The following is a 72,089-nucleotide window of genomic DNA, read 5'->3' as shown; positions in this document are numbered from 1 at the left end:
CTACCTCTCTGCTTTAGTGGACTTTGGGCAAGCAATAAAGCTTCGCCTGAGAAAATCTCCATCTTTCTTTCCCCACTGTAGGCTTTAGTAGGGAGGCCAAGACAAGAAACAAGAGAGCTACCAAAAGCTATGAAATATTGTTAGTCAGAACTTTTGACTGATCGGTGCCTCCAATTTCCCCCAACATGCCAGATGTACAGTTTTTTTTTACTGTATGTAGTTACATATGTGTCCTTTGCATAAAGCCTCCCTGGCTAAACCTCAATCTCTAACTATTATATATTCTGAATAAAAGTGAAACATCTCAGCATTTGCAAAAATTCAAGATTTATCAACATATTGAGCTTTTACTAAGTCATGAATTCTTGATTTGTATTCACAGTGCTTTTACATATTCATAGCCCTCTTTAGCCAAAGATCTTCAATATTCATTTACTATGGAGTGGTAAGTATATATTATTCAACTCCATTTACCAATGGGTAAACTGATGCCCAACTGAAGGCCTGATCAGAGAAACTGAATAAAGAGCAAGATGCTCTTATCCCCTCAGAGAAAGCGAACTCCAGCTGTCTTCCTCCAGAAATAAAGGCCCACGGCCTGCTTGTGATTCTCATTTCTCAAGCATCAGAGGAATCCGGATTTTTCCTTCTGGATTTGTTGGAATATCTGGGATAGAGTTAGCTCTTAAAGTACATGGGACAAAAGAATAGCCCAGGGAAATGAAAAATAGTCTTCTTCCAAATTGCTTCAAATCCACGATGCCAAAGGTTAATTGAGCAGATTAGTTCCTCCTAAATTTGGAGGAAAACAGGTAAAGAGAATCATTCATTTGCTCCAATAACTAATTAATGGCGTTGATTGGAAAGAAGGATCCTGTCTCTCCCACTTTTATTAGAGAGACAGAGGTCAATTTTCTTAATACCTTCTTTTAATACAATCTATTCCTTTAGTTTCTAAATAATTTATTGAAGATTCTAACAACATATTTACCAGGGACTGATTGAAGGGGAGTTTAAAACATAAGAAAAATATTTCTGGCCAGATTTAGAAAATTATCTTAGAGAAGCAATCAGAATGATCCCATGAAAGTAACCAGCCTTTAACACACATTACAAAGGAATGTCAAAACTTATGATTATTTCTGAAACTATACAAATAATGCATTAAACACATTTCTGTGTGGAGATTGTATTTTACAACAATTTTTTTTTTTAAAGAATGCCTTGAATGATATTGAAAGGAAGACTCTCTCAAAGGGTTAATTATTGGGAAAAGTGACTACTTAGCTCCCTAAAGTGTTAACTTGAAAGCTGGTGGTCAAAATCCTCAGTCTCTATTTACTTCACCCCCAAACAAATAAAGTATTTGTAATTATTCAGAATTTCAGCTGCACAAATGTCTGTTTTTGTCAAAATGTGTTGCTCTTCAGATAATGAGAGGATGATGCATAGCATTTTGTTGGTTTTTATTCACAAGAAGCACATAATGTAAACTGAGCTCGTGATAATCCAGAACAAAACTCTCCAATAGAATTTGCTGCAATGATGGGAATGTTCTACATCTGTGTTGTCCAATATGGTAGCCCATCACACATGCGTAGAGTTGCCAGATTTAGCAAAACTAAACCAAAACAAAATTTTTTAAAAGCAGGACACCTCATTAAATATGAATTTCAGATAAATAACAAACAATTTTTAGTGTGTGTGTGTATATATATATATATGTGTGTGTATATATATATGCCCCATGCAGCAGTATTTGACTCAATAAATGTTAGTATATATATACATACATATACATATATATGTATATGTATGTATATATATATGCCCCATGCAGCAGTATTTGACTCAATAAATGTTAGCTATTATTATTAATTCATTTCCTTTGTGTTTGACTGAAAAGGAATCTATAAATAAAAAGTACAAAAGGCAGAAAAATGGAGTTCTTTGGGATGATAAGGGAAAACTGCAAAATCAAGTTGTACAACTTGGGTCTTATTTTTTTTCTGGACTCTGTTGGCTTTCATTATTTAGTAGCCAAAACCATGGCTAGAGACCAAGATGCATCTTTAAACATTTCATTCCTTCAGCATTCAAGTACAATTTGCATTTCCAGGATACCTCAATTTTTGCAACAGGTATGTCTCCTAAAAATTTGTTTTAAGATAATTTTACCTGAATCAAATAACTCAGGACTTATTCTCTGTTTAAAGGAATATTGAGAAGAGAAAATTTGTGTGTGTGTGTGTGTGTGTGTGTGTGTGTGTGTCTATACACATACACATATACACACATAATGACAAGTTAGCATATATAACAGATCATCAACCCCATCATTTAATGTGTTTTTGATATGCATATTTCATTTCTTTGAAATATGATGTTTCCATGAATAGCTGGGCAGGGAACAGATGGCACATGCAAAGTGTTTAACTATATGAGGTTAATGAAGGGCTTGTTTGTAGAGGTGTGGTTAGCATTAAAGGAACCAAGAAGGGATGTTGGGCACCTGAGGGGTTAGCAATGGTGGAAGCTGTTTTCATTTGTAGGTCTGAAGGGGCCAGGAGGAGGAAGGGTAAAAGGGGCTTCGTGACAAGATCTGTGGTCTCAGAATATTGAAGTCTTTCAGAACCACAGCAAGGCCGGGCCATGAAATCCTTGTTATATCTCTTTTCTCCATGTTCCAATCTCCTCGTCATTTCCTCCCACTGCCCCAAACCAATCTGAAGCCGGAGGGCAGAGGGTCCTGTGTGATAACAGAGGTCAGCCTCCTGGCCGCAGAGCAGGGACCAGGGGGTGAGGGATAGGTTCAAGGGGCACATAGAGAATAACCAGCACAGAGAGTACACCTACTTTATCTTTTTTTTAAAAACTCAAATCACATGTTTATGCACATTATGGAAATAAATAAACTAACTCCATATTCTTCTTGTATATGAGTTTTCATCACTGAGTTAGTTCGGAAAATTTTATGCAAAATTTATTCAGTCTTAGAATGTCTAGTCAGTTTTGTACATATAAGGAGAGTTGAATGTTGGAGTCAAATTATTCTATGGAACACTGACAAGAATTTTGCCCTGAAGTTGTATTGTGTGTGATATGAGTATTAACCAAACTAAAAGCAATTATTTTCACATGTTGTAATATATCAAGATAACAACAGTTCTCTCTGTCTTGTTCTCAGGCTCATGTGCATATACACTCTCTCTATTCAGAAGAACCAGATGGTTAAAATGAAGATAATTCTCACAGTAATTGGTACTTTTTTATAGCTTTTATTGGGGGTAAGGGAATATCTAATTTGTTTACAGAAGTTTGTTTTACTGAATTCTACCATCTTTCTCATTGTATAGTAAGGAAATATTTTTTAAAAAATTAATAAAGAATTCTATCCTTTGCCAGGAAGTACTTTAGATACTAGATTTTTAAAAAAGAAAGAGGCCTTTTTAAAATTTAAGCCATTAAAAATAATTTACCCTGGAAAAATTGGATATTTTTCTTTATAACTGCTCCCAGAGATATACTTCTTGTTTTATCAGCTTTTCCTTTAGAAATCATAACTCCATCTAGTCCCAAAAATGCCCCCTCAACAATGACATGTCTTTAGAGCACAATGATTAAATACAAGGAGTCTAGGGTATCAGACCTATAGCAATTTATTTAACCTCTCGGTGTGTTCATTTACTCATCCTTGAAAAAAATTATAATTGTAGTATCAGTTTTATTGAGTTGTGCAAAATTAGTAAGTTAATATATTCCTGGTACATATATATGTTCAATATATGTTAGCTATTATTATTATTATTGAAAATTATTATTTATTTTTAATTTGTATTTGGGTAGAAAGAAATCTACATGTGTGAAGTGCAAAGGGCCACAGAATAGAGTTCTTTGAGGTAGCAGTGGAAAACTGTAAATTAGACGACTGTAGCTTGAATAGAATGTATTTTGAGAGCCTACCTACTCTAGCCACTAGTCAAAAAAGTTTAAGAGGTCACCTCTGATCTCTTAGCTAAAATCCAGGGCCCTTCTTACTGCAATACTTGTTACATTCTTTCACCATGTTGCCTTTCAAGAGCATGCTGGAGCCCACTCAAACCAGCTTGCTGATTGTTATGTTTTAAGGAATGCTGTGAGCTAATTGGTAAACACACCCATTATTAAAAGTTAAATTATATAAACTTACGATTAAATGAATTATATTAAAATAAATGTTATCAATACTCAAGACTTATCACTACAAAATTATTTTCCAACAATTTACTATTCTTTATGCTCTTGAGGTTATTTACATCTGTGTGAATACTATATACTGGTGTGTTACTGTGTATCTCTCCGAACTCCACATTGGGTGATGCCATGTTGGTCGCTTGAAACTGGCCATGACGGCAGTATTTACACAACACAGACTGCCAAGTGTTACAAATCACTCTCCTTTTCCTTCTTTTCTTTTTCTTTTTTTTTTCTCTTTGTGAGGTGGTTGTCAAATATTTACCAGTACACCACTGGTTAGACACTGATCCTTTTTGTGAGTGAAAAAGTGGAATAGTAGGTATTAAATTGAACGAAACTTTTAGAAAGCTATGCTGGGCAGATGATTTCAGGGCAGTAAAATGAGCAGAATGGGAAATTGATTTTAGCCCTTAATGAATTCTAATGAACAGCAATGCTAGAATACTGAGCTCCCGATATAAATTGATCCCTCATAAAGGGCTGTTTAGATCAATGGGTAAGATATGGGATGGGAAATCAAGTTTGTTGTTGTTGTTGTTGTTCGTTATGCCAAAACCTTCCCTGAAGACAATTTTCACCAAAGAGAGGTGACAAAGAAGGTTTGGAGTGACTACAAATATATTTCCTCAACACTCCTCTGTAGTTCCCATGGAAGAATAATTCACAGAAATCGTGTGCTATCTACAAAGAAGCAGCAGGAAAATACCATTCTTGCTGAAGCCATGAGGTCTTTCCGCCTAGAGCAGCAAGTCTTGGCGGAGGCCCGGTAGTTTCTCACCCTTACCAGTGCCTCCCTCTGAGCAGGAGTGATGCTCCTTTCTTTGCAGAGAGATCAGGCTTTAGCCAGGAACACTGAGACCCTTAATTGAATGCTATGTCAAATTAATGACCTTCTTTTCTTTATTCATATTCCATCATTTCTGGTCCCAGGAAAGCTGTGACTGAACAGTGTTATCATATCTCTGATAATCCTCCTTGGTAGGATAGGATCTCTGAGAATCATTTGCAGACTTTGTTAAGTTTGTATGTGTGAGTGTGTGTGTGCACGTGTGCATGCACGCACATGCGTGTGAATTATTTTTTTATTAATCCACAACTCATCTTTTTAAAAATTTTAATTTAATTTTTATTTTTTAAATTTATTATTTTTTTATGATGACATTGGTTAATGAAATCCAGTAAGTTTCAAGTGTACAATTTAACAATTTAATAGGCATATATATATTGCATTGTGTGTTCCCCTCCCATAGTTAGATTTCTTTCTGTCACCACATATTTGACCCCTTTTACCCATCTACCTCCTGTCTCCCCCCTCTCCTCACACCCTCTGGTAACCACTAGTCTATTGTCCATGTCCATGAGTCTCTGTTTGTTTGTTCTATTTGTTTGTTGCTTTTAGGTTTATATCCCACATTTAAGTGATATCATGTGGTTTTCAACTTTTTCTGTCTGGCTTATTTCACTTAGCATGATTATCTCAAGGACTATTCATCTTTTAAATGTGTTTCTTCAAGTGTTCTGTCTATAACCTGAGTGAGATCAAGGTGGGGACTTGAAACATCAGTCGAGGAGTGGAACAGACTATGGGACAGATGTGCCTGCTAGGCGGGTTTAGAAAGGGTAGTGATTTAAATCAATTGAGTAGCTCCAGAGCTGTCCACTGAGGGGCTGCACAGAGTCAAGGAGATCTGGCTGCAGTAGCTGGACTTTGGTCATGATACAGGTGCTGAGGCAAGAGGATAACTGGTCAGGATAAGGCAAGGTCTAGTGAAGGTGAGGCTATGCCAGCCTATGTTTTGCAGGCTGATTTTTCAGTTTAGAATCCTCAATTAAGTGTGAAAGTTCTCTGTACCCCAGTTTCCACAACCATATAATGGGAATAATAATTTCGCCTACACTATAGGCTTGTAGTGAGAATTAATTGAGTTAATACATGTAAAGTACTTTTGAAAGTGATTAGCTACTATTATAATTATTATTGTTTGCTGTAATAAATGGGTACCATGCTAGGTACCCATGCTAGGCATTTTATACACATCATGACATTAAATACTCTCAATGATCTAATGAATTAAGAAATATGTTCAGTTCCAATATGTAAGGAACTTGGAAGTCACCAGAATAATTTTCACAACAAGAAAAAGTTGAACAAACTAAAAACCAATGACTTTTCAAAGAATTAGGTCACAGGACAAACGGCTACCTCTCCCCCAAAAAACAGAAAAGCGAGGAGGATACAGAAAATCACAGCTCAGATGAGCTTACTGGAAACAGAAACCACTGAAGCCAGTAACTTACAGAAACATTGTAATAGTAATTGACAAATTTGACAAATTACTGGAGACTGAATGTGGACTAGCTTGAGATTTAAATACTTCCGGAGGTCCAAACTTGGGGCACAGGGAATACATTTCTGTGGGTTTGACATCCAAGAGCTCTCCTACGTTCTCATGGGGAGAATGAGAGAAAAATATCCTTGTGCTTCCACCAGAGGGGCAGGGGGTGGAAACTAACTATTTTGAAATATGCCCAGAGCATTCTCTATAACAAATGCCTGACCCTCAAGGAAACTTCTTTACTACCTTATCTGACCAGGGGAAAGGGTGAGTGGACAAATCTAGCCCCCTATAGACCTCCTGTCTCATATGATGGGAGAAAAAATAAGGCTAAGAATTGTTTCTAAATGTCGTAGCTCAGGGATTCAGGCCCACTAACAAACGTGAGATTTAACCATGGAATTACAGAATGCTTCCCCTCTCTAACACCTTACCACCCTACCAGCTGGGTTCTGGTATAATAATAGTAGATTATAAATGACAAAGCTGCAAGACACAGACTGTAAAAAGAGTTTCTTAGATAAACTCAAGAGAAGAAGAAAACGACAACAAAGAAACCAGAGGAAACAGAGGCCTCTGGCACTGACCCCACAGCAAACATTAACAGGAAGCTGCTAGCCAGACTAACTCCGCACTAAAAAAAAAAAAGAAATTTTGGAAAATAATCCCATTTACAATATCACCAAAAAATATACTTAGGAATAAACTTAATGAAGGAGGTGAGAAAGATGTGTACACTGAAAACTACAGACACTGATAAAAATTAAAGCAGACACAAATAAAAAGGAAAACGTCTCATGTTTATGGACTGGAAGAATTAATATTTTTAAAATGTTCATACTACCCAAAGTGATCTGTAGATTCAATGCAATCTCTAAAAAATCCTCATGGCGGTTTTTATAAAGATTTTTAAAAATCCTAAAATTTGTTTGGAATGACAAAAGACCTCGAATAGCCAAAGCAAGAAAAAATAGCTGGAGGAATCATCACACTTCCTGATTTTAAAATATATTGCAAAATTACAGTAATTGAAATAGTATGGTATTTTTTATAAAAACAGACATATAGACCAATGGAATAGAATAGAAGGCTTAGAAATAAACCCATGCATAAACTAATAACTGATCTTTGTTAAGGGCTCCAAGAATACACAACAGGGGAAGAATAGTCCTTTCAATAAACAGTGTTGGGAAAACTGGATATCTATATGCAAAAGAATAAAATTGGACCCTTATTTCACACCATATGCAAAATAAATTTAAGTGGATTAAAAATTTAAACATAAGACCTGAAACCATAAAACTCCTGGGGGTGGGGGGAAACAAAACAAAGAAAAAACTTCCTCATATTGGCCTTGGCAATGAATGAAAAGCAAAAATGGACAAATGGGATTATATCAAACTAAAATCATCTGTACTGCAAAGGAAAATATTAAGAAAATGAAAAAGCAAGGCAACTTACAGAATGGGAGAAAATGTTTGTAAATCATATATCTGTAAAGGGTTAATATTCAAAAAGTATATAAAACTCCTACAATTCAATAACTAAAAAACAACCCAATTTAAAAAAATGGGCAAAAGAACTGAATAGACATTTTTTCAAAAAAGACATACACATAGCCAATAGGGAAATGAAAAGGTACACAGCATCACTAATCAACAGGGAAGTGCAAATTAATACCACAATGAGATATCACCTCACATTTGTTAGAATGGATATTATTAAAAAAATAATAATAATAACAAATGTTGGCAAGGATGTAGAGAAAAGGGAGTCCTTGTATACAGCTGATGAAAAAGTAAATCGGCGCAGTTACTATGGATAACAGTATGGAATTTTCTTAAAAACTTAAAAATAGAACTACCATACGATCCAGTAATCTCACTTCTGGGTATATAATTAAAGGAACTGAAATCATTATATCAAAGAGATAACTGTACTTTTATATTCATCGCAGCATTATTCACAATAGATAAGACATGTATGCAACCTAAATGTTCATCAATAAAAGAATGGATAAAGAAAAAAATATATATATGCTAAGTAAGCCAGACACAGATGGACAAATACTGTAAATGTTGGAAAATGAATCTAAAATAGTTAAACTTATATAAGCAGAGAGTGGAATGATTGTTGCAGGAAATAGAAGAAGGAGAAATAAGGTTAATAGTCAAAGGATAAAAAATTTCAGTTACGCAAGATGAATAAGTCCTGGAGATCTACTATATAGAATAATACCTATAGTTAATATTGTATTATATATCTAAAAGTTTGCTAAGAAGGTTATTTGTTGAGTGTTCTTATTACAAATAATAATAATAATAATAGTAAATAAGACAGAGGGAGGAAACTTTTGGAGATGATGAATAGGTTTTTGGCATAGATCATACCGACGGTTTCACGAGTATATGAGTTTAGAGATAAGTATATGAAAATGTAACATGCTCATAGTATTGTACATTAAATATGTACAGTTTTTGTATATCAATCATACCTCAAAAATGCTTTAAAAAAAGTCAAAGAAGAGTTAAATAAATGAAGATAACATTCTATGTTCACAGGTAGGAAGACTCAACAATATCAAGATGTCAGTTCCTCTCAACTTGATCTATAGATTCAATGCAATCCTGGCCAAAATTCTAGAAAACTGTTTTATAGACAATGATAAACTGATTTTAAAATTTATGTGGAAAGCAAAAGATCCAGAATAGCCGATGTGTAGTATTGAAGGAGGAGAATTAAGATGGAGGACCGGAACTACTTGACCTCAAGGCAATATAGTAGGTAGCAAGAAAATAAACAGATAGATCAATGAAACAGAATGGAGAGCCTAGAAATAGACTCACACCACAATAGTCTACTGATCTGTGACAAAGGAGCAAAATGAAATCAATGGAGAAAGGTTATTGTTTTCAACAAATCGTTCTGGAATATTGGTTATTAACGTGTAAAAAAATGAATTTAGACACAGGCCTTACATTTTTTACTAAAATTAACTTAAAATGGATAATAAATGTAAATACAAATGTAAAACTATAGAACTTCCAGAAGATGATATAGGAGAAAATCTAGGTGACCTTGGGTTTGGTGATGAGTTTTTACGTACAACACCAAGATTATGACACATGAAAGAAAAGAAAACACAAGTTGAACTTTATTAAAGTTAAAACCTTTTGCTCTGTGAAAGACACTATTAAGAGAATGAAAAGATTAACCATAGAGAGAGAACATATTTGGAAACACAATATCAAATAGACTTGTATCAAAAATATAAAAATAATTCTTAAAACTCAATAGTAGGAAAACAAATAACCCAAATAGAAAATAGGAAAAGAGTTGAAGAGACACTTCATCAAAGAAGATATATAGATGGCAAATAAGCACATAAAAATATGTTCAACATGTATTTTATTAGAGAAATGCAAATTAAAATAAGATAACATTACGCACCTATTAGAATGTCAAAACTCCAAAACACTGACCAAATGTTGGGGGGGATGGGTAGCAAGAACTCTCACTCGTCAGCGATGGGAGTGCAAAACTGTACAGCCACTCTGGAAGACGGTTTGGTGGTTTCTTACAAAGGTAAACATAATCTTATCATATGCCTCCTCCCAGGTATTTACTCAGTTGAGCTGACAATTTATGTCTACACAAAAACCTGCACGTGAATGTTTATAGCAGCTTTATTCATAATTGCCAAAATCTAAAGCAACCAAGATGTCCCTTAATAGGTGAATGAATAAACAAACTGTGGTACATCCATACAATGGAATTTTATTCAGTGATAAAAAGAAATGAGCTATTAAATCATGAAACACATGTAGAAGCTTTGAATGGACATTGCTAAGCGAAAGAGATCAGTTTGAAAAGCCTACATTCTGTAAAATTCCAACTATATGACATCCTGAAAAAGTTAAAACTATAAAGATAGCAAAAAAGATCAGTGGTTGCCAAGGGTTCACAGAAAGGGAGGTAGGAAAGAACGGGTGAAGACATTTTTAGCACAGTGAAACTGTTTTGTAGAATACCGTAATCGTGGATACATGAGAGTATGCATTTGTCAAACCTACAAAAAACAGTACAACACAAAAGGGGAACCATAATGTAAACTATGAACTTTACTTCATAGTAATATATTAATATCCATTCCTTAATTGTAACAAATGTACCACATCAAAGCAAGATGTTAATAATAAGGGAAACTGTATAGTGAAGGGGTGTATAGGAATACTCTGTAATAGCTACTCGATTTTTCTGTAAATCTAAAACTGCTCTAAAATTAAAGTCTGTTAGATTTTTTTTTTTTTTAAGAAATGTGTTCATTTCATAGATGAGAAATCTGAGGCTCAGGGTTCATAGAAATTAAGTTACTTGATGAAAGCCACGCTGGGAGCAATTGTAGTGGAAGTAGGTTATCCAGGTGAGAACTCAGGAGCAGAGGCTCAAAACAGGAAGCAGATTTTCTAATCTAGGTGCAAACTCAGGGTTTAGTTAAAAAAAATACTAAGGAGAAGCTCTTTTACTAAACAGGTATATTTTATTGTGGTGTGAATGTGGGGTCCTAGAAACTGTATTTTAACAAGCACTCCAGGTGATTCTGATATACACAAACACTTGGTAAAGGCAGAGCTGGAGCCAGGCTGGGCTTGAGAGTGTCAGACAACAAGACTGATACTTTTGATGGGCGCTTGTCCAAGAAACGCCTCCTGAATGTTCTGGGAGAGTGGCTGAGCTCACCTGGTCTGCAGAAGGTATTCAGCGAATAGAATGTGTTCTTTTCCATGTGCAAAAAGTTGTCTATGAAGTTACACAAGAGATAAACACTCATTTTAATCCCATTTCTTTGCAGTGAGCATAAGAAGGAAATGCATTATACTTTTCTTTATCTTCATGATTTGATTTTTGAAGTAGGAACCCTTCATTCATTTCACAAATATTTATCGAGTGTTACTATATTCAAGGCATTAGGTAGGCTCAAGGATACAGCGTTAACAGACTCCACGGGTCTCATGGAGCCTTCATTCTCAAGGGGACAAACAGCATACTAATAAACATAATTGAAAAAAAAAAGGTATTTATAGAGCCTTTGCTTCTAATAAAGCTTGTATTTTTGCCTCTCTCCTGGAGTGTATGATGTGAGGAGCCTCACAGGAGACTTCCCCCTGCAGTTACTCCGTGTTAATGTACCACATTGTTCTGTAGATCTGGGGTGAGCAGATGTCCAGAATCTCCTTCCATGCAGAGAAGAATTATGTGCTTGAGTTGTTGCTGAATTCATTCTCCATGTGAAGAAGAATGTACATTTGATGTTGTTTTGAATATTGAATGACAAAAAGGAAAAGAAAATAAACCATACAAAAATAACGCCATGATATTAGTGCTAAGGATTTAAATTCACCCAAACAAGGAAATTCCAAATTAAGGCCAAATATTTAGGACCACACTGCCTTTTCAGCCACACTGGCGTGAGCATTACCAACCAAGGATTCTTTCTTCACCTGGTGTGTTTTCTTGGCTTGTCATTTTGACACTCAGCAACTTAGTCACTACTGGGGGAGAATTGATCGCCAGCCTCTCAGGTTCTCGTCTCTGTTTTCTTTGCTGGGATTGGTATTTAGAAGAATTTTTACTAAGCAACTTCAAATAGAAGGGTTTGTTTGTTTCAATTTTGTTTGAAAGTTGATCTTTTTTATTAAAAGTTGTGGCATTGCTAAAGAAAGACCAGAATCAATTTCGATAATGTTTAAAAAATATCTTCACCCGAAATAAAAAAGGAAGAAATTGAAGGAGTAAACTCCAGAAGAAAGGAAGGTATGAGGGAAATCGTAGACAGATTTTGAACCCCTGAACTTTGCATCAGTGTGTGCTGGAGGATATCGGGAATGACCAATTGCAAATGTGTGCTCTATCAAAGAGAAATCAAGATATCTTCATCCCAAATATTATAATTTTCTCCCCCGACTTGCTAAATCTACTCAAGCTAGCTTTCTCAAATTTCTAAAATCAGTAGCTTTTAAACTTGACTGCATTTAGAATCACATAGGGAACTTTAAAAAAAAAATTCCAATGCCAGGCCACACTTCCAGACCAATTATATCAGAATTTCTGAGGATGGGATCTGGGCATTAACATTTTTAAAGCTCCCCAAGTGATGCCAATGGGCAGACAAGTTTGAGAACTAGTGTTTTAAATAGCTAGTTAATAAGCCTCCTACTAGGCAGCCATTTGCCAATACCAAAATACTTGTTCTTTGTCAGAGAAGGGTGAGTAAATTGATGTAATTGATCTAGCTTTTCTTACCTTTCCATCTGAAAGGAAAATAACAGTTAAAGAAGGCTCAAGAGATATTTGACACTATCAATTAAAAGCAAACGAACAAACTAATATGCTACTTAGTAAATGTGAAACAGAAGTATGTCATTGGTTTTTCTTCTCAGTAAGAATATACATCAGCCATACTAAATGGAAGAAATAAAGAGGCTGTGGAGATGAGGAATTAAAATTCAACCCTGCAACATTATTTAGCAAGCCAAGAATGACAGTGTAGGGATATATCCTATATCCATCGCAGGTATGATTTATTACCAGGTTGATGAGGTAGAGTGGGAAGTCAGAAGGTACATTGCTGATGGGTGGTTCTGTACTGGCTGCTAACAAGGTCAGGGTGAAGGTCTACAGGGGAAAAAAAACTGCTGAGTCTTCCTAATTGAGGTGAGAATGAAAGTAAACGAGAAAATATTTGAGTCAAGAATACTCCCCTAGTATTTTATGGTAGACTACCAGGGGGTATGTTATTATTAATGATAATAAAAGGAAAAGGAAGTGGTGGCAGCATCAGCATGTCAAATTTGTGTAGTGCTTAAAGTTAGATTAGCACGTGATAGCACTTGTGTAACACTTGATATCCTGACAGGCAGATAGGTTTTTACCATATTACCAGTTAATAAACTGGGCACAGCGACATTGCGGGCCTTTTCCAAGGTGACATGGCTGGTAAGAGAATAACTGAGTCTGATTCTAAGTTCATTGGTGTTCACAAAATAACTGGTGAGCATTTAATATGTTACGCCAAGGACCACTTTGGAGCAATTGTGTTTGGACTAATAAAAGTATTACTTTTAATACCCTGTATCTAAGAGGTGAGCACCATTGCCTCCCTCAAAATGAAATTTCTATTTGCATTTGAAGATGATGGAGGTAAATTGAGTGATTTTTCTGGTCTTTTTAGATAGTCTGTATTTAAAACCCACAAATTCTCCAGAGGCAGGATTATTTAATCAGAAATACAGGCATAATTGATAGTAACTCTTTTCTTCATTATGTCTCCAGACAAAAATGTCTGCCGGCAGAAAAAAAGCAATTTAAATGGAGTTGGAGGCAGGACTCCAGACTCTGTCCAAGTCACTAGATGACTCTTTTATCTGTCCCCCAGGTTAATACTCTAAGTGGCTGAAGAATCAGGGTAGCTAAAGAGTGAATAGCTAAAGAGTGAAGAGTTAGACTGTCCCCTGTTGGAATCCTAGTGATGTATTTTATACTGGCTGTGAGGCCACTAGCAAATTCTGACATCCTCTGAGCATCAGTTTCTCCATCTGTAAAATGAAGAACTTGTAATCAGTTTTGTGCAGAGTGCCCAGTATGGGGTCTGGCACATTGGTTGACTAGGCACTCAACCAATGGTAGATATTCCTGTTCTTTTGTCGGATTGTTTGTTCCTATTTAAAGGATCTCCCAAGAAGTTGTACTGCCAAGAGATGTAATATTTCTATGTGACAGAGTTTGTGACAGAGACCCAGATTTGGCCTGAAGTCTTGAATCACCAGAGGCCTGAAAATTTAAGATATTTGTTGTGTAACTGTGCATTTGTTGTAAATTTCATTTTGAGCCCTTTATCATACAGGAGAATGGTAGTTTGATTAATGTCTATAGCTGGCCTGAAGTCAAAATCAACTCTCTGGGTGCTCTTAAGTATATATAAATTATCAAATGATGTTGAAAATAATCTGTTACTGGCTCACTAAGAGTTTAAAAATGAAGTACTTCAAATCAATGGAGGGAGCATGAACACCACCAAATGACCATTGGGATTTTTGTCTGATTTATATATATATGGGCTGACCAGTCACCCCACAGAGCTCAAGGCTAACTGGTTGAGAATAAGAGCTAAATCTAAACAGAAAGCATCCCCGCATCTTCGTCACTGCATTTAGCCTTATCTAAATTACACCAGGGGTGGGAATGTCTAGCAGAGAACAGGGTGTTCAGTGCTCAACAGTATGGGGCTTTGGAGTCAACAAACCAGCGTTCAAGCTCTGTCCCTGCTACTCACTAACTGTCTTATATTGAGCAAGTTACTTAAATCTTCTGAGTTGTTTCTTTATCTGCAAAAATAATAGTACCTACTTCGAAAGACCATTATGAGGCTTAAACGAAATGAAGCACGTAAACGATTTGTCATAGCGGGTGGCAAATGATATATATTGGATATTATCATTGTTGTTATAATCATAATTATCATCAGATCCAGGGACTCTTTCCAGAGCAGAGGAGGTTCAAGGAAAAAGAAATGCAAAACTTATGCAAAAAAAAAAATAAATAAATAATAACAAAGAGAGAGAGAAAAGAAAACTGAGTTAAACATATACTCAAATATATGCCAATTGATTAGCTTAACATATTAATTGGACGTAGCTTGTGATGTAGATATGCATCTTTGTACACTTTGACCACTTTTTCCATGTGCCATTATTTTAAAACAAGAACTACTGTCACCTAAGAAAATTATGCTAAGTTTCATCATCATAGAAAGATCAATGACCTACCTGATGATAACTTACAATCCTAAAATGGACATAGAAGATTGTTGCCTCCTTTTCTTTCTTTCCTTTTGAAACTTTATTTTGTAATGTACAAAAATATATTCATGAAATATCTATTTCTCCAGACACATTTCAGTCTAGTTGCCGAAGCCAGGTTGGTTATTGACTGGGATTCTTACATGCTGCATCATGCATCTAAGAGGAGGGATGCTATGGTCAGTAATGAAGCAGGACAAGAGGCCCCAATAGACACAGGAAGGCCTCCTAGTCCCAGGTGTGTTCGTTTCCGAGGGCTGCCTAACAAAGCACCACAAACAGAAGTTTGTTGTCTCACAGTTCCAGAGGTTGAAAATCTGAAATCGAGGTGCCACAAGGGTCATATTCCCTCTGACACTGATGGGGAAGGGTCCTTCCTTGCTCCTACCTGACTTTTAGTGATTTGCCAGTGACCTTTGGCATTCCCTAGCTTGTAGATCTATCACTTCAATCCTCGGTCTTCACATGGCATTCTCCCTGTGTCTCTTCATATTGTCTTCCCTCTGTGTGTGTGTCTATGTTTCCACATGTTCCCCTTTTATAAGGACACTGGTCATACTGAGTTAGGGCCCACTCTTTATGTTTCATTTTAAGTTAATTACCTCTGTAAAGACCCTATTTCCAAATGAGATCACGTTCTGAGATATTGGGGCTTAGCTTCAAACTATCTTTTTTATAATATTTACGGGGAGGGGGTACACAATTCACCCCATAACACCAGGAGTCCTCGTATTTAGACTGGATGGGTCTCTGAGACTCTACGTAGAGTTATGGCAATTGAGGGAGGACACAGGCATCAGATAAATTTAAATGTCTCTTCAACTGCAAGCCTACACATTTCAATTTCTTAAAAGTAAATCTTGTTATTATATTGTGAATGGCACACTGCCCTGTATTTGTGTGTGTGTATGTGTGTGTGTGTGTGTGTGTGTGTGTGTGTGTGTAAAATGTATATTTGCAAAGGGTAAACATTTTGAATTCACTGTAAATTTTGTATTCCTACTGCAGCATTTCTATTACATTAGGGATCTTGACAGATGAAAGCGGCCAAAGCCTTTCAGCCTGAGTCAAGTGTATGTTCATGACTTAGCATGTTTTGAATCTCTGTTTCGAAGATTTATCCCAAGGAGACAACTATCTTCTTTTAATGTTTGCTTTCCAATGAAGAAACATTCAGGACAGAAAAATATGTTATGTGTTCCATGGTTAAGATCAATTTCAGGAAAAGGGAATAATAGTTAATAATAATCACAAGTTTTTATGTGTGCCAGTCACTGTGCTAAGTGCTTTTCTTACATTATGGAACCCTACCCTGGTAGTTGTTAAATTTAATAGAATTTAATTACACTTCATGTCGAAAAATGTGTAACTCATAACTTTATTGGCTATAACTTTGAGAATATGGAAATATCTCTCTTTTTAAATTCTTGGTTTAAACACTGTGTGAAGATGTCCTTTTATGTCCCATTTTTACAATTACTTTGGAACTTCCCAGTCCTTGAGGTATTTTCATGGTCAGGCACATATGCATGCAGTGATTGTATGACCGCCCTTGGATTATGTATTGCATCTAATAAAATTAGCTTTTCTACTCACCCCTGGGCAACCTTTAGAAATAAGACAATAGTCTCAGTTGTTTGTTTCCTGGAGAAATGTTAATAATTAACTTAAAAAAGGAAGAATTTCTTTTACTCCACTCCCTAATTTTTCATAATTCCATACAATTGCTGTGTACCTTATCTTGCTTAATAGATCCCATACAAGATATTAAAATTAACTTCTATAACACTGGTGTACATGTATTTTTGGCTAAGGAGAAAGCACTACCGTACCTAAAGACTTTAGTTCTTTCCAGTTGGGACGATTATTTTTTCATATTAAGCCTTGTCTGTAGCTATGTTGAATTCAAACTTTGCTTTAATGGTTGTTAAATAAAGCATTAGATTTATTTGGATACTAACTACCTTTTGCCTGAATCCACATAGCAACTAATGTTTTCCACATGTGCTCAGAAAATCTTTATTGGTGTATTCCAGCATGATGTGAAAGAGGAAAGAAATGTGAATTACTATGAGTGAGCTAAGAGTTAGCAACATCTGAGGAGAGTTCTTCAAGAGGGCGTGCTTAGGAGGGCAATTCAATGTAAAACCTGGGAGATGACCTACCACTCTGTGATAGTTGAGGTATTTGACCTTTAGTCACGGTAGTTTGCAGGGTTTTTAGTGGGGGGTAGGGTACTCTGTTGGACTAGGGAGAGTGGTCTTTGGGCTAACCCAAGGGGCCTCCCCAGAAGGCTGGGCTGTAGAGAGAATCTAGTTTGCTAGCCTGATGACTTGTTGTCTGAGTGTCTGACTGAGCCTTGTAGCTGTACTATGTCTTTCAATTCGACTAACACCACTGCAAGGTAAGTGCTAATATTCTCTCCTATTTTATTGTGAGAAAACCAAAGAACAGAGAGATTCAATGCCTTATCCTTGGTCAGCAGAGATCTGAACCCCAGCATTTTAACTCCAGGTGCCCCTTTGTTTGGGATTAGCTCTTCGTAATTCCCCAGAGATGCTAAATGATAGAATGCAGAGGGCATGGGCTTTAGATATAGATAACCCTGAATTTGAATACCAATTCCACACTTTTAAAGTGAATGCCTATGAATCCATTATTTAACCTTTCTAGATTTCAGTTTCATCATCCATAAATGAGGGCTTGCTATGAGGATTAAATGAGATAATCCATAGTAATGCCCAGCCTGAAAACTATTGTGTTCAAAAGTGCTAGTTCATTTCTCTTCAGCTACCGACTTATATTGCACCCAGCACCTTAAATAAGGATCTCCCAATGTAACCCTTAATTGTTGCGATAGGAGTGACACCACAGTCATGCTGCCATCACTCCAGTGGATGCTTCTCAGACTTGAGGCCTTGGCCAAAATTCCAGGAGTTTTATTTCCATTCAAGCAGAGGTAAATCCATCCAGATATCCTTCTTTTAAGTACCAAGGGCTGCATCTGTTTCAGACCAAAAATAATACCTTGTGATTAGAAATGTTTCAGTAACATGATTTGTGTGTTTTATTAAATCAGAGGTTACAATTATTAGTGACACCAGGAATTTCAGACATTTAAACACAGTCTTGACTTCTCCAGAGCAAACCACATCCCTGTGCAATTATTAGTTTATCTAAATACCTTCCATCCAAACTCTAAACTGGAGCTGGCCTCTGTGGGAGGTGGTCTTTTTGAGGGCAGGTTCTCCACCATGCTGTCAGTGGAAGGCAGACAAACCTGGAGCTCAGCTGAGGCCACCATAAAGGTGACTTAATTCTATTAGCTGGTAATTTGCTACCTGGCTTGGGTCACTTCCTAGTCACTGCCAATTTGGCTAAGTTATCCCGACTCTCTGTTTGAAGCTGACCTTCAGGATTTAAAAGAATTAAAAACAGTGTTTCCCTTCCTTTGGAGTCCACTTCTTCTGTTACATGATCTCTTTATAGCATCCATTTCAGCAAATCTCCCACAACCCAGCATCTATTCAAGAGAAGGGAATACAAACAAATAAAAAACCATCCTATCCTTCAAAGCCTCAAAATCTTACCTCTAGCCATGGGCTAAACATTTTGGTTGTTATTTTTGCTTATTTGTTTCATTTTGAGAATAGTTTTTAATAGAAAGAAACCATAATGCCTTTTACATTTGACCTAAGTAATCTGAATGGGTGGACATGTATTACTATACAAGATAAATTAGGTGTCTTTTGAAAAGGGCGTACCCACCACTTGATTCTCACAATCACTATTGTACACGAATGATCTCCACCTATAGACGAAGGACCAAGGCTCGCAGAGAATAAGACATGATCATGCATAGGTGGTAGGGTCAGGAATGGAACCACGGTCCATGCCATTCAAAGCCTATAGTTTTGCAGCTATTTTCTGCTCCTTAAATTTGGGAAAGGCAAAGAGGCAAGGCTTGAGCCCTAACCACAGACTCCAAACACATGTCAAGCGATGGAGTCTGACAAGCTGATGTTTGCTGCTATTGTTGTTTTAAACCGATATGTTCTCACTTAAAAATTATGCATTTAATTGGGCCAATTTACAAGTGGCTAATACGCTTGCTTTCAACAGGCAGTTGTTGAGTGTGCCACGCATGGCACTGGGAGATAGAGAAGACTTTCTAACAAATCAGATAGAAGACTGGGAGCTCTTGAAGGCTTCTAAGCAGGAGTCTGATGTAAACCTATTTGAGGTTTGGGAAGATGGTTGACAGCAGTATGGAGAATGGATTAGGAGAAGGACTGAAGGTAAGACACTTCAGAAGGAATTTTTCTGGTGCAGGTAAGAAATAATGAGGGTTTGACCAATGCTGTCTCACACCTAAACTCAAGAATATCAAACCTTCTGTGGATTAATGTACCAGATAGGGTTTCATAGTAAGGAGTCCCAGTATTAAACAAGTTTCTCTCCTTTGCTACCTTCTCCATTTTAGCATCCTGGAGGAGGGGAGCGTTATCTTCTGTTTTCAAGGCCTGACTCACCTGCTGTTGGGGGCAGAAGTGGCACATTGGATTACAGGGTGAAGCATCAGGGATTGCTGAGGCCCCATGGAGGAAACAATCTTGCTCACTGAGAAACCTTGTATAGCTCACATGGCTGAAGCAGAGGAAGCGAAGGAAATGCTTTGCTGAGAGGTAAGATGATGACTAGATCACAAAGGCTTTTCTAGGCCATACGACAGAGACTCCGCCATAGCCCATGAGACAATGAAAGCCATGAAGAGGTTTTAAAGTAGAGAGGTAACATGCATATTTTCATTTTATAAAGATCACTCGGGCAAAACTGGAGGCAGGGCAATCAGTGAGAGACTATTGCAAATAATCTTAGTGAGGATAATGCAAGCCTAAACTAAGATTTTATAGTAAAGGCGAGGAGAGGATGGGAGTGAGAGATGTTAAGGACTTAGAATCCACTGGGCTTGGTGACTGATTGGCTGTGGCATGTGAGATAGATTCTGAGAAGGATCTGGGATGTCTCCAGATTTCTGGATTGGGTGATATCGATGCCTTCATTGAAATGGAGGACTGTGGTGGAGGAGCTGGTGTGGGAGGATGATCAGGAGCTCAGTTTGGGACTGTTGTGTTTGGGGGTTCATGGGACCCCCAAATGGAGCTAGAGGTCAGTTCAATGGAAGGAGCTCAATCTTAAAAGAGAGCCTCAGAGTGGAGATCCTCTAAGCAAAGGTGACAAAAGAGAAATAGAGGAGGTTGGAAGGACAAGAGTGAGGAAAAATAACTTGGTCATTAGCAGCCAGTTTTAGTAGATAGGATATAAATTCTTACCTACTTGCTATATCAAAGCCTCTCCTTCGTGGGGTGGGGACTGTACAATGAGCCTCATGTTCAGTCAGCGGAGACTCCCATCCATCTCTCAGGTGCCTAGTTTATTCATTCTTATTACAGGTTCTTTTCTTTTGAATTTTAAACTTTCAACCAAAATGTACCAAAACTAATATAAAATTTTAAAAAATTTTAAAAATATTTATTATGCTCATCACTCAACTTCACTCAATCCCTTCTATCACAACACCTGCAAAAAAATTGAGAAACCATGTCATAAAACATCTGGTGCTTTACTCCAGATGTCATTCATTCATTCATTTATTCATTCATTCATTTTTGCATTTATTTGTTCAATTTTTCTACTAAATTTTATTGAGCACCTCCTCTATGTCAAGTACTGTTTAGGCCTTGTTGTTACAATGGTATATAAGACAGACAAGTCCCCCTAATCTCGCGGAGTTTAAATGATAATGGGGGGGTAGTCAGAAGAAAATTTCGGCATGTCCATTGAAATGTGGCCATATACCTACATTATCTCATGAATCTAATTAAAAAATATATATTAATAGAATTTTGACAGGTATGCAAGTAGTAATGGATTTCTGGGCCCCTTTAAAGTACACTTCCATTGTTAAATTTTCTGATATCTGTTGATCTCTTGGGCGAACATTCAGGTGCCTTTCATTTTCATTATGGTTTCTGAACAGAGTCTCCCCTCTTGTTCCCCTATTAACAGTTTGCTCAAACGCTTCCTTCATGGGCTGGGAGGGAGGCTCCTGGGCTTGTCATTGGACTCCACCTGTGTATGAAGTCACTCTTGATCCTCAGGAATACCCTCCTTGGGCATCGGGGGTGTCAGCAAGAGCCCAGAACGTAGAATGGACTTGACTTGCTCACCCAGGTGTACTTAAGCAACCTCTCCCTTAGTAACATCCAAATTAAGCTCTTCAAATCACAGAATCAGGAGATCATGCATTGAGGCAGTTGGGCCAGTCAAAACTGCCCTTGATGAATGAATAATTCGAGAGCTTCTTTATAAAAGTGACGAGTTTTTAAATGGCCACCATATGGGGGCAGGCAGGTGGCTGGCAAAGGTTTCTGTCCTGCTTTTGCTAGACAGGCTGCCCTCCAGTGTGCTGTCAATGAAGGGCACTGATACAAAGTGATTCCTGAAGCCTCTTGCCAGGCTGTGTCTTGACAGAGGACACTCCTGCCTGAGCAGGCGGCAGGTGCTGGACCGGGCTGAGCCCGGAGCTCGCCTGCAGTTATGCTGTCAGCCTCTTTCAGCTCTAATGCTTTGTGACAACTGCCTACCTGGACTATGATGATGGCAGAAAACCTCTGCAAAATTGATGGGGATTTCGCACAGCAGAGTGGCTTCTCGTGTTATGTGAGGCAGAATGCTCTGATTCTCTTTGCCAGTGGGAGACAGAAGGTTAGGGTCAGGACCTGGGCAATGGTGTAGATTTGAAAATCCAAATTTGCGGTTGACTCAACCTCCTCCCTGGCTCTGCGTGTCATATACATTTGTTTTCTCTCCAATGCATGAGCCTCAGCTGCTCTTAAAAAATGTTACTGGATGATTATCTTTGAACTAGATTCCACATGACATTAAGTAACATAGAAGGCTGATGATAAATATAATGAGTCTCTGCTTCCACTCTGGATCAAGTAGGATGAAATCCCACATTGTCCTTGGTTGTCTGGATCAAGCTGAATGTTTTGCGTGAATTATTCAGCTGATTGAAGCTTATTCAGTGGATCATAGTCAACTATTTATGCTGTGCCACTTAACATCCTCTTCTGCATGGATCAGAAACACATTTTTATCCCAAACTTCTGTTGTCATTTGGTTCATCGAATTTATTAAAACTGAACTAAATGGACTCAGTTCTTTTGTTTCCTGACCTTTAGGAATGGAAAAGACATAGCTAACCTAAGAGCTAAGTGGTAATTGGAGAAATAAAATACGAAACCCTAATTAGAAAATCAAATGAAATAGTGCATTTAAATGATTATCAAGATACAATAAAAAATGTTAGCTTTTATTATTTATTATTATAAAAGTTTTTAATTGCCATGACTTTTGGAATTTCTGTCATTGTTCAGATGCTAATATTTTCTCCTCGTCTGATCTTTGTGACCTCAGAGGTAGGAAAGGGACAGCAAAATGGTTCATTGGCATGTACATTTCTGTTAGAATCTAACTGAGCAACTGTGTGAATGTGTGGGGCACACTAAAAAATGGGCATGCTTAATTTTGTAGTTTTTCTCTTAGTAATTGGAAGTTGCTTCTAATTGGTTTTCACTTTGAGCATTTCAACCTTCCTGAGTGTAAAATATACCTCTACTGAGTCTTGAGGACATACAGATCTCTAAAACATGACTTTACGCTATTTCTAATATTAGCTAATAAATAGCAATAACTATGTTATTCTACCATAAAATTGAAAGTAGCAGAGTTCATATGAAAACATATGCCTCAAGTAAATATTGTAAAGTAAAAATATTCACTTCTTTCCTTGTCTTTCTTCTCATTGGAAACTCTTGGCATTCTAGGACTGCCTATAATGCCATAATCCTTGCTGCATCTATCAGAGAATTATTTTTAAATAAGTAGTGGTAAAGAATAGAGAGCACAGAAGTGCCTGTATGGTCAATCTATGACAAAGGAGGGAAGAATATATAATGAGGTAAAGACAGTCTATTCAATAAATGGTTTTGGGACAACTGGGACAGATACATGCAAATAAATGAAACAAGACCACCTTTTGTCACCATATACAAGAGTAAACTCAAAATGGGCTAAAGACTTAAATGTAAGACCCAGAACCATAAAACTCCTAGAAGAAAACATAGGCAGTAAACTCTCTGACATTGCTCTTAGTAACATTTTTTTCTAATATATCTCCTTGGGCAAGGAAAACAAAAAATAAACAAATGGAACTGTATCAAAAAGTTTTTGTACAGTAAAGGAAATGATCAATAAGAGGAATAGACAGCCTAACCTATTGAGAGAAGATATATACCAGTTATACATCAGATAAGAGGTTAATATCCAAAATTTATAAAGAACTCACATAACTCAACATTAAAAAAAACAAACAATCCACTTAAAAATAGGCAGAAGACCTGAATAGAATTTCTCCAAAGAAGACATATAGATAGCTAATAGACATATGAAAAAATGCTCAATATCACTAATCATCAGAGAAATGCTATTTTAAACCACAGTGAGATATCACCTAATACCTGGCAGAATGGCTATCATCAACAAATCAAACAAGTATTGGTGAGGATGTGGAGAAAAGTCAATCCTTGTGCGTTGTTGGCATTGGAACAGCTACTATGGCAAACAGTATGGAGGTTTCTCAAAAACTTAAAAAATTGAACTACCTTATGACTCAGCAATTCCACTTCTGGGTATTTATCCAAAGAAATCGAAAACACTGATTCAAAAAGATACATGCACTTCTATACTCATTGCAGCATTATTTACAATAGCCAAGATATGGAAGCAACTTAAGTACCCATCAATAGACCATTGGATGGAATATTTGCTGTCGCAAATCTTACAATTTGAGACCACATGGATGGACCTAGAGGGTATTATGTTAAGTGAAATAAGTCAGACAGAGAAAGACAAATAACATATGATCTCACTTATATGTGGAATCTAAAGAACAAAATAAATGAACAAACAAAACAGAAACAGCCTCATAGATAAAGAGAACAAACTGATGGTTGCCAGATGGGAGGGGGTTGGGAGCTGGGTGAAAAGATAAAGGGATTAAGAAGTACAAATTGGTAGTTACAAACTAGTCATGAGATGTAAAGTACAGCATAGGGAATATAGTCAATGATATTGTAATAACTATGCATGGTGCCAGGTGGGCACTAGACCAATCAGGGAGATCACTTCCTAAGTTATATAAATCTCTAACCACTATGCCGTACACCTGAAACTAATATAAAATGATATTGTATGTCAACTGTAAGTGAAAAGAAATTACAATAAAATGTTAAAAAATAAATTAAAAAATAGGCAGTGGTGAACCCATTTTGATGACAAAGATATTTTTTAAAGATAAAAAATTCAATGATATTCTGTATATTAAAAATTCCCTACAGTGTTTGCAGCTTTAAACGCTGATCTCGGATTCATTTTATTTTAGTTAATTTTATTTAACAAACATGTATTTATTATACGCCAGGTACTATTCTAAGCACTTTTCAAATATCGACTCATTTAACCTTCACAAAACTATGTGAGGTAAGTACTATTATGAACCCCGTCTCACAGATAATGAGACTGAGGCAATGATGATAAGTAACAAACCCTGAGTCTATGTTCTTAATCACTACACCGCATTGATATTCGGTGTTTCAGGGACAGCCATGCTATATTTCAAAGAGTACATCAAGCTTTGAGGCTAATTTTTCCCATATGAATTTGGGTATCTTACAGGATATCTTATTAAACTTCAGAGAAGTTTTGATTTTGTAGTTTTTTCTTAAAAAATTGGAAATTGCTCCTAATTGGCTAACTTTGAGCATTCCAACATTTTTGAGTGCAAAAAATGTTTCTTTAATATAAAAGGCTTGTCATAGTCCTCCCCAATTTTCATCTCCTCAGATAATTTTAAAATAAAATATGGGAGATGGCAGCCTGAACACATGCCCATGTCCTCCATCTACCTCTGGGAACTCTACATGATATACTCAGGTTGTTGGAAACTGGACCTCCTCAGGCCTGGGATCCGGACCTGGAGAGGAATTGTCGCAGATGCAGAGAGCCAATGTTTCTAGTGCCGCTGGAGGTGGGGAGACTTGCCATTGGAGCCGGGGGAGGAGAAAGCAGATCCTATTGCTGCTGGATGAGACCCCTGCTCTCAGTGCAGAGGCCCTAGTTGGCTGCTGGCACTGCATGATCAGTCTCCTGGAGAAGACATTCCAACCTTCTCTCTCACAGCCTGCCAGTCTAGCACTGCCCCGGACTCCAGAAGCCTGAGCTGCATGCTACTGATGGACCCACTCCATGACGTGAACTGATAGGAGCCAGCAAAGGGGTCTCAGTTACTTGAAGAAGACAGACTGAGCTGCCATGTGTGGAGGAAGATTTAAAGAAGTAGAACAGAACTTGAAAAATAAAACAAAACAAAAATTGAAAATGTTTTAGCAATACTTTAGGAAATGATGAGAACAATCAAACCATAATTTTCAAATTAAAACAATTCACAAGTGGAAGGGAAAGAAGAATCTATGCCACCAAGCGATCTGTAAGATCAAATAGGGAAGCAATTTCAAACACATAGCAAAGAAATAAAGTGAAAGAAATGAAAATCATGACTGAAAAGATGGGATAATAAATAAAACAAATCTAGGAGATCTAGTAAGTAAACAATAATCATTACTGAAGGAGAATAGGGGAGAAATGGAAATGAAGAGTGTGTACATGTGTAGGACCATACAGGTGTGTATGAACTTGTGCGTATGTGCAAAGAATAAATCCCTGAGCTGAAGAAACACTTGAATTTTCAGATTGAAAGGGTTCATCAACTCTCAAGAAGAATTATAATTAAAAATGCTCTTGAGTAAGCATGTAATTCTCCCCCACTTCCTCTGCATTGTTATCTACTCTAGGTGGGTACACTAAAGAAAATTTTTTTTTCTAGTTCAAAAAAAAAAATCCAGTTAGTTTCAGTGCAAAGCAATTGCAAGGAGAGATTGCAACACTGAACAAAACATTTAATTCCTGACTCAGAGTTTATTGTCCAGTGGGGTATATAAATGAGCATTAAAATGATGTGTTATACACAGCATACTAGGAGAAATCCAGAGAGCTGCGAGCATATAAGTGAGGACCACTTAACTCAGACTGGAGGGAGTGCCATCTGCCCTGAGATTTGGAGGAGGAGTGTGAGTTAGCCAGAAGAGGAGAAAATGCTCCAGGAGAATGAGGGAGAATATGTTGGAAGAACTGGAGGAAATCTTACTGGCAAGGTTCAGGGAAAGGAGTTAGGGATGGGGAGGCAGAGAGAGATGAAGCAAAACTACACTGGGTCCAGATGAATTATCAAGTGCTTTCTATGTTCTGAGCAACATTCTGGGTGTTTTAATCTTCATGATATGGCCATATGATGTAGGCACATCCCCATTTTCCAGATGAGGAAATTGAGGCAAGGAGAGGTTAACTAACTTGCTCAAGGTCACCCAGCTAGCTCAATGGTGGAGCCAGGCAGTCTGGCTCCAGAGCCCACACCCTAAGAATGTTGACAAAAGAAGGATTTTATTTTTTCAGTACTGGTTGACCTTAGGAACCGTATCTAGTGGTTTCAGACTTAAGAGGATAGTCTTGGCTAAGCCACCCTCACGCAGCCCCACTGCAGTAGCTGACACACATGCCCGCCTGTCGCATCTGCGGACTTATCTGAGTGCTCTTAAACCATGAGTAAATGATCCCCAGGCTGTCTTTAAGATAATTAGAAACAAATGGAAAATAGTTCTCCTATATTATCAACAGCATATCAGCAAAACTTGTGTCTTAAAATGTGCATTCAATTTCTAATATTAAAAAACATAGTTAAAGCCATATGTTGGATATTATCACGCATCTTTGTGAAATTAGTAGGGGACCCATTTGAATAACCATTTTGTTTAGATCAAACTTACTGAAGGTTTTTTTTTTTTTAAGTCTTTCCTTTTCCTCTGACCCTTCTGCAAATCCAAATATGAAAGAAAAACTTGTGTGAATGTGTGTATGTGTGTGTCATATGTGGGTGCCTGCAATAGGGATAAATTGTCAAAGACAGAGTCTTAGGTTTGGAAGATTGTTATTGGGGGATTGGGTGAAGGGTAGGAAAGTCAACAATTGTTCAACAAGAACATAGATTGCTGATGATTAATATATGGTCCACCCAAAAGGGCTCTTCCTTTTCTTTTCTTTCTTTTTTGGGCCTAGACCTTCAGCAGCAGGGAGTGCTGGTCTGCTTTGTCTACTCTTATAATTATTCCCCTAAATGCCTAATGACCATGTCATGTAGCTCTAGAAGAAAGCCTGTAAAAGCTCTGCTTGGGAAGGCTTGGGAAACTTTAATCATTGTTGTTTTGTTAATTTCCCCATTTAAGGTCATCGTACATAAATAAACACTGGATCATCTGGATTTTCTGAAATGAGCAGTCCCTTGAAAGATATACCTTCAATATTACTTTCTATTTCTAGAGAACAAGAATCATGAAAGGAGTTACAATGGTATATTTAAGAATGTAAAATGTTAAACAACCATTTGGTACCAACCAGTGAGTCATCTACATGTTGCATAGACATGAATTCACAGTGGACACTAATGAACGCTGGGAATAAAATCCATCACTATCATGAGCCAGAATGTTAGAAGGCTTGTGGATTCCTGCAAATTTAAAAATAAAAAAATCACATTTGTAACAAATTAGTTGGATTTCCATAGAAGATATAAGCAAAGAAGTAGATGACTTTAAAAATATAAAAAGGATAAAAGCATATTTCTGATCATTAAAACTGAAAGGCCCTTGTAAAACAGAGGTTAGCCAAGGTGAAAAAAAAAAACCAAAAATCAGAAATAAACATGGAATCAGTTGATTTAGTCTGCCTTAAGTAAAATTGAACAACAACAAAATCTCTTGATTGTAGGAGCTGAATCAGCAAATAGAAGAAAAATCTCCCAAAGAATCAACCCTATATTTACAACCCACTTGAGGTTTTTCACTCTGACAGACTAGTCACTAAGTATAGACGGTCCTCCCACTGTTGGTTTGTACAACTTTAAATTTGTCTCTTTCTTTGGTCTGGGCCCCAGGATATATTCTAGGTTCAGACTGTGTCACTTTGTGCTTTTTAATTGATGCTTCATCTATAACAAAGAGGCTAAGATTTTCCATGAGAAGCTTTCCCATACAAAAACCTTGCGGACAACTCACCTCCTTGCCTGACAGGGCAAAAATAAAGAAGGCCAGTGGGATTAAATGCCATTTGCTTTGGTAAATATGTATAGGGTATCTACTTATCTACTATGTGTAAGATATCTGGTTAGATATATCAAGATAAGCAAAGCATAGTTCTTACTTTCAGGGCTGTGCACATTTTGGTGAGAAGGTAGATGGGTAAATATTCCAATTTGAGACAAGCAGGGCTAGAAAAGAAACACGGTTAAAAAGATAAAAAACAAAGTATTGTTTGTGTTCAAAGGAGGAGCAGGAGCATTTCCAGATGAATCATACAGATGGCATTTTCCTTAGGACCTGAAGAATGCAGAGGATTTTGAGAGGCAGGGTTGGAGACGGGCAGTTTCAGAGGGAGAGAAGCATGGGTGAAGACACATGGAGAGGAAAACGATTGGTGGAGCACAGTGATAGGACCCGGGGTGAGGGCGGCAGGGGCAGTGGGTTGGAGCCATTGGTTCAGAGTTTCAAATGTCATGCAGAGTAGTTTTAGTAGACATTTGAGAGTTGAGTTGTAGAGAAGGTAGTGCTTAAAAAAACTATCCACCTTCAGAGAAGACAGCTATGTCAGAAGAGCGTAGCATTAACAGTCAAAATATACAGTAGCCCCACTCCTTATCCTCAGTTTTGCTTTCTAGATTTCAGTTACTCATGGTCAGCTATGATCTAAAAATATTAATATGGGAAATTCTAGAAATCGACAAATCATAAGTTTTAAATTGCACATCATTCTAATGAAATCTCGTGCCATCCTGCTCCGCTCCACCCTGGACATGAATCATCCCTTTGTCCATCATCTACATGCTGTAGAAGCTCCCCACCTGTTAGTCACCCCGTAGCCATCTGGGTTATCAGATTGACTGCTGTGGTATCGCAATGCCGGGGTCAAGTAACTCTTATTTTACTAGATGTGTCACATTCACATAACTTTTATTACAGTATATTGTTATAATTGCTCTATTTTATTAGTTATTCGTGTTAATCTCTTACTATGCCTAATTTATAAATTAAGTTTTATCATAAGTACATATGTAGAGGAAAAAAAACGTAATATATATGGGGTTCAGTACCATCAGTTTTCAGGCATCCACTGGGAGGCTTGGATTGTATTTCCCACAGATATGGGGGAACTACTGTGATTTAAAAAAGAGTGGAAAACTTTCTTATCTTCCAAAAGTAAATTAAAGGGATCTGATTCACAATCCCAGCCACCTTTCTGGGACCTTCGTTTCTGTCCTCAAATTCTTCATCTTCGAGCACTTCCCGTCGCTACTCCTTCTCTTCATTCCCCAACCCCAGTTGATGTATATTTTATTTTCTCTATTCTTCATTCTCTCTAGGCTACATCTTTGCATATAAGCTGTTATCATTTCTCTCCTGAGACTCTTCCTCTGGCCCTCTGTTCTATCAATCTTTGCTCATTTGGGGGTAGATGTTTAGTTCAGTGGTAGTTCTCTTTCGTTCTCAAGTCCAAAGAGCATAAAAGAGAACTGATATAGTGACAATGAAAAGGAAAGGAAAGAATGAGAGACCTTTAGTGGCAGAAGAGACAATAGAATCTAGCAGACAACATAAAAAGAAGGAGGAGTCAAAGGCAGCATTAGAATTTTAAGTGAATGTTAAGTAGTTGGCAGGTAGACAGGAAACTGGGAGAGGAAATTTTGAGGGAAGGTATGATTTCAGTCTCTGGTCGACATATTAAGCCTGAGGTTGATTTAGATGATGTTACATATGGTAGAATTTCAAGGAGGAAAAACATTTTTCCAAGTGAAATGCTCAGATAAAGGTTTAACAGATAAAATTTCACAAAGGACTGGGCGTTTAGGATGGGCAACATTTTTAACAGGTGGCATGATGAGTAAAGATATTGTGAAATGCCAGTCTGTGATATTTTGGCTTTATTCTACCAGCAATGAGAAGTCACAGAAAGTTTTTTGAGCTATGGGGTGACTTATAGACAGTTTTCTTTTTGATGAGATTAAAAAAAAAAAAAGACAGGTTGGAAAGAGGAGAGACAGGAGGTAGGGAGAAATGTAAGGAGATTTTTGCCATAATAAAAGGGTGAAGGACTATGAAACCGAGGTTGGTAACAGTGGGAATGGAAAGGAAGAAACAAATATGAGAGATGTTTTAAAGGAGGGAGTGTATCAGTTATTCCGAATGTGGTTCAGGACTTAGAAAGATCTGATTCAAGTCCCTCCTCTGACACTCCATCACTGTGTGATCTTGGGCAAACATAGCCATTTGGTACCTTGCTGAGCCTCAATTTCTTTACCTGTAAAAAGAATATGAATAGCAAGTCATTTCACTGAACTGTTACAAAGATTAAAAAACATAAACCACAGAAAATTCTTTGTACAATGTCATAAAACTGGTTAAGAATGTTTTTTGTTTTTTTTATCATACTAAAAGTACGATCCTTAGCAAGAGTAATGATTGTGAGGAGTGGAAAAATCAATAGAACCAGGTCCTAATTGAATCTGAAGAAATGGAAAGGAGTCACTGATGACACAGTTTGAACTTGGGTTACTGGAAGTGAGACCATAGAAACAGGGAAGTCAGGAAAGGGAGCTGAGAATGTCCATGAGGCTAGTTTTGCCATGTTAAATGGAGGAGGTGGCCCTGCCCTCTGGAGCTGAGGAGGAGACAGTCCGCCCTTCACCCACCCCTATCCTCTAGATCCATGGTAGTAGTGGCCACCAGGTTCCGGAAAGCCCTTAAGGTCATTCTTTTCCCTTCTTGAACATTAACACATGTTCATGGCTGAATAGCTCCATCAGCCCACTTCCTGCTGATAGAGTCCCAATGGTCTGACAGCATTCTTTCATTTTGTCCTGGTTCTGTCCCTGTCAGTCCAGGCTGGTGCTGTTTCTGCTGAAATGGTTGATTGGATCCGCAAGATACATGCCTAATCTCTTTAGCGAATGGTTGCCTAGCCACATTCTTGGAGTTTTCTCCAGAGCATGCTTTCATTTTTTGCAACATGGATAGGCCGAGTATTTTTTAAGTCTTCAGGTTGTGATTCTTTTTGTTTCTTCAATATTTCTCTTCCCTCTTGCATTTTACTCTAAGAAGCAAGGAGAAAGCAGGCTGTGCTTTCAAAACTTTGCTTAGAAATCTCTTCACCTAAATATTCAAGTGCATCATTTATAAGTTCTACTTTCCATTCCACAGAACGCAGTTCAGCCGACCCTCCACTGCTTTATAAGAAGGACCACCTTTCCTCTACTTTTCTTTAACATGTTCCAAAAGCACCTTTAACATTCACATTTCTAGCAACACTCTCTTCAAGGCATTCTAGGATTTTTCTTTTATGTACCTGAAAACTCTTTCAGCTTCTACTCATTATCCAATTCCAAGGGACTTCTACATTTTTAGCTATTTATTACAGAAGCACTCTACTTCCAGATTCTAAAATCTAATTTATTTGCTAGGACACCATAACAAAGTACCACAAACTGGGTGCCTTAAACAATAGGTGCATATTGTCTCACAGTTCAGAAAGTTAGAAATCTAAAGTCAAGGTATTGGCAGGGTTGGTTCCTTTAAGGCTGTGAGGGAAGGAGCTCTTCCAGATCTCTCTCCTTGGCTGATGGATAACCAAGTTCTCTCTGTGTCTCTTCATATGGCATCCCCTCTATGCAGTACCACTCTCTATGTCCAAATTTCCCCCTTTTTATAAGGACATCAGTCATATTGGATTAGGGCCCATCCTAATGACCTCATTTTCATTTTACCACCTCTATAAAACCCTGTCTTCAAATAAGGTCACATTCTAAGGTACTGGGGGTTGAGACGCCAACATATACATTTTTTTCTTTTTTCGAGGGACATAATTCAACCATACTGGTTGAATTACAAGGGTTGAGTCCAAAAGGTTTTACAATCAAATTATTTGCATGTGGATTTTTAAAGTCAGTCTTGTGCTTTTAGAGGATTACAGTTTTTGATATCTCTAGTCTGTTTTGATGAGAGTCTTCAAGTCCAGGAGAAAGCAGGTGAAGAGATAACATTATGCCTTTTGTTGATGATAGTAGCTTAATTGGCAAGGGAGTGGGGGAGTGTGGGGAGCAACAAAATGGTAAAACTGATTCACTTTCCAGCCTTGCCATATATGGATCTCTTGGCTCCCAACAAAATGAATTTCTTTGATGAACTGCTTTTCCATTTTAGTCTTTTCTCTGTCAGAGTAGAAGCCCTTTTGCATGAAGCTCTTCACGAGGATAAATGGAATCTATATATCTTTATAGAAATTAATCACAAGACTGACTAGTGATCTGATTCCGATTCTTTTGTGCACAAAATCATCATTTTTTTATGGCTATCTTACAGTTTATGTTAGAGATCACCTTATACAATGTGCTCTTTATGATGGAACATCAACTGAATGAATGCTGTATGATTTTAAAGAAGGTCCTAAACTATAGAAAACTCCTGAAATTCCAATGTATTTTCACTCTAGTAATATTAGAAATATTAACTTCTGAAGCATTTTCCTCTCATGTTATTATATTATACTCTATGGATTCAAAATATTGAAGATTTCTATACTATCAATTTAGTTGTTTGTTTTTCTTTTATTTTTGACCCTTCTTCTTGCCCCTTTATTATATTTTTTTCCTGTGATATACTTTCTGTTCTATGCAAAAATGAGGCACTTTACCAGAAATATTCAAATCTATGCGCATGCACACAGAAAAGAGCCTGCTTATTATCTATGAAATCTGGATCAGACTCTTCCTGATTGTCTGCAACATTTTGTCAGACTCTCTGTGAGTCCTGTCATCTGGCACAGATTCTTCCCCTCGTGGAAGGCCTTCCCAAGCCTGTGTCTGGTTTGTCAGCTTCTATCTTCTGACTGACAGAGCTGACTTACTCTGCGTTGATCGTCACCCCCTTCACCATGCCAAGGAAACAGATGGAATGAAAGAAATAAGAATCAATAAGATTAAAAAAGTTTAATTTCCTCGGTCTTCCCACAGTATGCCACCTTCTTTCTAAAGCTAGAGTTTTCAGAGGAATGAATATAGCTCATTTAAAGAAAACTCAAGGTTTAGAAGCCTCTTGATTGCTTTGGAGTTTGCTTTGCCACAGCTTGACTGTTTTCTTCTCTTTCTTTTTTCTTTCGTTATAATTACAATATTTATTCTGAGTATAATTTTCCCTCACATTCGCTTTTGTTTTGACTGTATGTTAGTTATTAAGGATGAGAAGTATGAAAGAGCCCCAAATCTATGTATGAGTATATCCAATCAGGTCGTAAAGTGCAATAGAAAGAACACAGATTTTGAAGTCAAACAATCCATGGTTCAAATCATGGCTCCATTATTTACAGGCTTTGTGATCTTTGCAATTTATGGAATCTCTTGAGCCTCAGTTTCCTTATCTTTACGAATATCAATTTTACTGTGTTGGTAGGTTTTGAGGGAAAGTCCATGGAGCTCTTGAAGAGAGCTTGAGACTCTGTTGACAGCCACTGATGGTAGCCATTCTTAGTATTTACCTATGAACTATTAAAACATAGAGGCAAATGTAGAAAACAATGAGTATTTAAAATTTGGAGAATATTTAACAAAGTGGTTATGAGATTTGATACCTTTTCAGTTGAAATACATAATCAACTTTTTGACATAAACTAACAGACAGATAGTAAAATTTTAGGCATGCGATAAAATATTTTACAGCTTTTAAAGGCCTGTGGGTTTTTGTGCTAGGAGCTAGTTGTCTAACATGTTATTCAAATTATAACCATAAATAAGCCCAATGCTTCTGGTGAGATGCAAACAAAAAAAAAAGTACCCAACCACACATAAAACGTCAGTTGGTTGGTACCCTTGTCATAAAACTGTCTGCAGATATATAACTAATTTCATTAGAATATTTGGTTTGCTATTAGCTGAATATTAGCTGAAATGGTAGAGAAGTCAAGGATAAGCTCCTGTCAAAGATAAATAAAGGCAGATTCTTGTGGGAAGGACAGATTTTAATCAGTAATATACTAATTGCAGTAGGGAAGAGGGTTCAGCATGAACTGAATCAACTTTAATTTTTACAGAGGTGACTGGGCGTTATGAAGAGAGAATGAGGGAGTAGTGAGGGGAGTGAGTGGTAGCTCAGCAGAGTAGGGGAAGTGTGAAAAATTACAAAGGGTTGGTCAGTGTAAATGATGATAGGGTCAGCTTTATTCTCCCACAAAAGCTGAGATACACAGGCCCTTCCCTTTCAGGGATGGAATGGCTTTCAGGTCCTTGAGAAAGAAAGATACTTCTGAGTTATGAGATTCATATACATCTCAAAGAGACAGAGAAAGGATTTACAGTTGTAAGCCCCTTTTAGTAAACACCCTAATAAAGATTGGTCAGTGGCCTATCATCAGGCCTTAGCTAGAACAAACAGTAAATTCTTTGGGCAGCCTGAGCTTTCTCAAGCAGGTACTTTAAGGGGGGCTATGATCATCATAGAAACATGGCCTGGAACTGTTAGAAATTATATTAGTGTTTGTTTAAGTCCTTTAAATGTGGGGAGAGAGGGATGAATAAAATCATTTGTGTTAAGAGTCTGTAGTTTCAAAGGTCAAGGTTGAGGCCTAGTCAAGAAGATGACTCAGAAGAGCCTGATTAGAATTGGTCAAGGACAGAATCTGTCATTTCAAGTCAAGCAAAAATGCTGATATACAAAAGCTGTTATAAATAAAAAATCAATTATTTACGGTCCAATGAACAACTTTGACCACCTATTATGTTCCAGGCCCTGTGCTAGGCTCTGATAGGCATAGTACCTGCCTTCATTGGAATTTACAGTTTAGAGGGAAAGACAGATTTTAAAAAAGAAACACCATAAAATAATTATAAATATAGTTTACTTTTTTACTTCTGCAAAAAAATTTAAAAGATAGGTTAAAGAAAACCACAATCTATCTTTTTTTTTTTTTTTTTTGGCTCTCTGACTTGGCGGAAATGTTAAAAACTGATAAGATTAAGGAGGAGATTAAGTTAAATACTCTCAAAGCCTACTGATCAAAGCATGTATTGGTATCATTTTTTCTTGGCAAGTATTTCACAATATATGGAAAGAGACGTAAATATATTCATGCCTTTTAGTGCTCATTTCTACTTCTAGAAATTGCTTCTAAAGAAAAAATCAGAGATAGATCATTTATATATATATATATAAAAAGATGTTTATCCCAGTATTATTTAAAAGGTCAATAATTAGAAAGGCTAAATGCCAAATATGATGAATTATTAAGTAATCAAAGTATATACTGTATGTTTTATTACTTTATGTGTGTGTGTATATATATATATATAGTGTGTGTATATATACATTTATATACACACACAATATGTTAGATATGCCTGAAAAGAAATATAACGACATTTTATTGTCAGGTTCTCTCTCTCTCTCTCTGGTGTTATTGTCACTGGAATTATTGGTTATGTGTTCAGTGGGCTGCATGCAAAATCATAAAAATTTAGGTCTGTGCTTGACTTATATTCAGTATTTGTCTTGGCATGCACAGTTTTGGAAGGAAGAGTGTAATTCTAATATTATCATAAAACAAAGACTTCGTAGTCCTTAGAAATACAACATTCTGTGGAATTCAATATAGAAATAGACTAGACATGGTAAAAAATGACCTATATACACTTAAATTGTATCTAGGTGAATGCAAACAGCCAGAGAGTCAGTCTCTGACCAGGATTAGCATTTTTGTTTTCTTTCTTCCTTTCTTCCTTTCTTCCTTCTTTCCTTCCTTCCTCCCAAATTGTTTCTCTAGTTGAACACTCCAAGGTCTTCAGGATACTTAACAGATGTATCTGAATATTACCTGCCCTTTGTGATAGCCTCAGAATCACAAATTCTTCCTTCTGAGACAACTAATTAAAGGATGCAGTCCTCTGAGTAGATAAGCAGGGTCACTTGTCTCAGTCCCTTGTAAAAGTGCCATGGCTCAAAGTTTCCTTTTCTCTCAAGAGCCTTTCTGCCTCACTCTAGTGTTCTGCTCTTTGAGTCCTCATTCTTTTGATGCCCTTTGGTCTTCATGTTGCATCCTATGTCTAAACCATGAATAGCTATTCTTAGAACCTTTTCCTTAGCTGCTGATGGCTCAGCTGTGCACAAGTTAGGGTTGTACGGGATATTAAAGGGTGGACAGTATCTTTAGAATGGTTCATGGACCTTGGCATAAGTAACAATAAGTATGTGAGGAGGGAGTAGGTAGTCGGGTACCACAGGCATCTTCACTAGGTGTCAGGTGTTAAGAGGCCTGTAGAGGTGGATGAGGATTTTTATTATTATCTTACTAGGCTTTATGTTGGGGAGTTCAGCTTCCATAGAAATGCTCACAATGCTCTTACTGCTTGAATCAAGGTTAAATAGACAAATGCATAGTAATGTCCCTGGCCCCTTAGGTAAAGCTCTCTTAGGTCCTTTCTAACAACCTGCCACATAGAACAATATGATTTTCCTGGGTTTATAATGGTCTATGGCTATTGAATTCATGTAAGAATTTCAATTGAGATATTGCTGGCTAAATATTTACAATGTATGCTAAAAAGAAGAATTTATATATTGCTTCTGATCTTTGAATATACATACTATATATAGTAAAAATTAAAAGAATATAATTCCCATTAAAATAAAATAGACAAGCAACAATAAACTCAACAGACTTGATTTGTATACAAGAAAGAAGAAAAGATTTTAAAAAATGATCAGATTTTGCAAAGTATGGATACTAATTTGTCGATATAGATATGAAAAGAGGAGCTCACACTAACAATTATAATGAGGAATAATGTGGTAAAGTTGAATATATTTCTTTTAAAAAACTGAACCATTTAAAGAGGAAGAAGATACAATGATTAGTAGGTTACACTGAACTTGTCATATTAAAAACATTCAGGACAAGTGTAAACCCATTTATTTAACATAAATCTGTTTGCCACTACTGTATGCTAGGCACCACGTGAGGTACATGGGATATGAAGCTGAGTCACACACATAACCTTTCTTAAGTATGCACAGAAAAAAACAAATTGAAGACACAAGAAGAATACAGCCATGTGCAAGCAGCTAGACTTACAGACTTTCTGGCCAGACAGTTGTGTAGAATTGTTGAGGTCATGTTATTTACCTAATAATACTTACATTTTTACATAAAAGAATAAAATAAAAGAATGAATTAATAAATCAGGATGCACAGGATCAAATATTTCAAGTTCACCTTCTTCTCTGGCTGAGATGGCCACAAGGGAGAACATAATACGTAACAATTCTCTGACAAGCAATCTTAAAACATAGGCAGAAAAGGAGAAAAATGAATAAAAAACAAAATAGAATAAGTAGGAAGTGAAACATTAAAGAGAAACAAGAGAAAGAAAAGTAGGAGTTATATGACTGGAGATGGTAAGGGGAATTTAAAGTTACGAGTGTTACCTCAAATAGCACTAGGTTTTGTGGCCTGATTGTTGCAAGACTAAAGAAGTTGTAGTTTCAATAAGGTTTCCTGTTTTCTGGATTTCTCATATATTTCAAAACATCTCACTATAAGTAACCACAGCACATTAACCATAGAATGCATTGTTACATGGTCGTTGCAGTATTTGGCTTTTAATCACCTTTAAGTGTAGAGGACATTTAAAATTAATCCATGAAGTCCTCTAGAAAATAAGAAAATATGTGATTACCATGCATTTATTAGTGAGCCACAGATTCCTTGCCGTTTTAAGCCAGTATGACTACATGCAAAGAACCTTTTGCAATAATTCTGTTGTAATAATATGCCTCATTTAGGCTGTATTGGGAATATACTTTCTGATTGCTGATTTAAAGAGAAAGAATATATTAGAAAATCATCTCTTTATTTGAGTTTAGTAGGAAATTGTGCATAAATTATGCCAATTGAAATTATATTTCTTCAATTTATTGTGCTATACTTTGCACGAGTAGTCAAAGAGTACATGGTATAAAGTATATGTTACAAGGATAGTTCGAGTAATATGGTAGAATGCCTGTTCACAAGATCAGGATGACCTTGGGATAAGAGTCATATTCTAAAGATTTGTGCAGCTATGAGACCTTGTGGTATAACACATGGTATAATCTGTTGTCGTGCATTGTGTGTTAGAAATTGGTTGTGAATGAATACTTTTGCAGCTCTCTTTATCCAGGATCTGCACAGAGCATCTATGCTGTATGATTTTTTACTTTGTTTATCTTGTGCTGCTGTTTGCTATAGAAACAAAAGGAGGGGTATTGAAAACAATTGATTTTTAAAGGAGACTGGGGGTTAGAAATGCTTTGGAGATATTTGGTAGTCTTCCCATTTGAATTTAAAGCAGCTCTGAACAGCCAGTTTATTGTTAAGTGTTGTGATTATGAATGGGGCACCTCTGTGTGAAACTATCAAGTTCTTCTTACAAGACCTTTCAAGCAGAAAATAACCTTTCATTTCTTGGCCTTTATCTCCCAGGAGGAGGGAAGAAAGAAGGGTTGCAAATAAACCCAGCTTTATGCAAACCCAAGAATATAGGGTGTAATTGCGTCTTTAGATTGGCCAGATCTAACTACAGGAAGAGTGATCTGCCCAAATCATGTAGAGTTCATCAGCAGACTGCTCTTCGAAAAATTTAAATGATCACTCCATATCCTTTCGTTTTAATCTTCCTACAGTTAACGATTCAGTTATATCCTTTTAATCTTCCTACAGTATTAATACAGAAAACATGAAATGTAAATAATGATAAAATTTATGGGCAGATTAGAAATGTCATTGTTTAATTGATGCTCTCATCCCAGTCTTTTTCTCTGAATTTACCTGCATCATCTAGTTCTACTGAAATTATTTCTTGAAGAGACTTTCTCACAGTGATCTTGCTTCTGAGTCTTGCTGCTTATATTTAATTGCAGTATATAGTTTATTATCTATTAACTTCATCTGTTGGAATTGTAGGAAAAAGCTTGTATAAGTGCAGTAAATTCTAGATCTTTTGTAAATTTGATATATTTAACAAAAGTTACTGGCACTTATTATAAACATGGTAAAATGGTTCAGTTTAGTAGTTATTTAAGAGATGTTAGTTTTTCACTATTTTGGTGATGTATAGCTGACACACAGTAAATGTATGAATCTCAGAGTTTGAAGAGTGTGACAAATGTATACCCATATAATAACCAGACCAATTAAGATTTGGAAACTTTTCATCAACCCATTAAGTTCTCTTATGACTCTTTCCAGGATTCTTCGTCTTCTGTTCCAACAACCCAAGTAAGAATTATTCTGAATTCTATTGCTAGATTTTTGTTCTGCCTCTTCTAGAACGTAGATAAATAAAATTATATTTCATGTATGACTTCTTTCAACATGATTTTGAGATTCATTTACATTGTTGCATATATCAATGATTTGTTTCTTTTTGTTGCTAAGTAGTATTCCATTGCATGAATATATCATTTTGTTTAACCATTCACTTGTTGATAGACATCTAGGTTATTTCCAGTCTGGGCTATTATAAATAAAGTTGACATGGACATTGTATGATCTTTTGCAGAAATAAGCTTTCATTTTTTTTTTTTTTGGTGGGGAGTAAATGCCTAGAAGTGGAATTGCTGGATCACAGGGTCATATATGTTTAACTAAAGAGTTTTCCAAAGGGGCTGTACCATTTTATACTCATACCTATAACATATGAGAGTATCAGTTTTCCACATCATCACCAACATTTGATAGTATAACATTTAAAAAATTTTAACCCTTGTAGCAGGTGGATAGTAGGTTCTTATTATAGTTTTAATTTGCATTTTACTTGTAATTAATAATATTTAGTACTTTTTATGTGTATTGGTCATTTTTATATCTTATTTCATAAAATGTTTGTTTCTACTATTTTTATTTGGTTGTCCATTTTATCATTGAGTTATAAAGTTCTGTAAATATTCTGGATACGTCTACGGCCATGCTACCCTGAGCAAGCCTCATGCCATCTGATCTCAGAAGCTAAGTAGGGTCAGGCCTGGTTAGTACTTGGATAGGAGACCACCTAAGAAGACCAGGTGCTGTAGGTGTAAAAAAAAAAAAAATTCTGGATATAATCCTTTATAGACCTATGTCGTGAATGGTTTCACACAGTCTGTGGCTGACCTGTTCATTTTACTAGCAGTGTTTTTTGATAGCAGTTTTCAGTTTTTATGAAGTCTAATTTATCAACTTCTTCTTTTATGGTTCATAATTTCTGAGTCTCCTATAAAAATATATGTCTACCTTAAGTTTGTGAAGATATATTGCAATTTCCTTTCTAGAAACATCATCATTTTACCTTTATTAGGTCAATAACTCATCTGAAGTTAATTTGTATATATAGTTTGAGGTGGGAGTCAAAGTTTTAGTTTTTTTCCCTCATCAGATATCCAGTTGTTTCAGCACTATTTGTAGAAAAGACTTTCCTTTATTTGACCAATGGATTGCTTTAGCACATTTGTAAAAACCAATTTACTATATTTCTGGACTCTGTTTTCTATTCTATTATATATTTCTCCGTTCTTACCTCAATGCCACACTTATTTGACATTATAGCTTTATAGTAAGTCTTGAAATTAGGTAGAATAAATCTTCCAACTTTGTTCTACTTTTTCAAGACTGTTTTGGCTATTCTAGTCCTTTTCATTTGCACATAAATTTTTAAAATCAACTTGTCAATTTCTAAAACAACTCTGTTAAGATTTTTAAAATCAAAACTACTATTTTTTTTTTAAAAAAAGCAGTTATGATTCAAAGCAAATGTTAACTACTAATAGCTTACCATTGACTGGAAGCCTTACCAATAACATAAACAGTCAATTAACATATATTTTGTATGATCTCTATCTATCTATCTATCTATCTATCTATCTATCTATCGATCTATCATCTATCGAGGGATCATGTACCATCTCACAAAATAGCTAGAGAAAAGAATATGTTGTTAAGAAAATCATAAGGAAGAGAAAATAAATTTACAGTACTGTACCTATTTATTGAAAAACCACATATAAGTGGATCAGGATAATTCAAGCTCGTGCTATTCAGGGTCAACTATATTTAGTTTTGTAAAAAACTGCCAAACTGTCTTCCAAAGTAGTTGTACCATTTTGCATTCTCATCAGCAATAAGTGAGAATTCTTGTTGTTCCCCATCCTCACCAACATTTGGTGTCAGTGCTCCAGATTTAGGCCATTCTAATAGCTATGCAGTGGTATCTCATTGTTGTTTTAATATGCATTTACATGATGGCACATTATGTGGAGCATCATATGCTTATTTGCTATCTGTATATCCTCTTTGGTGAGATGCCTGTTAAGGCCTTTGGCCTATTTTGTAATCTGGTTGTTTTCTTATTGTTGAGTTTTAACAGTTCTTTGTATATTTTGGATAACAGTTCTTTTAAGAAATGTGTCTTTTGTAGATATTTTCTCCCAGTCTGTAGCTTATCTTCTCATTCTCTTGACATTTTCTTTCACAGAGCAGAAAATTTTAATGAAGTCCAGAATACCAATTATTTTTTTCACGGATCATACCTTTGTTATTTTATCTAAAAAGTATATCCAGTCATTAGGAGTTTCATAGATTTGTGTTTTACATTTAGATCTTTCGACCCATTTTTCAGTCTGTCTGTCTTTCTTTCTTTCTTTCTTTCTTTCTTTCTTTCTTTCTTTCTTTCTTTCTTTTCTTTCTTTCTCTCTCTCTCTCTCTTCTCTCTCTCTTCTCTTCTCTCTCTTTTCTTTTCTCTCTCTTCTTCTCTTCTTCCTTCTTCCTTCCTTCTTCTTCCTTCCTTCCTTCCTTCCTTCCTTCCTTCCTTCCTTCTTCCTTCCTTCCTTCCTTCCTTCCTTCCTTCCTTCCTTCTTTTTGGTGATTGTAAAGTCTGTCTGGATTCTTCTTCTTCTTTTTTTTTTTTTTGATACTTATGTATTTTTGTTTTAGCACCATTTGTTGAAAAGACTATCTTTGCCCAATTGTGTCAATTGTGCTGTCTTTGTTCCTTTTTCAAAAATAAGTTGCCTATACATATGTGGATCTACTTCTGGGCTTTCTAGCCTATTTCACTGATCTATTTGTCTATTCTTTGCCAACACCATATTATGTTGATTGCTGAAACTTTATAGTAAGTCTTGAAGTTGGGTAGTGCCAGTCCTCCAAGTCTGTTCCTCTCTCTCAACAATGTGTTGGCTATTTGGGGTCTATGTCTCTCTATATGAACTGTAGAATCAATTTGTTGATTTCACAAAATTAATTTCTGGGATTATGATTGGGATTTCATTGAACCTATAGATCAAATTGGGGAGAAGTGACATCATGACAATATTAACTCTTCCCATCCGTGACAATGAAATATTTAGTTAGTTCTTTGATTTCATTTATCAGAGTTTCGTAGTTTTTTTCAAATAGGTCTTGTACATATCTTTTTAGATTTATACCTAAACATTTTATTTGTGGGGGTGCTAATGTAAATGGTATTGAGCTTTTAATTTCAAATTTCACTTGTTCATTGATGGTAGGTAGGAAACAATGCACTTTTGTATATTATTCTCATATCCTTGAGCCCTACTGTGTACTCAGTTATTAGTTCCATGAATATTTTTGTCAGTTCTTTCAGATTCTCTACATAAATGATCATGCCTTCTGAGAACAAAAACTTTATTTTTTTCTTCTCAATCTGGATACACTTCTTATTTCCTTATCTTATTACATTAGCTAGCACTTCAAGTATGATGTTGAAAAGGACCAGTGTCACACCTGTTAGAATAGCTATAATCAACAAGACAAGTAATAACAAATGTTGGAGAGGATGTGGAGAAAAAGGAACCCTCATACAATGCTGGTGGGACTGCAAATTGTTACAGACACTATGGAAAACAGTATGGAGGTTCCTCGAAAAACTAAGAATTGATCTACCATATGATCCAGCAATCCCTCTCTGGGTATTTAGCCCAAGGACTTGAAAACCCATACCCGAAAATAAATTTACACAGTAATGTTCATAGCAGCATTATACACAGTGGCCAGGACATGGAAGCAACTGAAGTATCCTATGATAGATGATTGGCTAAAGATGTTGTAGCACATATATATAATATAATATTACTCAGCCATAAGAAGAGATGAAATACTGCCATTTGCAACAACATGGATTGACCTTGAGATAATCATGCTAAGCGAAATAAGCCAGACAGAAAAAGTTGAAAATCACATGATATCACTTATATGTGGGATATAAACATAAAAGCAACAAGTGAACAGGACAAACAGAGACTCATGGACATGGGCTATAGACTAGTGGTTATAGAGGGTAGGGGGTAGAGGAGAAGGGAGGAGTTAGACGAGGTAAAGGGGGTCGAATATAGAGGGGTAGGGGTAGGATGAAGTAGGTAAAGGGGATCAAATATATGGTAGCTGAAGGAAACTGGACTTTGGGTGGTAAACACACAATAAAATATACAGATGTCAAATTTTATAAAATAATGTATAACTGAAAATTATATAATTGTATTCACCAATGTTATCTCAATAAACTTAATTAAAAAAAAAAGATCTCGACTGATCTCAGAAGCTAAGCAGGGTTGGTCCTGGTTAGTACTTGGATGGGAGACCAACTAGGAAGACCAGGTACTGTAGGCGTTAAAAAATAAAAAATAAGGTATTGTAAGCTGACAAGGTCCTTGCAATCTATGAGGTCAATCAAGGGTTGCCTTGCCCTAAAAAAAAAAAAAAAAAAAGTGGAAAGAAAAGGAGTGGGGAGGCCTGTTAGGATTTTAACTGAGATTGCATGAATCTAAAAAATCACTTTGGTGAGAAGTTTCATCTTAACAATACTGTTTATCCCAATCAATGAACATGGATAATCTCTCTGCTTATTTAATTTCTCAGCATTGTTTGGTAGTTTTCAGTGTAAATGTCTTGGACAGCTTTCATTAAATTATTCCTAGGTATTTTATGTTTTTTGGTAGTTTTCAGTGTAAATGTCTTGGACAGCTTTCATTAAATTATTCCTAGGTATTTTATATTTTTTGATACTATTGTAGATGGTATTTTTTAAATTTACTATTATTATTTGTTGCTAATATATAGAAATATGACAAATTCTTATTAAAATTGCCCTTGTAGCCTGCTAATATACTAAATTCTTTTACTAGGTTTAGTAGATTTAGGGGGATTATTTAGGAATTTTTATGTACATAATTATGTTGCCTGCAAATAAGATTATTTTTACTTCTTCCATTACAGTGTATATTCATTTTATTTCTTTCTCTTGCCTTACAACATTATCAAGGACCTCCAGTACAATGTTGAATAAAAGTAGTGAAAATGGACATCATTAATTTGTTTCTAATCTTAGAATGTGGAAAATATTCAGTATTTAATCATTAAGTACAATGTTAGCTGTAGGATTTTTAGAGATGCCCTTTATCAGACAGGAAATTTCTTTTCGTAACTAGTTTGCTGAGAGTTTTAGTCATTGGGGTCTTGAAATTTGCTTTAATTTTTCTACATCTATTGAGATGATTAATTCTTTTGAATTTGTATCAATCTTGCATTCTTGAATTAAAACCCACTTGGTTATTATGTTTTTTCATATACATTATTAATAAGTATTATCTATTACATTATAAATATAAAATCATATGTATAATTATGTAAATTATATGTAATATGCATGTAGCATACATATGTATCTGTTATACATATATTATATATGTATAAGTATAACATGTACTCATATTTTACATACAAATACATATAGTTACACATGCATATTATATATATTTGATTTGTTAATATTTTAAAATTATTTTTGCATCAATTTTCATGAGAGATATTGGTCCATAATTTCTTTTCTAGTAATTTCCTTGTATGGTTTTGGTATAAGGATTACATGTCTTTTATCAAATAAGTTGATAACTAGTCTCTCATTCTCTGATTTCTGAAAGAGTTATATAACATTAGAATTATTTCTTCCTTCTAATATATCATTATTAGAATTTACTAGTGAGGCCATCTGGGCATCTAGTTTTCTTTGTTTAAAGGTTTTTGATTATAAATTTGACTTCTTTATTAGGTGTAGAACTATTCAGATTTTCTAGTTTTCTGGTATTGATTTTGGTAATTTTTATCTTTTAAGGAAATAGTCTATTTTATTTAGATTGTTGAATTTATCGGTACAATGATGTTTATAATATCCAATTAGTATCTTTTTAGTATTGAGTGGATTTTTTTCACTGCTAAAAATTCCTTCCTTCCTTCCTTCCTTCCTTCCTTCCTTCCTTCCTTCCTTCCTTCCTTTTTGATAATTCAAGCTATAGATTGTCTTGTTTAGAATTTCTTAAGCTTCTTGAATCTATGTTGATACTTTTCATGAATCAAGTTAAAATTAGTCATTCCTATTTTTTTTTTTCTAACTTCTCTCTCATTTCTCCTTCTCTGGCTCTAATCACATGTATTGGACTTCTCAAAACTTTCTCATTTGCTTTTGATGTAATGTTCAATTTTTCCTCATTTATTTTCTCTGTGCTTTATTTTCTCTTGAAGTTTACTGAAGCATTCCTTTATTCTGTTCAATCAGTTATTAATACCACTCAAAATTATTTTTAATGTATTTTTCATTTATAGTATTTCTATTTTTTTCTATTTTCAAATTACTCCTGAAATTTCCCATTGTTACTTCTTTCTTTAAAGAGTAACCTTCCTTTTCCAATTCCTCTTTTTAATACGACATGGTTTGATTAACCTAAAAGCATGTTTTATTTATTTATCTATCATTTATCTATCATCTATTTATTGGCAGAATTTTATGGTTTTATTAATACAAATACAATGTGCACACAAGCTGTCTATTCATTTTCTTCACTGCACAGGCTGGCATTGGGATTGGTGACTCTGATGACCAATTGAGCTGTTCTTTCCACATGGCTTTGCAGTTCTCTGAAGAGACATTGTGAGCAATTTCAGCTCAGTAAGATTTGTTGCACATCAGCAGCACATCAAGCTCCTTGATGTTGTGGACCAGAAACTTCCAAAAGCCACTGGGCAGCACATGCTTTGTTTTCTTCTTGTTCACATAACCATGTTGGACACCAAGATCTGGCCCTTGAATATTCTGCATACCCTATTGTCAATGCCTCTGGGTTTCTGCCAGTTACACTTAATTTTGACTTATCAGTCTGACTGGCACCAGGTGAACTTCTTGGTTCTCTTTTTGACAACTTTGGCCTTCATGAATAGTCTCAGGGTAGCCGAGTATGAGATGGCTGCCACCTCCATAGGCAGCACCAAGGAAGAGACTTTTAAAGCCTGTTTTAAAGAATATTAATAAAATTGATGTCTCTAACCAGACTGATCATGAAAAAAGAAAAAAGTTCCAAATTACCAATACTAAAATTGAAAGAGAGGGCATCACTACAGACCCTGAAGGCATTAAAAGGATAATAAAGAAATTTTACAAGAAACTTTATGACCATAAATTGGACAAATCAGATGCAGTGGACACATTTGTTGGCAGACATAAATTCCCAAAGCTTACTCAAGAAGAAATAGGTAACATGAATAATCCTATATCTATTTTTAAAATTGAGTTCATAGTTAAAAACCTTTCAACAAAGAATACTCCTGGCCCAGATGGCTTCACTGGTGAATTCTGCCAAACATTTAAAGAAGTAATACCACTCCTACACAAACCTTTCCAAAAATACAAGAGGTGGGAATACTTCCCAACTTATTCTATGAGGCTTGCATAGTTTCTGAAAAGAAATATGTTGTAATTATTATCTTTACTCTTCTGCATGTAATGTGTCATTTTTTCCCCCGATTGCCTTCAAGATTTTCTCTTTATCTTTGTTTTTCAGCTGTTTGAATCTGATGTATTCTGGTGTATAGAGTTATTTTAGTGATGCTTAATGTTCTCTGAGCTTCATGGATCTGTCATTTGAAATTTCCCATTATTTTTGGAAAATTCTTTGCCATTATTTTATCTTGCATGTCTTAGGTTCTTTACTCTGTTTGTCATTATATATTTTTTTAATATTTCAGATTGGGTAATTTCTACTGACCCATCTTTAAGTTCACTATTTTTTTCCTAGGCTCAGCAGCGTTGAATCTACTAAAGAGCTGATTGAGGCATTATCTCTTACCATGGTTTTTATTTGTAGCATTTTCATTTGCGTCTTTCAGTTTCCATCTCTCTGCTGAAATATTCCATCTGTTCATGCATGTTGTCCACATTTTCTTCTAGAACTTTTAACATAACAATTATAGTTATTTTAAATTTCTTGTCAGATTGTTCCAACAAGTGGTTCATATCCGAGTCTCGTTTTGTTGTGTCTTTGTCTCTTAACAGTGATTTTGTTAATGCCTTATAATTTTTGGTTGATTGAAATCAGATATTGCATGTAGGATAATAGAGACTCTGGTAAATAGTATTTATGCCTAAGAAATGGGCATGCCTCCTTTTTAATTATGTCTTTATTGTTGAGGTGGGGTGGGTTGAATCAGTCTGTCAGGAACTGAGCTGAGCTTGACGTTTGTTTTCACCGTGATATCCTCATTGCATTATCGTTTTCAAAATCCTCTAGGCTGTCTTATAGGAGCTTAAGGTTTTTTCTCAGAGATCATGTTCTACTTCAAATTTTGGCTTTCTCTATGAGCCAAAACTTCAGGTAGGTTTCTCCCTATGCTCTCGCTCCTCCTCCATCGGCACACTACTTTTACGTGACACTTGACACTTGATAGCCTGGTGTTTGGGGCTGAGGTAGAGGGGAATTTCCTGTAGTTCTTTTTCAGTCTCAGCCTTAGGCAGGCCTTCTGTCCCTGGATTTCAGGAGTGGAGTATTCCATGTGATCATGCCCCTCTTATCCTCACTCTACCTTACACCTTTGGTAGGTCTTGTGGGGTAGAGTTTCCTCTCACTCCAGCTGTGGTCCCTGAATGCTTTATTATTCCTTCTCCAAGGTTTAGGGTTTTTTTTTTTCCCACCCTGTTCTCTTTTCTTAGTTGTATTGAACATTTACCTATGCAATGCGAGGTGGGGTGGGGTCCCAGGGCTTCCTACTTTTCCTCCAGAGCCTTAAGGATTTTATTTCATAATGAAGGTAGGGGGAAAGAATCTAAATGGGTTTTTTTGTCTTTCCTGCAGTGGTGCCTACTTATCATGGAATTTAACACATTTTATCACATACTGAACATCTGTTTATATGTTCAATAAATGATGGTATTCAACTGAACTTGGAATTACCATGTTCTTATTGGTACTACTATTGATTTGTCATTTGCTTCTTTGCTATCTCATATTGTCGTTCGGTTTTTCATATGTGGCTGTCTTTCCATCCCTTGAACACACAGACTCTCTCCTCCTGCCACAGAATCTCATTACATACTGTCCCCTAAGTCTACAGTGTTCCTTCCACTCCCTCACTTCCCCCAGCCCCGCAACTGTCTTCATGAATCCTCAGAAATCAGCAGAGTTCTTTGCACATAATAGATGTTTAATACATGCTTATTGAATGAATAAATAAATAATTCTGCAGCCAAACTGGAGCAGTTTTAAAATTTTGTGTTTAGAAGCAAAACTATTCTTATGAAGAAAATCTTACTTGGAACCCCAATGCATAAAGAAGGGGCAGCAGAGTCCTCTAGTTGCAGCTTAGAGGAAAGATGCTGGCAGGGATGGGGCTACACAGAAAGCTTAGAGCTCGGTGTGCCTGCTGGAGCCCTCATTAAACTTCAGCATCTCTCCCTTGGACCCTAAGGCAATTTAGAAGAATCAGCAGGCTCCCTGGGATGTAGCTGGAACATCTCTGCTCCAGACAAGTATTCTGGACAAAAAAAATAGAGAAGGAGGGTTTGTGTGATATATCCCTGGTGACTCAATAGTGAATTCAGGAAGCTTTCTTTGCATTAATCAAAATGAAGGCCATTACCATTTTCAGGCATAGTTCTATCCTGGCTTTTTAATCATAGAATGTTTATTTAAACGTCAACAGAGAAGACCCTTTCCTTCTTGCCAGCTCTTGTTTTATCTCTTCTTGGTCAGAAGCACTTAAGGGAAAAATTCATAAAATGATTATTGAGGGTTATTTTCTATTCTGCATCCAAAGCAAGGTGGATACCTTGTGAAATGGTGTTATTTGGGGCAGTAATATACATATTGTAACATTTCATTAAATCCTTTTCGTTTATGCTCTTCACTCTGTGAAGGTTACTGACAGTTGATATAAAATATGTATTACTTTAGTGGGTAAGAGTACATAAAATCACTAAATCAAATTTATCATGAACATCAACTCAGAAAAATTAAACATAGTGGACAAACACCAAGGACAAAAGGCCAGCACGCTCTGATATATTTTCTTAAGGTTGTGCTAAGTGACTTTAAGCATGACTATGACATTTCTATTGGAATCATCTCTCATTTTTAGTGGCTGCTTTTTTTGTGCATTAGAGGAATCAGAGTGAATGTTATAGAAAGGGAAGTGTTAAAAACTTCTTTTGAAAAGGTACATGGAAATCAAAAGTGTATTTTACAACAAAAATAATCAATGGGCTTCTTGTGTCTTTTTGTGTATCTTGCTTCAGCCACACATTTTACTTTTGACAAGAGTCCTTGGCAGCACTTTGTTCTGTCAAAAAGGGATGCCAATATTCACATATTGATGAATTGTGAAATATCCTTTTCATCTCCACTTTCTTCCTATGCCACTGCCTCTCTTTTTACCTTTATTATGTCTGACATTTCATTGCACAGAATGCCAGGTGTGGATGAATGAATGTGCTTGTAAAAATTGACAAGAAGTGAAGAGCTGATTTCTCCTCCATGCTTCTTAGCTGCACTTTATGGAGGCCCAGGTATGAAGAGGGGTCAAAGTACACCAGAGCTTGCAGACTTGTCCTTAACAAATGAAACAGTTAAGACGAGAATGTTAATTTAATTTGAGTGGCTACAGATCAATATCACTCTGTTGAAAAGGTAGTAACACAGTTATTTTTTAGTAAAATGCAAGTTTTATTTTGAGGACTTCCCATGCTCTAGACATCCTGGCAGGTACTGAGGTTACAGAATAGCTTCTGCCTTCAGGCACTCAGGATTGGCTGCTGGAACAGAGAGGGAGGCAGATGGACCAGTACAGTGTAATGTCTTGTGTACTATATTAGAGATTACACATAGGATACTACTAGTTAGGACTACTCCAGGATGTGCAGGGTCCCAGGAATGTATTTGTTCAGGAACCCAGTCTATATTAACAGTTTGATTGAGAAATATACAAAATAATGAGTCCATATGAGGTTTATTGGCTTATTAATGAAGATCTAGAATAGTGGGGAGAGAAGTTCTTGGTATTTGTTTTGTGTCCAATTTGTACACTTGAGGATTTTTCACAGCATCCAGTCACCATTTCTTCATATTCTTTACTGTCGAGTGTGCCTTTTTCTGGCTAATTTGATAAGATGGATAGCTCACAATGCCACGGCTATTAAGGGTTGTTTGTTTTGAAACAATACAGAGATCTTTTGGCCTCTGAAGTTCCCTAACACCAATTTGTAATGCTGATTACAATAGTAATCATGATGCTCTGTCGACTTCCAGGACTCATATGAATACTGACATCCCAAAAGTTGTTACTGTGATTCTTTGATGAGGACAACAAATTCAAGTCCTATCTAGAGTTTGCAAGAAAATGTGAATAATAACTCATATTTTGATCATGTTGAATATCTTGTTTGGGCTTTCATAGTATAAAAATAAAACACACCTTCCAAACATGTCTTCTCTTTAAGCCACAGCCACTACATTTCTGGAATATGATGATTCCTTTCAATGTTGATTATATTCATGACTTTTATATATCTCTACCAGTGGAACAAAAAGAGCAAGGGGCCCATAGATAAGCAAAAAGAGTGATCTCATTAGTACAAGGAGTACTAATGTTTCTCATTGAGCACCCTTAAGAGGACCAAAACCATCATGATGTCACACATTGATCACAGACAAGACAGAACATTGATGAGAAGGACCTATTTACATTGCAGAGCAAAGAAAGCCCTCAGAGGAAATAGATCCAGAACTCTTGGAAGATTATCTGATACATGGTATATAGCTTTCATGGTGGGATGATCTCCTTAGGTGACAATAGTGGGGGACACATAGAATAAGGGATGCCTGGTGCTACCTCTACTATTCACAGGCACTATATAGACCAGAGGAAGCACCATGGTTAGAACATAGATAAGTTAGAAAAGAAATAAGAGCCCACCCAGAGAGAGGGCTAAAGCACAGTTATTGGTGGTGAACTGTCAGAATTTCAGAGCCCTGAACTTGTCCTGGGTCCCATGTAAGTTAGAGTCATCCCAAGTCAGCATGTCAGCACCATTCTGGCTGCTAAATCACATGTTATCCTGTGAAGGAAGTAATTCACTGGTCGATAGGAGCATTTTGCTCACTAGGCCAACTTCCTGCAGCCAGAGCCCAGCCATGAGGCCCATACAATTCCTTAGGGCATCTGGTCAACCCCACCTATGAGATAGTGAGTGAGATAGTGTCCCGAAGGGGAAAAATGGGAACCAGGGTCCATGAACATCCAGGCCCAGTCTCAGGACAACACCTAGATGATATTGCTGGCCTTAGCTTATTGTACGTGCTGGAAAGTGATCTGGAAAATTTCAAGGAAGGTGCTACAAAATTCAAGGCTCTTGGTAGCACAGGGCCTGAGATATGAGCTTGCTTGTCTGAATCTAAAGGTGGTACTGATTGATACAAGGGAAAAGATGGAGGCATCTAATTTGTCTGGGGAAAAAAAAAAATATATCAGCAGGCTTCCTGAAGGGGTCCTGTTTTAGTTGTGTCTTGAAAGATAATTTAATATTGTGTAGCCAGAAAAGGGACGAAGACCACTGCAAGCAGAGAGGATCATAAGTTTAAAGCATGGAAATTGTGAAAACACAAGTTATATTAGGAATCTACAATAAGTAAACTATTGTAGCTAGAAAGAAGAGGTCATGTTGGGCCTTGTTATTCCAAGTGTGCTCTGCACTAGCCTACCAGTAGCATTAGTATCACCTGGGATCATGCTAGAATGCAGAATTTTGGGTCCCAACTTGTACCTATTAACAATTTACATTTTAACAAGATCCCCCTCTTCTCCATTAATATAAAATTTGGTGTTTGAGAATCTTCTAGGTTCCCCCAAATGGGAACGCAGTGGCGGGCTGAGGTAATGGGCGGGGGGGCAGAGTTTAGATTTTACTCTATAGATAAGGAATACCAATTATATTTCGAGCAAAGAATAAAAATGATGATATTCAGGTTTTAGGAGAGTTGGGTCGCTGCAATATAAAAGAACTGCATGAGTGTAGGCTGTGGGAGTGAGCTGGTTGAGAAGTCTACTGCCCAGTTTAAGAAAGACAAGAGCAGAGGCTGAATTACAGCAGTGGGCTGGAGAGGTAAGAAATAGAATTACAAAACATGCTGGTTTGAGGTTGAGGCAGATTGAAGAGACTAGGTTGATATGAAGTAACCTTATCTGAGTGACTGGACAGGTAGCAGTGAGAAAGGGGAAGTAGGATGAAGAGATTCTGTGGAATAAGATGATGAGTATATTCTAATATCCATTGCACTGTGAATGGATGTTAGAGTGGTTTCCAGTTTGGGCCTATTACAAATAGTTCTGCAAATATTCTTGTACATGTCTTTTGATAAACATATGTTCATGTTCTAGAGGGATATATACCTGGAATTCTGGGTCATAGAGTAATATATATTCAGATTAGTAGTTACCATCAATGTTCCAAGTGGTTGTACCAATTTAATTTCTATCACTATCAACAGAAATACAGGATGTGAAGTTTCTACATGTTCTCATCAACATTTAGCACCGTCTACTTTTCTGAAATAGCCATGCTGGTTAATGTGCAGTGGCAATGAATTTCCCTGATGACTTGTAAAGTCGGTCACCTTTTTCCAGATCTACTAACCATTTGGGTAATACACTCTTTGAAGTTTCTATTTGAGTCTTTTGCCCACTGTTTTATTGGATTGTCTGCCTTTTTTTCTTACACGGCCTAGGCTTTTGAATTGAACATATTTTAGCCTTTTTATGACTTAGAGCAAGTACTTTGTAGCTAAATAAAAGAAGCAATCTAGCTGAGGTCTAGTCCTCTGAAACAAAGGCTAACTGATAATCTCAAATATGAAAACAATAACAACATCCAAAATACTAAGAAATGGTAGAAGCTAAAATTTAACAGGTACCAGCTTTATATAAGACACTGTTATTTCCAGAAATGCATCAGGGCATGATGAAAAGATGTAGAGAAAGTTGATGGTTCGAAGAGATGAAAATAATCACATTTATTTCTAGAAAACCTGAGAGCTACATACGAACATACACAGAAGAGAATATGTGATTATTTAAATCTCAATGTGAATTTTAAAAATGCCACTCTTATAGGAAAACAGATAAACAGCATTATTTAAGTTTTAAAGTAGTGAATGAACCCATGTTGTCCCCAATTTACTAATTATCTTCTTGCATCATAGCTTAATTGTTCCTTAATGAATGCCTTGCCATTTTCAAATACTAATTAATTACATTAAAAAATTCATAATTTTATGACTTCTTTGTGTAGATTGGTTTAGATACACAGACTCCAGTTACACATTCTGGATGGGGCACCCCAAAAATCTAATAAAGACATTGTTAATAAAACCATTACCCAATCCATGCTAATTCTGGGAAGAGATGCAGGAAAGAATTACAAACCCAGTTAATAAAAAACAAACCCCCACATTTGCATGTTTACCCTTGTATTTTTTTCATGGTGAACGCTAATGAAAAAAAGAGACAAAAAGACCTTGTTCGATAGCTTTTTCCAGTTCCCATAATACTTGATATGTTTTGCTCAATTCACTGGGGTGTCATCACTGCTGAAGGGCTACACTACTTTATATTTATGAATATATTTCCTTTTATTGTACAAAAGCATTTTTAAAATAAAATAATTCATTTCAGGAACCTAGATTTCTGTGCTCTAATCTCTCTGAGTTGTCTGGGTTTGCATGGGATCCACTTATTCTTGCTTGTCTTTAAGCCTTTAGTGGGTCCCTAAGTTAGTACCAACACTCTAGGGGGTGGAAACCAGGTAATCCACATTCTCCATGATTTTAAAATGGGGCTGAGCACAGTAGGAGCACAGAGTCTGACTCTGTGGAGTATGCACACATTCTAACCTTGGCCTTGACCTCATTAGTACATGGTCCAAATCACTGAATTCCCATTACTAATGAACTAGTTGATCGACTTATGACTGCTGTATTGCTCTTTGGTGGCCTCAGGTTGGAATTTGTTAGTCCTATGGAGAGAATCAGATTCTTTCTCCCTTTTTGACATTATTATCTATCTTTCCCAGAGAGCACAGCTCAGTATCATCTTCGCAGTTCAGCAGACACTGGTTTTAATCTTTCCTCTGCCATCCCCTTTAGCATCATATGACCTGGGACAGGTCAAAGAAACTGGTCCTCATGGAGGCTCTGAATTTTGCAGAAAATTACAAATTAGTTAATAGGTGCAGAACACTTGGTACAGTGTCTGTCGTGTGGTCAATACTGAAGAAAAGTGGATAGCAATATTATTATTCTCAGAATAATCTTGCAAAGAAATTACAGCTTCTTAAAGGTAGAAAGAAGCACAAAGATAATGTGGAGGAAGAACCTGAGGCTCTGAGACATGAAGTGACTTTTTCAAGGTCACACAGTTTGTAAATAACAGAACCAGGATTGGAACTAAAATTTTCTGATTCCTGGACCAAATCCTATCTTGGCATGCGCCTTTCCTGTGTAACATGACTGAGGTCTTCCATAGTGAGAATGACATCCAAAGCTCATGCTATTTAATAAAGATACATCAGACAAGTTAAGCGCTGAAAGCACAAACTCCTGCAAAGAGACGAAGAGATTGGGTTAGATTAGATGAAAGATCAAAGAGATGCCTGCCTGGTAGGGCCCCAAACACAAGGGAGACTAATAACAGAGATGGGGTGTAACCTCCATAGCTCCTTATGGAGGTAATTCATTCATTTCATAGAAATGTCCGTTTCACTGCCAATGGCCACAACCTGATCATACCTAATTATCTTTCTGCTGTGTTTCTGGATTCCGTCCTTTCTTCTTTCCTCCCTTCCTCCTTCTTCCCTTCCTTTCTCCCTCCATCCCTCCCTTCCTTCTGTCTTTTTTTTTCTTTAAAATTTTGCTGGAGACATGCCACTGTTCTCATTTCTACATGGGTTTCTTCACTAGGAGCAACCGAGTTGTATCTCTTCTCCCCGGTAAGACAAAGCTAACAATTTTCTTCCAGTTTCTAATGCCCCAGAACAATAGAATATACAGATTTATGCATTTAGCCTGGGCTTAAATCCTGAGAGGCTCTAACTAATACTTTAATTTAGAAAATTGTCTATCACGGATGCTGAATGGCAAAAGGTCAGAGACCGAGTGGAAGACTGTGATGAGCTCATCCCTTAAGAGCGAAGTGAAGCACCAATACTTGACTAATGTTTCTTAGATCAGCAGTACAAATGTTTTAGACAACCGATGCTTGTGAAACTATGTACGTGTGGAGTGTACTAAGATAGATGATTTATTTCCATGAGTTACCTTATATTTTCAATACATATATTCTTTAGCATCTGGAATCTCCATTATAACTTAGATTAACATACATTTTCCTTTTCCCCCAATAGAGTCCAAATGAACACAAGAGCTCCTTGACCTTCTATTCTCACAAACTAGTATACCAAATTGATTTCTAAATATGAGTATTGGGGCTAAAATAATACCAACAAAAGATAATTTTACTTGTGTGTCAATAACTTTAAGTGACACTTTTTATGTAAACCTGGTCTATACCTACTGTTCTAAACACAGTGTAAATGTAAACTTTTATAATCTGCATCAAAAATTTATTAAAGAGCACTGTTATTATGCCCATTGTACAGGTGAGGAAATCAGAGGTGCACAGAGGGTCAGTCACGTGCCACAGTCACACAGCTCGTAAGCGGGAGAAGCAATATTCAAAGCAGTCTGGCTCCAGGGTCTCTGCTCTTAAAGATGTAGAACCTGAGACAGGAAAAGGTAAAGCGAATTGGCTGTGGTTGCATAGTAAGGGGCAGAGTCGGGAATAAGAACCAGCATTTCGCTCTAGCACCAGTTCAACTGACCATCGCTGCACACTTTTGCCATCTCATCTCTTTTCTCTCATAACCAGTAAGTTTCTGCTAAACTAAAAGACAAGTTATGTTCCTCATTGGCCAATATTTGTTTCTTGCCCATTCATCTCAGGAGCTGTGTTGAGTCCTGGAAATTGAATTCGCTATTAAGATTTGAGCCTGCCTTCTGAGAGTTTCCAGTTTACAGAGAACAACAAATGTTTAGCAGGAGGCATGACAGTTAAGTGCCACAAAAGAGGAAGAAATAAAGAGACACAGGTAATGTTGATTGAAAGAAAAAGGCAGGACGCTTCAGAGGTGGTGATATCTCTGAGTTTAAAGGATGAGGAGTAATATTTGTACAATATTAATTGATGTTTCTTTCTGATATTTCCTAATCTAAATTTTCACCCCCACCCTTAATCCAGGGCACTCTGCACTTATGCTTCAGGGAAAGGATGTATTAACAAAAGAGGAAAAAATAAGAGTCCTCCTGGCTTCTGATTTTCAGAATCTCACTCTTACAAACAAAAACTCCAAGAATGAGAGGTTTCCAAAATTACCTCCTCTCCCTAACCTTAACACCATTCTGCCACCCCAAACATACTTGCCACAGAAATTCCACGAGCCTTGGGTAGAGAGAGATGAAGGAAAGTAGTGGGGAGAAAGAGGGTGAAGGGAAGTGTCGAGGGTGTGGAGGGGAGAGAAAGAGAGACAAGAGACAAGTCCCCTGGTGCTCCTGGTCTAAGTCCTGGGGAGGTCGAACAATTCTGCAGAATCTAAGAGCAGAGGAATCATCTTTTGTTTCTTGGTTCAAGCTCTTTGGGGGTTCAAGCTCAGGAGGAAAATGATTGTGTGTTATCAGATGGGGTCTGACACAGCTTCATCAAGCGGGTGTCCCGACCTCAGTGTAGTATGAGAGGGCACTGCCTGTCTCTCCCTTCTCCCATCCAAGCCTTGGTCCTTTTTTAGACTCTTGGAAGTTAGCACGACCTCAGGAAAAGGGGAGAGCCCCAAACTACAATAATGTTTAGTTTCCAAAAAACCCAGTGGAGTTGGTGAAGTGGGGTAAGTAAGGGTGCTTAAAACAGAGGTTAAGATGTGTAGACAGATACAGCCTATAATATTTCTTACACAGCTAAATGCATGTATTGACATTCGTACCTACTATAGACAGATTTTTTTCCCTATTTATTCCTGTTAGATCATCTATTCATTTATTGAATGAGAGTTTCTGAGGAATCTCTGGACACCAGGCTCCAGCACATGATGGATGTGAGAATGTAATCTTGGATATAAGACACTCCTGAGAGTAAAATTTTACAGACACTACAATGAAAAAAATATTTTATATGAACAGAGCATCATTACCTTGATGTTTAAACTCTCAGACTTTAAAAGTAAACCTTTGGCATTTTTGAACCTTCTGGGCAAAAACCAGAAGTTAATAGTACTTGTTAAAAGATAGCAAAGTTTTCTTTCTTGTACCGCTTAACTGTTATTTATTAATCTATTCTTATTAAGTGTTAACTTGCAAAATTAACAATGCAGTGTATTAATAGAGAAAAGAACGAAAAGTTAAAAACTGAGTGTTTAAACTGCTAGTGGATTTTTTTTTTTATTGGAATCATTAACTGGATTGCCATTAAAACTGATATGGTACTAGGCATTTTTGCTTTTATACAATTTACTCCTGACAGATTCTTCATTGTAGGGCTATTTTGGAAAACTGATTTGTGTTAAATTTAGTTCTATAATTGTAAGAAATATTCTTCATGCACCTCAATTTCTGTAATCAAAGAGAGAACCACCTTCACCTACTGCTGCCCCCCACACCAACACCCTGAAATTTTATCCATCTCTAAGCACAAAAGCTACTTCCTGGCTTCCAGTTATGCATGTTTTGTGTTTCAGCAACCAAAGTGAAACTCAGAAAGTTAATATCTTACATTCCCCATAAGTAGCCTTTGAGATGAGAGCTTGTGTAAAAGTTATCTTTTTAAGGAATTTTCCTGGAAATCCTGGTAGGGAGTGGAGAAGTGGGACCAGAAAGAAAGGAGGATAAGGGAGAGTATAACATTCTTTAAAATCCACAGGAAATAACTTGACTCAGTTACTCAGGGGAAGTCTGGAGATAGCATAGTCACACCTCAGGCAATCTTTTCCAACAATTTTGAGAGAGAATTAAGTCCTAATTTCCTAAGACTGCCATTGTATAATAAATTAATTTCTTTCCCATGCCTCTAGAAAAGTATCAGTTGTGTACCATCCTTGGGAAAATTGAGAAAATAGTCAAATTATGTTTTATGTCGTGTGGTTCAGATGAGGAACCCTAGTCGAGAAAGGCTGCTGGGGTGTCCTGACCAGAGGGCAGAGGTGTTAATATATTTTGTATTCTATTTCCATTAGTCACTGGTTAAAGTCTGCCACCAAGGAAAACACAGATTCCTAGGCTCTTTAGGCTCTTTCTGCCAGCAGACTACATACGTTCTAACAGTCCAAGGGCAATAGTCATGAAAGAGACATGGATGCTGGCTGTTGAGGTGAAGCATACTGAGAGTCATCATATATGAAAACAATGAAGAGATTCAAAGAAATATTGATGAAACACCAATGGCATCTGCTTCAGTCTATTCCTCTGCCACACAGAATTATTAATGTTTCTTATTAACTTTACTCCATAGATTCTTCAGGATAGGGCTGATCATAATTTCTAGAAAATTAAAAAGACATTCGAGAGGAAGGTTAGTGGGATGAGCTACAGCCTTCTATTGTAGATGGATATTAATGATCTACTTCTTATCCCACCCATTCTAGATTACCCTCAACATCGTTGGCCAGCACTTCTGTGGATCTGGTGTCTTGCCTAGTGGGTGGTCCAGACATGCATCCCTGTGGGAACTGAGACCTAATTACTATGCCTTTGCTGTAATCACCTGTTTGTGGTTGAAACTGGGCAAAAGACCACCAAAAAATGTCCAAGGGTTCTCTGAGTTCCAGATAGCCTTCTTCCTGCCTTGTTATATAGCAGAAACTCTACTTTTTCATTATAATCAGGATCATTGCCTCTGGAAGTACAGCAACACCTTGCTTTGTCTGTCTACTGGCACTCGGGGTTGAAAATAACCTGACAGTTATAGCTTTAGGTTCAGTGGAGCCCTTGTTTCCCATGGTGAAAATGTTCTTCTTCTGACCCCCAACCATGAACCATGTCCTGTAGACACACTAAACTGAATGTTGCAAAGATGGAAGCACGAATTCCCCAAGAGAGCACTGGACATGATGGTGAGAGGCATCTACTCCTATTTTGCCACTTGGTTCCTGGGCCCAACAGGGGCACAACACTGCATAATGGTTATTGGTTCGAGATATATATGTCATCCTGACAAATGAGCCATCACCCCACAGGGTATCATTACAAGCTGGGCCTTAACTGCATCTTTAAGAAGCCATTCTAAAGTTTTATAAGGTAAGCAGCGTTGAGATGATAGAATTCTGTGGTATATGGTAGGACCAGTGGGTCCTGTAATCAGGTATCCATTCTTGCATAATCTTTGCTGTAAAATGGGTCCTTTGGTCTGAAGCAGTGTCATATGAAATATCAGCTGTTGTAAGTCAGACGATTTGGGATCCCTCATAGAGTGGAGCTAAGTTTCTTTTGATAGAAAATGTGAACCCATGCCCAAAACATGTGTCTATCCTGGTCTAGAAAAAAACAATTGTATTACTGTTTTTTTTCTATAGTAGAAGTTATCTGATGTAATGAATTTGCCACCAAGAGGTTGGTTGATCTTCTCAAGGGATGGTAGCATATTAAAGGTTCAGTTTTTGTCTCTGCTATTGACAAAATGAACATTCAGCAGCACTGCAGTTAGATCAACCTTGGGGGTAGAGGTTCATACTATTGGGTACATGCAGAGTCTTCATCCCGATGGCTAGTCCATTTTTGGGGTCACTGTTGAAACCCTGGAATGGCTTAAGGCAGAGGCTGGCTAACATCTTCCAGATGAATCTTCCTGTCTACTTCATTGTGCAGTGCCTAACCTACAGTGATGTCTTTGGTAGGCGTTTATGTATCAAAAGATCCACACACTTGGTGTCCACTTGCACAGACATATGTGTATATCCACATGCCTTTTCCCAGACTTCTTTTCCCCTATCTTCTAACCTTGTTCCTTCTAGTTTCTGGCCAATCTATTTGCCACGTCCCAGGAGCTCATGCATAATTTGCCTTAGTCTATTTTTTCTCCCCACAAAGTGAATGACCATGTGGACTGCTCAAAGTTCTGCCCAGTGGAAGGTTTTCCCCTTACCACAGTCTTTCAGGGCCACCCATTAGTGGGTAAAAATATCAAGATATTCTTGGGATAAGATCATGGATCTGATAAGACCATAGATATGGAAGGACCTTGCCAACATTCATTAAGTCTTTGAAGGTGGTGCTAATCTCTACCATTCCATTTGAATATGATATTGCTTCTGATATTTAATCTTGGCTGGATTGGGGGTTGGGGATCAGTTTTAAGGTATTTCACTTGTTTTTTTCTCTAATGATGGTCTCTACTCCATGGGTTAATGAACTGATGTAAGGATTCTTCAAATTGATGAATATATTGCTAAATATACTAATTCTACTCTCTATATTAAATAAACTGCTAAATATACTAATTCTGACATTTTCATTTCTTTTAATATGGAATGTCATTTATTTCAACCTTCAGGGAACTGTTTCATCAGTGTATTAAGACTGGTTCTAGGTGCCTTTTTGAAGATATTGAATCCTGAATCACGGAAGAGTGCCTCCATATCAACAAACTCTCCCTTACAAGGCCTTCTGTTCTGCCCTCCACCACCTGTTCAGTTCAATGCCCATAAGATCTTCCTTGAGCTGTATTCTCCTGGTTCCTACCAACATATATTATTAGGTTCTGCAGTGCTTTTGGTAAATAATTCATTGCTTCTTAAGAAGGACCTGTACTTTTCCAGATGGCCCATGCTAAGACTAGACCCTGCTCATGGGTTTAGTAGCCAACAGGAAGGTGTGAGTTTTGAAGGAACCAAATATCCAATCCAATTTCACAGATGAAGATCTTATCGATTGTCACATTATAGCACGGTAGGGGTTATTATCACCTGATTTACCTCCAACAGTGGGATTCTTGTTGCCATCTGGTCAATAAATGACACAACTTCAGAATCCTATACTAAGAGTCAGAATCAGATCTAGTACCAGATGACTTAGACTAGATTTTCGAGAAGCAGAACCTAGGACCAGATCTAGTACCAGATGACTTAGACTAGATTTTCCAGAAGCAGAACCTGAATAGAGACATGTGGAATGATTTATTAGAAAATGTTTCTAGGAAAAACTGATAAGGAAGTGGAAACATGTGACCAGGAAGGAAAGAGGACCAAGGGAGGGTGTATCAAGCAAAGTTGGCAGCTGGTTCAGCCCCTCTGGGGACCTCAGAAAATATCATAGGTCACAGGTCAAAGTGTCCTGTTAGGGACAAGGGAGTTGAAGTATTATCTTGCCACAGTCAGTCAATGTCTAGGAGCTATACCTGAGGTGACTTGAATCCTGGCACTTCCAGCTCTCTGTGCAAGAAGACCAAGAGAGGTCTGGCAGCCAGGGCAGCCCTCCCACAAGAAGATGCAGGTTCTGGCTGTGGGCAGCAAAAGAACATCAGGCGCTGTTGTGCATAAGCACCCTAAAGAGATCAGAGGGGAAATGGGTGGAGCACTGACAGCATCTGCCATTGTCATCTATTTATAAGCATTTATTAGAAGGTTCACAAACAACTAGGGTAGCATTCCTGTAGAAGAGAGATTATATTTGTCAGCTTTTCATGTATTTCCCCCCCACACCATTTATATTATTAGAGTTTACTACTTTTCCAATAAAATTAAGTGTGTATCAGTTTTTTTTGTAGTCAAATTTTCTTAAACAAAGTAGTCTACATGAAATTAGAGTCCTACATAAAAACATAGTGGACTGATTAAGAACAGAACTGAGCCTCATCAAGTCCCCAGTGAATTGCTGAATAAAAATAATGTTTCAAGAAGACTAGGAGAGAAGAGTCTGACACACATCTTCAAGCACACATCTTTTCTCCTCTAGATATATATGTTGGTCTTTGGTAAAGAGTTTGACAGTTAAGATACGGCATTCCTATTTGGGATGATAAAATTGTTATGTTGTACAAGCTGTATTTAAATGATTTTTTTTTATGTGAAAACCAAGTTTGTAATGTGAAAACAGTATATCTTGTATTTGGACAGTTTTAATTTAAATAACATATTTTCTTAAAAGAGATACACCAATATTCTGAAAATATAAAAGGAAGAGATTTCAGCCTACTAGTTTGAATGAACTACTAGTTTGAATGGGTGTAAATGAGTCATTATAGCTAATGAGAAGTGTGCTTACATGATGCATTACTGTTTCTTTAGATTCTATATATCTGACTATCTGGTTGTTCCTTTCCTGGAGCAAGAACACATAAATGGACAAACATTGGAATATTGATGACTGGACATTAATTTGCACCAATGCAACTTGTTCCTTTTGATATTTAAATAAAAATTGGGGTAGGAATTCCAAATACCATATTTTCATGCTGGATAAAGGAAGTTTCCACTCTGAGCTGGCTCAGTGAGTGGTCTCCTGGGTCAAAGCTAAACCATCTGCTACCTCTGTCTTGATTTTCACAGTCAAATATACACCTTGCTACGTAAATATAATCAATGTATGTATCCTTAATAAAATGACATCCTATTTATTTAATGGAAATTCAGAAGGTGACAGGTAAATGGCCAGCCACATGATCAAAAGAGGATTTTTTATTTGGTTTTAAGCCTTTTTCTTGTCTAGAACTTAGCTTTTTAATTTATTTATAAAGAAATGTAATGAAATTGATTTTTTTTCTTTTGCCAATCCAGAAACAGAAAATGGAAGGTATCAATGATTACTTTTTTAAAAAAGTAGTTATGCTATTTCACTCTTTTACTTCCTTTTCAGGTGTTTAAGAGCTCCACAAAGATGCACTCACACTGATGAACTATAGGAAAAAAAACCACGAGGGAAATTTATTCTGTAGGAAAGCATGCCTTTCCCTACCAGACTAAAAGTTTTACTAGTTTTCTTGGCAGTATACATCTTATTGGCAAAATAAATTTTTTTAGTAATTACATAATTTTCATTGACGATAACTTTGGAATCGTGATTTTATATGTGCAGTAATTTGAAAAAGTATTTTAATGTGTGAGCTTATATATGCAACTAATACATTCTTTTAAGTTATTTCTGTATTAGACGACTAAATTTCGATCCCTTATATAAATGATCAGGATATTTAACTTGAACTTTTGTTCTCTATTCTAAGGTTTTCTAGTTCCAATGGCATTATTTAGATTTTTAGTTTAACTCTACATGGGAAAACTAACCCTTTCAAAATAATTTCTTCTCACTCTATTCTTGGGTTTTTCTAGTCCTTCCCAGTGGCTCTTTTTGATAGTTCTCAGAAATTCCCATGTACCCAGTAAACATGAGGTTATTCTTAGTATATTAGCAGTTATTATCATGGGAGAAGAATAATTTTAATATTAATAAAAATAATTTCCACTCACTGCTGGAATAAATTAGTTTATTTTTAAAAGCTCATTCAATGATTGATATTTATAGAATGTTAATTTTTTTTTTTAAAGGCAACTCTGTGTGGAGTCAGGCAGTTTTTGGCATCTTTGCCTACCCTTCACAGTGAAAAATTCAGAAATCATTCTGCATATAATGGAAACCCAATCTCATAAACCTAAATAATAACCCCTCGTACTGATGGTCTATTATGCTTTGCTGAGTCAAAGCACTTAAAAAGAATTAACGAATAAAATCTTCAGAAGACTCCCCTGAGGTAGATAAATGTTTTCTTGCTTATTTCTTTAGAGACTACATTTCAGGTTACTTGCCAAAACTAAAAGGTCATTGTTGCTGATGCCAGGAGTGCCAAGAATCTTCTGGTTGCTAATTCAGTTCTTAGATGATTATAATTAGAGCTTGATATAAACTATGCCTAGTTTTGCATTTGGTTCAAATTAACATTGAAATTTTTTGACCCATTTTACATTATTTTATATTTAATAGGACTATAGTATTAGAAAAGTCCTTGGAAATGATCTAATTCAAATCCTTTATTTTATGGATGCTGTAAAACCTAAGCTCAGTGATGTAAAACCCTGCTTGGGTCTCAGTTTTCCCACCAATGAACTTGTCCGCAAAGATCTGATGGCCACGGCTTGGTATAGAAACCTCCCAGTAGTTCAAAAGTTTTTCCAAGAGATGGCATTAGATCTGTAGAGTAGTGGGTAATAAAGACGAAAGGGGAGAAAAGATATTCTATAAAGGGGAAAAAATTTTAGAGGTTTTGTTTTGTTCTGTTTTGTTTCTGAATGAGCTTCTTTCTGTGCTGAATGACACTATGCCCAAGAAAACTCATGTTCCATTTTTTAGAAAAATGCCTCGGCTCAGAGCCATCACCACAGGACTCCTTAGACACCTAAAATGGGAAAAAAATACTTATTTGAAAATATTTGTAATATTTCTCTTGAAAAGTCAAGGGTGGTAAGAGGCAAGGGAAAAGGGAGAGGTTGCAAGGGGAAAAATATGAGTGCAGATGTAGCAAAAAAGGGGCAGATCCACAAGAAGATGAGGTCTGGCTTCCCAAATATGGCATGCTCTGTGCTATTTGAGAGACACGCCCTCTGTGACCCAAGCAGCACTTTGAAAGTCTCCCTGTCTTCCTATAATAATATTTTAAGCAGCTTGCAAACTTCTTCTGAACTCTAGTGCTCACTCCTATTGCCTACTTAAAAGATCTGTTTTGATATTTATCCAGTATCTCAAAAGTAACGTGTTTCAAACTCAATTTCTGATCTTTTCTGAAACCTACTTCTCTCAATGTCCTTCTAATCCCAGAAAATGACAATACCATTCATCTAGATACTCAGTCCAGAAATCTTGCAGTTATCCTTAAATCTTCTCTTTCACACCTCACATTCAATTTATCACTGAATCATATTGATCCATATCCTTATTCCAGAGGGATCTTGAGCCCTGGTTACTTTGCTCTTCTCAGACTATGGCTGCAGTTTTGTTTCTTCACTTACTAAGAGTGGCCCTTGTGAATTATTTGTTTGTCAAGCAAATTCTTCCTTGTCTACATTGTATAACAAGTGAACTTGCCTCCTCTTGATAATCATGGTCAATTACCACCACCAGAATGGCAAGTTCTTAATTGCTGGTTGTTTCACACAAGCAGCCAAAAGTAACAGAATGGAAGCCATAGCTTAAAATTGAAAAAAAGAAAAAAAATTGAAATAGTCTACATCTCTATACCTCTGGGGCCCAGATTTGTGAGGATGGGAAGCAAAATTCCCCGAATGGTTTACCAGAAATGATGGTAAGCAGAGCTGCTCCTGCTTCTAACCTTTGGTCTCCAAACCTATTTATTTTATCTATCGTGGATAAAGCACCATACGAGGACTATTGATTTAGGATGTATGCTATTTCCAGAAGGATGGTACTTCAAATTTACAGCAAAGAGATTGTCTTCAAACTTGTGCTTCAGTCCTGCCTTCAAAAAGTTGTTCTAGCTTCTGCTTTTGGCAAGATGGAGTAACAAAGACAATATTTACCTTCCTTCTGAAACAAACAAAAATATCGGAAAAAATCCACAAGACAACAGTTTTCAAGACACTGATGTCAAGCAACAGAGGGACGCTATCCTAGAGAGAAAGGAAACAAACATAGTGAAAATATGATTCACCCAACTTACTGCTTGGGAGATTAACAGGTGATGGCACAGAGGAACCGAGAGACAGGTCTGCAAACTCTGAGTTGAACCAATGGGGCCAAGAGACTAGAATTCATAGGACAAGAGACCAAGAAGAGAGAGCTTCACAGAGAAAGCTCTAGGAGATCTTCAGAGGGTCCTCTTTGATTATTTAGCATAGTATTAAGCAGTACATGCATGCATATGCTTGGAAAAGAACTATTTTAAAGTATTAGAAAAAAATAGTGTCTGGTGCTTACATGGGGCTGGGAATAGTACTTGATCACTCAGCCAGTCTCCAAAAAGTCATAATTAACAAGGAATTAAAAAGAGTACTCAAGAAGGTATTGCCTTAGTAGTGGGAAATAATTAGTCCTAGGCTCAGTATTGCTCTAGACCTGCCAAAAAGTCAAAAAAGCCTAGAAAGGATTAAGCTGTTTCCAAGTAACTTTACTGCAGCTTAGGAACAATCTTAGGTTAGCCACATTCCTATAGCCTGGGTAGTTGTGTGGAGGACCTTAGCTATGAGCCCTAGGTAGGTAGCTCCAGGAAGCTGAGGGAATGAGACTCTTGGTCCTGAAGTGTGGTATCTGTGTGGTATACCACAGCATCTACTATAAACATCTTAGGACTTTTTGCCCCCTCCCAAGTAAAGATTTTGCTTAATATTGACAATTACTAAGACGTCAATATTCTTTGTAAAATGTTAACTAGATATAAATTCAGACCCCACTCATCCAATTTATCTTATACTCAAGGATATAATGAAAGATTTAAAATTGCAAATTTGGAGGCCAAATGCCTTGGTGAAACAGACCGTCTTCCATTTCTCTATCATCCCTGAGTAGAATCTGTAGTGAGCAATGAAATGATATTAGTATGCATTGAGTTATCATAACTCAAACACTCTGAATCATACTAGCTGCTTTATGAACTGTCTATTGAATAACTTATTCTGTAAGTTTAGTTTTTCTAGGGATCAGTCTATGTTTGCAGGTTTCTAGCTTCTAGAATCCTATCTCATCTTGGGTCTAAGAACAACTGGAATGTTACTTTATTTCATTTTAAGTATTTTGTCGCTTTTTCTTCTCTAAAATTCCTTTTAGATCATTGATGGTAATCATATTTATATCAACGAATTCTTTTGATGTCTTAATACTAGTGCTCAGACTTTTCTCCCTTTCTCTTTTTTTTCATCATCTCAGCCAAAAGTGTACTCTATTAAAAGTGCTTCCCACCATCCTGTACTTAGGCCAAGCTTCTCTTACTGCCCAACCCAGTTCTCAGTAGTGGGATTTTTATTTTGTCATCCCTACTTAATGCTTGTAAAATTAAAAGGAAAGAGATGGGAACTATCACTTACTGGGATATTGAGAATGATGCATCCTAACTCTCATGGTAAATAAGAGTGTAATTTTCTTTTTTTACATTAGGATGAACACATTCAGTAAAGCACAGATTATTTCCATGGTATTTAGAAATACCAATGGTAAGCCTAGCATTCATAAGAGGATTCATTCTCCAAGGGCAGAGAGAATCATAAACATACAACTAAGCAGTAGTCTTGAGAAATTCTTCCAAATGAGCACAGTAAAAGTTTATTTGTATTATATTTTTGTTTGGATACAAAAATCAGTATTAGCTGTTATTGACCCTTGAATTATGACATGAAAGTCAGAATGATTACATTTCTCAAAGGTTTGGGTAATACTTTATGAGAAACTAAGTAGCTAATTGACTAGAGCATTTGATATGAAAAGTTTCAGCAGGTCACACATTTTATAAAGTGGACACTACTGAAAAATGATTATCAAATTCTGAAAAATGCACTGCTTTACCTATCATGTCTTCCAAAGTTCTTGGAGGACTTAGTATCGTTTTGTATACCAAATTGGTCTAATAGATAATCGGCTTAGCATCATCATATCTATTTCAACATACTACTTATTGGTTAATACTTTTAAAAATTAGAGTTACAAATTGTGAATGTTGTACCACTATAATTACTGTTTTCTATCTTTAATTATTGGCTTTGGCGGGAGTGCTGCCAAATTACCTGGTTCTTCTAGCTACAGCCAGGAAGACAGAGTTCCCAGTCTTATTTTACCAGAGCAGAGAAATCTGAGTTTCTTTCTTCTTTTATTCTGACTTTAGTCCTCTAGGGACTTAAAAAACCTCTTCGGTTAGATGAATGTGTCTTGTATACAGCTGTGAAAATTTTCACACATCAGGAGAAATCAGCAATATGTACTGCTGAAAGCAGAAAAAAGAATGGTTACTGCTAAGCGAAGCTTAAAGGAAACACACCCCAATGTTTGGGTAGGCAAATGAGTGAACACAGACTCTGGGGTCCCAAACACACCATTTTGGTGGATTATTATGCATGATTTGTCCATACTGATAAAATGATGAACAGTTTTACATCTGTGGATTCATGACTCCAAATAGTTGAAAGGTAAATATGGATATATTGACAAATGGCTGGATTGTAAAATTCTGGTACAAATGGAGACATTATAAAGGAAATCTCTGTGAAATAAGTTTATGTCAGTTTTCCTTTTATCAACCACCAGGACAACCTTCTTATTCTTTCAAAGAATGGTGTTATGACATTAGTTATGTGTGGACATAAATGGGGAAGATATTTAAGGGTAGAATTTTAGGATGAGAGTGATGGATAGTAAGAAGTAAGGAGGGGCTCAGTTTCAGAATGGAAACACTTTAAATAAACCCACCTCATCACCCGCAAAGTGGGTGAACATGGAAATGATTCTTGACTCAATATCTAAAGCTCCCTTCCAATATATTCTGGCTTTTTAAAAAAACCTTGTAGTTTCTTCATATTATACCTTTCCCACTTCAGAGAGGAAAAATACAGACTATAAAAAGTTGGCTGACATTCCTCAAGAAGAATCTTCTGAAAAGATGAATAATTTTCTCTTAGTTTTCATTGTAGGCAAAAATATTATAATCCTAGGAAATTCATTTAACGTGTGATAATTAGGATAGTGTGACCCAGGAAACGTGGATGAATTATAACCTATAGAAAACTAGCTAACTAAACTAAAAACAAACAAACAAAAGAACCCTAAAGGTAGGGACATTTACATATAATGAAACATCTTCCCTCAACAATCTCAGATTTCATGTTTAGCCCATGACACCATACAAATTTTCTCAAAACGTAATACTAGAAATAAGAATGGACATTTTGTGGCTTCTACTTTATTCAAAGGTGATTAGATTATAGTCTTTAGTTCTAGTTATTTAAGTGATATCCAGACCAGTGTTTCCAAATTAAGTATGTATTCAAATCATCAAAGGATCTTGCAAAAAACGCAGGTTCCAATTCAGTTGGCCTGAGAGTTTGCATTTCTAACAAGCTCCCAAATGACTGATGTGGAAAGTCCAAGAACCATATTTTGAGAAGCAGAGATTTAGTAAAATTGGAATAATTAGGAAGAGTGTCTACGGGATATTAATTAACAATTGATCGATTAAATCTCTGAGGAAAGGGAATGACTTCTGGGAAAAATAATAAATGTGGAAAGAGAAAGAAATATGAATACTAAGTTGATCAAAGCATATAAAGGTCTCTTAGCAGAGTTTTCTTATTCCACAGACAGCACAATTATAATTGAGTTACATGATGGCTCAAAGGATCTATGCAATATCTAGAATTTTATGACAGTTAAAGGTGCTGATTATTAAAGGTTATTCAGAGAGGCCAGGCAATCTCCTATTAAGAGTTTGGGATGATTGAAGAATGCTCCTTTTTCAGGAAAGATGGATTTTTTTCGTCACCTCTTAAAAACTTCTTCCTGGTGAATGTGTGCACAATTTCCATATCATTTTGGTAATTTTAATAATATGTTTGTATTTAAAAATCATTTGGAAGCTGATTCTAAAAATCAGAGCTGATAGCAGACCTCATCTATAACACCCTTAGCTATGTGATTTATTTACTTATTTTGGCGATATTCGGAGTTCTCTCTTGGAGTATGACATTTATTAAATTATTTCACCTTGCATGTGACAATTCCTATATAGCTTTCATTCTCTTGTTTTCCCAATGGTTAAACAGAGGATAAGTGAAAAAAATATATTACTTGAATTTATATCATTTTTGAAAACAAAACTTCATGATTTATGAGTGAAAGATACAAAAATATAGTGCCAGTTTTTAAAAATGCAAGAACAGAAGACAGAGAGAAAGAAAAACAGAAAGAAATACAGACAGGAAGGAAGGAAGGAAGGAAGGGAGGGAGGGAGGGAAGAAGGAAGGGAGGAAGGAAGGAAAGAAGGAAAGAAGGAAGAAAGACAATATTGAGGGTGAATAGCATCATGCTTGGTCAAAATCTTTGGTTCATTTTTGTGTCATTCATAGAAAACCTTTTTTGTTCTCAAAAGAGTTTTGTGTTCAAATGATGCTTTGAGTTATGAAAGTTAGTTATGAAAAGAAGTAAGAAATCACATTGTATTTTTTTTCCATAATTTATTATAGACATCTGTTAGGATCTTTGCTTTGATAACATTACGCTTCATGGGCTCTATACTATAGTATAAGGCCAAGTGAGAAAAATAGGCAATAAGAACTAAAGTACAGAGTACATTCTATTTGCCAGACCCTATTCTATATGCTTCTTGTATATTAACTTTTTAAATTGATAAAAGGATATGGGTAAGCTTCAGTAACAAAAGAAAAAATAATCAAATACAACATATTCATGCTTCCGAAAAAAATAGAAAAAAAGAGTGCAAGGAGTACTTGAGATAAGTCTTTTGAGATATCCGATGAACTTCAGTGATGTTGATGGCTAGAAGGCAATTGTACACAAGGGTGCCATAGAAGAATTGAAGGCAATTCAAAATATCAGAGCTGGTAGCAGACCTCATCTACAACAGCATTTGTATAGAACAAATTCAAATGTTCCCCAGCAATGTATTATTAGCGTCCCTGACCATAGGTCTCAAGGTACATGCTGGAACATTGGACCTCCTTATAAACTTAATACTCAAGTTCTTCTGTATGTATGTCTACTTCAATGATTCAACAAAGGAATGGGTACATTTTTGGAAATACTTTGTAAAAAGGGCAGTGACCCTCAGAGCAGAGAGTAGGTCCCCTCTCTCACCTTCCCTTCTTCCTGAACCCTAGACCTAAGTACCATGGCAATTTACTAAGGGTTAACTCCTAGTTATGATAATTATTCTAATACAAATTGACAAAGTCTTATACTATTTATCTATTTGTAGTTGTAAAACAAAGCTATAATTAGGTAAAAATTGAACCGGTCAG

At 36.5% G+C, this 72,089-nt stretch overlaps 2 pseudogenes; one reads left to right on the top strand and one right to left on the bottom strand.

Moving 5' to 3' along the window:
* The first annotated feature begins 40,690 nt into the window (after positions 1 to 40,690).
* LOC120587840 (uncharacterized) lies at positions 40,691 to 40,809 on the top strand (annotated as a pseudogene).
* Positions 40,810 to 46,557: 5,748 nt separating this feature from the next.
* Positions 46,558 to 47,977, bottom strand: LOC120587724 (60S ribosomal protein L32-like; annotated as a pseudogene).
* Between the last annotated feature and the right edge of the window lie 24,112 nt (positions 47,978 to 72,089).

Source organism: Pteropus medius, unplaced genomic scaffold (genome assembly GCF_902729225.1).
Source record: "Pteropus medius unplaced genomic scaffold, Ma_sr-lr_union100, whole genome shotgun sequence".
NCBI classification, from domain to species: Eukaryota; Metazoa; Chordata; class Mammalia; order Chiroptera; family Pteropodidae; genus Pteropus; species Pteropus medius.
This window is presented reverse-complemented; position numbering and strand designations above follow the sequence as displayed.